Source organism: Choloepus didactylus, chromosome 2 (assembly GCF_015220235.1).
Source record: "Choloepus didactylus isolate mChoDid1 chromosome 2, mChoDid1.pri, whole genome shotgun sequence".
NCBI classification, from domain to species: Eukaryota; Metazoa; Chordata; class Mammalia; order Pilosa; family Megalonychidae; genus Choloepus; species Choloepus didactylus.
Genome location: NC_051308.1, coordinates 108,182,129 through 108,253,674, shown reverse-complemented (window position 1 = coordinate 108,253,674; position 71,546 = coordinate 108,182,129). Strand labels below are relative to the sequence as shown.

The 71,546-nt window shown below is 42.2% G+C and overlaps 2 protein-coding genes across 6 annotated transcripts; one reads left to right on the top strand and one right to left on the bottom strand.

Moving 5' to 3' along the window:
- The first annotated feature begins 5,522 nt into the window (after window positions 1-5,522).
- LOC119526514 (T-lymphocyte surface antigen Ly-9-like) lies at window positions 5,523-22,019 on the top strand. 4 transcript variants are annotated; one of them, XM_037825647.1, is made up of 6 exons: window positions 5,526-5,800; window positions 14,581-14,940; window positions 15,369-15,665; window positions 17,002-17,148; window positions 17,350-17,430; window positions 17,694-22,019. In XM_037825647.1, exons 1-6 carry the CDS (start codon window positions 5,728-5,730, stop codon window positions 17,702-17,704), a joined length of 969 nt encoding a protein of 322 aa, XP_037681575.1. In that variant the 5' UTR covers window positions 5,526-5,727; the 3' UTR covers window positions 17,705-22,019. The 4 variants fall into 4 exon arrangements, with proteins under 4 accessions (XP_037681577.1, XP_037681575.1, XP_037681576.1 ...); XM_037825646.1 differs by having other exon boundaries at window positions 5,546-5,800; window positions 17,350-17,441; XM_037825649.1 differs by lacking the exon at window positions 17,694-22,019 and having other exon boundaries at window positions 5,523-5,800; window positions 17,002-17,152; window positions 17,350-17,441.
- A 3,450-nt stretch (window positions 22,020-25,469) lies between these two features.
- LOC119526515 (SLAM family member 5-like) lies at window positions 25,470-51,863 on the bottom strand. 2 transcript variants are annotated; one of them, XM_037825651.1, is made up of 6 exons: window positions 51,753-51,863; window positions 50,337-50,427; window positions 34,820-35,182; window positions 27,465-27,779; window positions 27,089-27,208; window positions 25,470-26,746 (listed from the first exon to the last, which is right to left on the bottom strand). In XM_037825651.1, exons 1-5 carry the CDS (start codon window positions 51,858-51,860, stop codon window positions 27,111-27,113), a joined length of 975 nt encoding a protein of 324 aa, XP_037681579.1. In that variant the 5' UTR covers window positions 51,861-51,863; the 3' UTR covers window positions 25,470-26,746; window positions 27,089-27,110. The 2 variants fall into 2 exon arrangements, with proteins under 2 accessions (XP_037681579.1, XP_037681578.1); XM_037825650.1 differs by lacking the exon at window positions 27,089-27,208.
- Window positions 51,864-71,546: the final 19,683 nt, after the last annotated feature.

Below are 71,546 nucleotides of genomic sequence, written 5' to 3'. Positions count from 1 at the left end.
CCATCTAATAGAATATTATTCAGCCATAAAAAGGAATTGAGTACTATTACATGCTACAACATGGCTGACTCTTGAGGATACTATGCAAAGTGAAGGAAGCCAGTCACAAAGGACCACATATGTAATTCCACTTATATGAAATGCCCAGAATAGGTAAATCCACAGAGACAGAATGACATTAGTGGTTGTATAGGGCTCGTGGTGGGTGGGGTGCAGAATGGAGGGGAAAACAACAACAACCACAAAAAACATTCGTACTGTCTTTTATATTTACCTGTTTAGTCACCTTTACTGATGCTCTTTATTTCTTCATGTGGATTTTAGTTACTGTCTACTTTCCTTTCCTTTCAGTCTGCATAACTCCTTTTAGTATTTCTTGTAGGGCACATCTGGTAGTGATAAATGCTCTCAGTTTTTGTTTTTCTGGGAAAGTCTTAATTTCTCCTTTATTTTTGAAACATAGTTTTGCTGGATATAGAATTCTTGGTTGACAGTGTTTTTTCTTTCAGTACTTTGAATATCAGGAGTGCGTTCTGGCCTCCATGATTTTGGAAATCAGCTGTTAATCTTATTGGGGATCTCTTGTATATTATGAGTCGCTTCTCTTTTGAAGCTTTCAAAATTCTCTCATTGTCTTTTGACAGTTTGATTATGATATGTATAGGTATGAATCTCTGAGTTTTTCCTACTTGGAGTTCATTGAGCTTTTTTGGATGTTGTCTTATTGTGGAAGGGATGCTGCAACAAAGTACCATAGACTCATAGCCTAGTTGGTTTAAATAACAGACATTTATTGTCTCATGATTTTGGAGGCTAGAAGTTTGTAATTAAGATGTCAATAGGGCCATGCTTCCTATTAAAAGGGAGAATCTGTTCCATGCCTCTTCCCTGGCTTCTGGTGGGTGACTGGCAATCCATGATATCCCTTGGATTGTAGCAGCATAACTCAATCTTTGCCTCTGTCATGGCTTTCTCTATCTGTCTCTTATTTATGTCCAAGTTTCTCTCTTTATAGGAATACCAGTCATATTGGATTAGGGCCTGCCTTAATCCAGTTTAGCCTCATTTTAATTAATAACCTCTTCAAAGATTCTATCCACATTCACAGGACTGAAGGTTAGGACTTGAACATGTCTTTTGGGGACACAATTCAATTCATAACACATGTATAGATTTTTTTTTCAAGTTTGGGAAGTTTCCTGGCATTATTCCTTTTAATATTCTTTCTCCTCCTTCCTCCTCCTCCTCTCCTTCTGGACTCACACTGTGCACATGTTGGTGTGCTTGTTGGTGTTCCACAGGTCTCTGGAGCTCTGTATATTATTCTTCATTCTCATTTCTTTCTACTATTCAGACAATCTCAGTTGATTTACTTCAAATTCACAGATTCTTTCCCCCCTGCACAAATCTGCTTTTGAGTCCCTCTAAAGAATTTCTCATTTCAATTTTTCTATTTTTCAACTCCAGAATTTCTATTTGGTTCTTTGTTATAATTTTTATATCTTTATTGATACTCTATCTGGTGATATGTTGTTTATATACTTTTCTGTATTTCTTCAGACATGATTTCCTTTACTTCTTTGAATATATTTAAAATAGCTGATTTAAAGTCTTTGTATAGAAAGTCCAATGTTTGGGCTTCCTCAGGGACATTTTCTATTAATTTCTTCCTGTGTAAGGATCATACATTCTTGTTTCTTTGCATGTCTAGTAATTTTTGTTGAAAACTGGACATTTTCAGTAATATAATGTGACAACTTGGAAATAGGATTCTTTCCCCTTCTCAGGGCTTATTGTTGTTGCTGTTTATTGTCATTTTTGTTGTTTGTTGGTTAAATGACTTTTTTGAACTCATCCTGTATATTTTGTATTCTTTGTGTAGCCACTGAAGACTCTGCTTGGTTAGCTTAGTAGTCAACTAATTATTGAACAGAGATTTTCTTTTGTGCCTGGAACCAATAAGTCTCCCAGTCATTGATGAGGGGATCTATTTGTGGGTCAGGAAATGACTTCAGTTGATGACTCCACCTTAATCTTCACTTCCTGCTTGTGCAAAGCCTCAAGGTCAGATGGAGGTGGGAGCTTAGGCCTTTCCAGGCCTTCTAGATTCCCAAGACTATGTTGGAGCTTTTCAAAAGCCTTATGGACATCTCATTCCACAGTCTTTCCTTTTTTTTTTTTCAGAGCAAACATTTAATTCGTTTTTAATTTTTTAAAATTCAGTTTTATTGAGATATATTCACATACCATACAATCATCCATGGTGTACAATCAGCTGTTCACAGTACCATCTTATAGTTGTGCATTCATCACCCCAATCTATTTTTGAACATTTTTCTTACACCAGAAAGAATCAGAATAAGAATAAAAAAATAAAAATAAAAAAGGGACACCAAAATTACTCCCCATCCCACCCTATTTTTCATTTAGGTTTTGAAAAGGGAGTGTGATCCACAGGATTTTCACAATCGCACTGTCACCCCTTGTAAGCTACATTATTATACAATTGTCTTGAAGAGTCAAGGCTACTGGGTTGGAGTTTGGTAGTTTCAGGTATTTACTTCTAGCTATTCCAATATATTAAAACCTAAAAAGTGTTATCTATATAGTGCATAAGAATGCCCTCCAGAGCGACCGCTTGACTCCATTTGAAATCTCTCAGCCACTGAAGCTTTATTTTGTTTCATTTCGCATTCCCCTTTTGGTCAAGAAGATATTCTCAATCCCATGATGCTGGGTCCAGACTCATCCCTAGGAGTCATATCCTGCATTGCCAGGGAGATTTACACCCCTGGGAGTCAGGTCCCACTTAGCGGGGAGGGCAGCGAGATCACCCACCAAGGTCACAGCCTTTCCTTTTAGTTCTTCGGTTAGTGTATTGTTTGCATCAATTATTATCCATGGTTTCAGACAATCATGAAGTTAAACAATTGCCTTGGACAAATGTCACCTAAGATAAAGGGCTTTTCCAGTGGCAGAGCTCCACGTTAGGTCAAATTCAGGCAGCTTTACAAGTGGAGTCTTCCAGTGAACCACCACATAGGTCAAATAATGACAATTTGTTGGGAATGAGCCTGTGGAAGAGTTCTAGCCTTGTTCTCCTCCCTCTGGTGGCTTCCAGATTGCTCGTTTTCACCATAAATGCAGCCTGTTATTTTTAAAGGCTGCAGTGGAGCTGAGAGCAGGGGATGGGACTTAGGCAAGTTAAATACCACACATCTCTCTGTTCTTATAAAGATTTAGTTGTTTTTCTTGAATAAATGCTTGGTGGGTTGTTGCAAGCCCTTGGTTAATTTCCAGGGTTCTGAAAATGCTCTCTGAAAAGTTAGCTAGTTTAGTTTTCTTGTTGCTTTTTATGGAGGAGAGAATTTTTGAAGGTCCTTACTCTGCCATTTTCTATCCTTAAAATTTTAACATACATGTTGCATTATAATTTCTTTTCTAATTAAGGGTAACATTATTCAGCACTTTGTTCAGTCCTATCTTGGATTTCTCAGAATCTACACTCTAGTTTCCCTCCTGTGGTATGTCCATGGCCGAACAGATATTCACAGTTTGTGTGCACCTTGCCACTTACTATAAGTGTGACCTTGGGCAAGTTACTTAATCACTCTTGACAGCCAGTGCCTTCATTTACAAGGCACATTTAATGCTTGAGAATTCAATTCAACATATATTCTGGGTAATTGAACTAACATATGTAAAGCCACTGGAATATAGTACATATTCAATAAATATATTCTTCATGTAACACAGCTTAGTTAGGGTTTTCTTTATTTAGGGATTCAAATAAAATAGACATGACCACATACCCCATGACCAAGAGACGTCCATAGCCTTCCTCAAAATTTCTGTGAATTCTTAGAGGCTCAGTTCCTCATAGCTGCCTCTTAGATTTCTTGTTCTTCCTGCACTCTCCCTCTCACTGAATTCCACATTTCACTCCTGTGTGGAACCCCTTGCTCTTCCTACCACTTCATTCTGTTGTCTATCTTGTCTGCCTTCCTGTAATTCTCCAAAACATTAGTGATGCCAGACAGTTGTCTATAGTAAACCCTTATCAAAGTTTCTGTGGTATGTGTTATGACTTGACACAGGATGGAATGCAAGTTGAAACTGAGGTTAGACTGAGATTGGACATTTTTAAAAAGTCCCCGATTCTCGTGCCAGCATGGAATGTGAATTGGTTGACTCTCTCCCATTGACCCTGACTCTAGCCTCTTTGCTGTTTCCCTCTCTCTAGATTTTTCCTCTCTATCCTCCCAACCCCTCGCCCCACTCAAATGGTTTCATAACCAAACAGTTCCCAAACAAGCAGTCCTCCACAAGAGGTCTAGAGATAGGGTAGAAGAGGGCATATGAGACTCATTCTCTGTGGCCCTGAGGGTGACCGTTGGATAAGCTGCCTGGATTTTGACTACATAAGAAGTGGATTCTGCAGAGGAATTTTGGGAGGGAGGGTGGACTGGACTCCAAGTGACTTGCTCACACTGGGACAGGCAGCTGTGGTGTTGAGGGATGACCCCTGACTCATCTAAGTTCAGACTCTGCCCCTTGATTAGCTGTGTGACTTTTACAGGCCAAATAACCCCTCTAAGTCTCATGTTTCACATCCATAAAGTGGGTTTAAAGCTGTGACCCAGCTGTCTTGAGGGCATGGTTGAGGGCCAGTCCTGCAGATCCAGGCTTCAGGGAGTTCCACTTGGGCAACTGAAGGGGAAGTCTTGGTGGGGAGAAGAAGGCACTGCCCAGGGGTTAGAAGGATGATGCTACTCCAGAAGGGTAATGGGATGCAGGAGTTCTCAGATGTTGTGGGGGCATCAGTTCTGAGGAGAAGAGGCCAGGGTCTGAGCTTCAGTAGGTGGTGGTGGAGTTCCAGGCGCTGAGGCTATATCCAGGCAGGAGTGGTGGTTTTCTATCCTTGGTACCTGAGGGAGCAGCAGCCTCCTGACAGATGCTTGAGTGGGAGCTCTTGGTTGTAATGCAGCTGAGAGCTTCTCTACTTCTGGGAGGTTTGGCTTTGCCTTGAGTATTTTATAATAGAGGGCATGACCAGGAGTAGTCGCAGCCAAGAAACCATATGGCTGTCAGCAAAAGGCAAATGCCAATATTTGCATTGGGCATGTGGGGAGTTAATACGTCCTACAAAGAGCTTTGTTCTTTTGCTCACAGCTTTTTACTTAGGCAATTATACTTGAAGTTTGTAAAAAATAGAAAGGAATGTTTGACTCATTATAGGGGGTAGGGACAGGAGACAGCCCCCAAACCCAGAAGAGGCACAGTTCAGCATTTCTGTGAGTGATTTCCGCAGTCTGCCTGTAGGCTGGCATTGGTCAGCTGAGCTGCCTGGGGCTGTGCTGTTAACCCCAGGAAGAGGCTAATGGGAGTTGTGTGTGTGTGTGAACAGAGGGGGGTCCGTTCAGTGTGGTGCCAGGCACAAAAAAGTGATGTTTTTTGTACATTTATCCTGTAATTATTATATTAAGTGCCTACTGTAGTGCTAGGGATTAGATGAAAAAGCTGAATTGCTTTCTCTAGACTAATGGGGCTGTGTCCTCAGGACTAGTGGTCACCAGGAGATTAAGTTTTATATTTCCAGGCTTAGCCCCGCCCTAGGGGTGGAGGGAAGCTGAGTGAAGTGCTCTGGAGCGCAGGCTTTTCCTCTTCTCTTGCTTCTTCCCTGTCTGATATACGATCTGCTGTTGAGCAAGCTGGTAGGCCGCTGCGATGGGGTCCTGCTCTGAAGATCCTCACTTCTGCGGGGCTGTCTGGCTCCTGAGATTCCTCAGCCTCCTCCTTGGTGAGTGGCCTGGGCTCCCTGGGAAGGGAAGGTAATTGGGTGGATCTGGGATGGTAGGGCCCTTCTGATCACCTTGAACAAAAAAGAGGAAATGACTACTGTAATTTAGCAAATGCAGTATGTTTGGTTAGAGCCTGGTGTGTGTGTGTTTGGCGGGGGGAGGCAAGAAAAACAAAACAGCTTTTAGTTGGTGTCAAAGTTGGGAACCGGGTGCCTAGGCAACCTGGGCTGCATGAGGGAACCCTGTGACCAGGTTGGTGAGGCTGATTCTGCCACCTTCGCTCAGAAGCCTGAAGAGCCTGGAGCTGCCTGGGGAGAGGGATTGAGACAGACAAAGAGGCCAGCTCCTGGAGACAGAGGGTCTGGGTATCCCTGGGGAGGGACCTGACATAGAACCCTGCTGTCCCAGCTAGACGAAGCTCCTTGGTCAGGACCTCTTGAGCCTCTCCAATGAAAAAGGAGAGAGACTGTGCATTATCCGGTCAGGGTTCGGGGCTCAGTTCCAAACAGATCGTCAGGAAAGAGAGGTTGCTTGGAAGTCTCAGGTTTATCTTACATTGCCTGTGAATTTTGCCTTCCCCTTTCAGTGTTAGTTTTCATAAAAAAGTATCTAAAACTGTTTAAATGAATAATTTAATGGGTAAAATGTTTGGTGCAATAAAATGCTCTAGAGGGATGCCCTTGTCATTCCTGTGGAGTGCTTCTTCCCCTACCCCCAAATGCTGCTCAGGCCTTGGAGACACCAGATGAAATTGTGTTTATTGCAGCACTGTGTTAGGGAGAAAACCAGGAAACAAGGGGGATGTGCATCAATTTGAGAATGATTGCATAAGATGGGAAGTATCTGTACTATGCAATATTAATGGAACTTTAAGAAAATGAATGTACCAGTTGAACTGGGTGGGCTTTCCATGAAGTAAATGTTGTGAGAAAAGCAAGACACCATGAAACTCCAAGTTTTAAAGGAACAATGGCTTCCAGTATTTATGGGGAAGAATATATAATAGATTGCTAACATGGGCTTACAGGAGGGGTTGAAACTGGATGGAGGGAGATGGAGAGAAAAGGGGACAGAGAAGGAAGGGAGGTGGGGAGTTAAACAAAAAACAAAAAGCAAAACAAAAAAAGGAACTGAGAGAAAAAAGACTGTTGTAAAGAAACCCATGTATTTATGAATTTATGGAAAATTATATGTCTATAGATAAAAAGAAATTAAGTAAAAGGTAATAAAGAAAATAAGAGATGAGTGGATAAACAAAATGTAGTATATACATATGATGGAACACTATGTGGTAGTAAGAAGGAACGAGGTCATGAAACATACGACAACGTGGATGAACCTTGAAGACGTAATGCTGCGTGAAATAAGCCAGGCACAAAAAGAGAGATATTGTATGTTACCATTAATGTGAACTCTGTGAAAATACGTGAAATAAATGTTTTATATTGTAGAATGTAGGAGACCTAGAGATAGACAGCAACTAGTGAAGGGAGAACAATAATCTAATAAGAACAGATAAGCTATTGAGGGTAATCTTAATGTTATAGGAATTCTCAGGAATGATTATGGTTTGTAAATTTTCTTGGGTGTGGTAGGAACATGTTGGAAGCAATGTAGTTATTTTAGGTTATTTGTTTTTCTTATTCCTTTGTTGTGCTTTGTTTGGAATGTTTTTTTTTTAAATTTTTGATAAATAAAATTAAAAAAAAATAAGAGGACCTAGTGAAGTATGAATTCTGGTGAAAGTTTTGAAAGCTTTTATTGTTATATGATATTTAAATATCCCAGATACTAAATGAACTTGCAGGAAATTCTATGAGAGCTAATGGATGACAGTTAATGGAGAGCACTTTTAAAACAGGAAGCCTTGAATTAACAATGAGCCTTGCAATAGCAGTCTGGGATTAGGCCCCTTTTAACTAAGTAACTTGCTGGCCACAGTAAAATGTAGGCTGTCTTCTCTTCTCCAATTCCATTTAACTGGAAAAATATGTTAAATACTATAGAGTTTTTGCTATAAGCTTTGGGGTTGGAAGACTCACAATTAAAAAAAGAAAGAAAGAATGAAGGAAAGTAAAGAAAGGAAGAATGAATGGAAGGAAGGAAGGAAGGAGGGAGGGAGGGATTGCCTTTGGAAGGGACATCACCCCTAATCGGCTCTGTGTGTTTTGAGGATACCTGGAGCTCCACAGTTGGATGCTTTTTCTTTGGTTTCTGGATTGTTTCCTGGTAAAGCATATCCTTGCCTTGGGGAGTGGGGAGGCTGGTGAAGGAGTGATGGTTGGAGAGTTTGGCCTCATCATTCTCAAAATCTTAAACCCTTCCCTGGACATGCATTTGGAAGATGGTATGTGAGGGAAGGTGGGAATCCTGAGGGTGGGCGCAATTCACAGTATAAATTACCAGAGAAACAGTGTAGCTGAAGTGAGACGTGGTCCTAGTCCTTCAGGACGCCCTCATCATAATACTAACATCCTTTTACTGACTGCTACCCTGTCTGCTGGCTGGGGGCAGGAGAAGAAAGGGTCTCTGCTTCTGTGCATTGTAGATGGAGATATGGAGACACAAAGAGTTTGGATTTGATACAATAATTTTTTAACTCAATCTTGTGAACATGCTGACTCTCTGCCTTTCTTCTTCTTCTTCTCCTCTTTCACCACTTCCTCCTTCTTTTTCTTCTTTTTCAGAGTTAACATCTTTTTGTAGATCTCAAAGCTCTTGCTGCCTTCCTTCTCTTTTTGGGTCTTGCTTCAACTTTCTGCCAGCTGTAGCTCACCATCCAGCAGATCCTCTGGAGCAGCTTTAGGGCCGGGACTTCCTCTTTCTTCCTCAGTTCCCTTTCCTGTGAAGTGGCAATTCCTGGTTAGCCAGAAGTCTGGGAAACCACTCAGATTACCTGCTTCCTCTTTCCCAGGGATGAGTTAACAAGCAGGACTCCAGGAACTGCTCAGATCACTGGGAGATCAGACAACAGTCCTGGGAGGGGATGACCTGATGGGAGGACAGGGAGAGGGTGGAAGGGCCGGTTGGGCAGCTTCGTGCCTGGGTGGGGAGAAAGCACTGGGCTGGGAGAGAGGAAACTAGGCTCCAGGTCTGGCTCTGCCTGGCACGACCCAGGCAAATTTACTTCCCTGGTGAGCCTGTTCCTCGGTCACATGTGGGGTGGGCCAGAGCATCTCTCGGCCCCTCCCAGCCATGACATTCTGTGGTTCCTCACTTCCACCCAGACATGGGTCTCCTGCAGCTACTTCAAGGCCTCTGCTCTGTCTCTTCCCTCCTGTTCTTTCCTATTCTGGTAGCCTGACAGGGACTAGCTGATGAGCCTGTTTAGGGCACCTTCAAAGGGAAGCCCCCCAGGTAGTCTCTGTGGCCCACCTTCCTCGGCCCTCCCAGGGAGGAAGGAAGGGGGGGAATCCCCCTCTTCAGGCCTGGCTTTTGGCATGGAGCTGTACCCTCTGTTTTCCCTGCTTCTGCTCCTGGGTCTTGGAGGCCAGTGCCATCAGGCCTCTGCTCCAGGACCTCATCTCCTGTCTCACAGTGTGTAGCAACTTGGTGAGCAGACCAGACTCAGGAAAGCATGCTGCAGCAGTGCCCTTTAGCAGCAGCTAAACTGAGGCCACCTTCATTGGAGCTTTTCAGTGCCTGTCTCCTTTGAGCTGGCCCCCAGCCGGCACTAGCCTCTTTCTCTCAGGCTCTTGGGCATCGATCCTCTTACCAATGTTGGAATAACCAGTGAAAATCCTTTAGGAGAGCGCCATGTTGGAGGCTGAAGTACTGTCTCTCAGGAAGTCCAACTGCTGCCATTTCCCCCCTGTTGGAATAAGCAGCTGTTTCTCTGACCCCCAGGTTAAATAGAGGACTTACAGCGACTGTTCCTGTTTATATATAGCTGTCTATCTATATAGTATTTAAACATTAGATTAGTAATGCATCTGATGACTGACTAAGGTGTTAAAGGATACTTTTTATAAAAAAAGGTAAAATCATGACTGGGATGAATTTAAAATGAACATGTGTCAAAGCTTTTATTTCACTCGCAAATTAATGAAGGAGTCAGTAGGATGATACAAAGGGTTCAAGGGAAAATTCAAAGAGCATAAATAGGTTATCAGGCATGCTGGAAAGAATTTACAAATACATGAAAAACTGGTCAGTATCCACTGAGCAATAATTACTTGTATTGCATCTGAAAAAATTTATTTGCATTTCTAAAGAAAAGAATAATTTGCATTATCAGCAATGCAAATTGGCCAAATTACATCATTGTAAAATAGCTCAAACAGTGAAAGGCAATGGCCTCTACAGAATTGCATAATCTGAAATGGTGCTCTGGTCAGCACGCTCAGCAATATATTTTGCTCATTTCAGAGTCTTTCACAATTTTTCCAGATAGATTGATGGGAGAGTTGCTTCTTTGGTCTTTACCAACTTTACTCCAGGGGTAAGATGAAGTGAGCAAGGTGTGGCTCATTTCTCACAACCTTGATGAGTTTTTTTTTTTTTTTTTTTTTTTTCCCTTTAATCATCATTTTATTGAGACACATCCACACACCACGCAGCCATACAAAACAAATCGTACTTTCGACTGTCCACAGCACCACCACACAGCTGTACACTCATCACCCAAATCAATCCCTGACACCTTCATCAGCACACACACAAAAATAACAAGAATAATAATTAGAGTGAAAAAGAGCAATTGAAGTAAAAAAGAACACTGGGTACCCTCGTCTGCCTGTTTCCTTCCCCTACTTTTCCACACATCCATCCACAAACCAGACAAAGCGGAGCCTGGTCCTCACGGCATTGCCAATCCCATTGTCACCCCTCATAAGCTACATTCTTACACAACCGTCTTCGAGATCCATGGGTTCTGGGCCGTAGTCCAATAGTTTCAGGTATCCACCACCAGCCACCCCAACTCCCTAGAACCTAAAAAAGGTTGTCTAAAGTGTGCGTAAGAGTGCCCACCAGAGTGACCTCTCGGCTCGTCTTGGAATCTCTCTGCCACTGAAGCTTACCTCACTTCCTTTCACATCCCCCTTTTGGTCAAGAAGATGTTCTCCATCCCATGATGCTGGGTCCACATTCCTCCCTGGGAGTCATATTCCACGCTGCCAGGGAGACCCACCTCCCTGGGTGTCTGATCCCACGTAGGGGGGAGGGTAGCGATCCCACCTTTCAAGTTGGCTTAGCCAGAGAGAGAGGGCCACAACCTTGATGAGTTTTTGATGCAGAAATGTGACTCCACAGTGTTCACTTGGGTGTAGAGTATTTGTGGGTATATAGATAAAGTCAGGATGGATATACATCATTAATAATACTTACCTTTGGGATGAGGCACAACTTTGAACTATTAAAAAAATACATTAGACTAAATATTAATTCAGGGAGTTTATTTGAGCAGATTATAATTCATGAATTGGGCAGCAGCCAAATTGCACGTGGAAAGGAGCTCCACTGAATGGGCGGAAAGGGGTAGCTTAGGGAAATGCAAGCAAGGAAATGTTGTGATTAGCTGATGGCAAAATCTCCCAACCCTAAAAAACTTCACAAAGGAAGAAGAGAAAGAAAAACAATTTTATTCTTGAATCAACATTAAACTAGAATGCAATGCATCACAGGCAATCTGCCGAAGAGATAGCAAGACAGAGAGAAAGCTCACTTTTTTATGTAGCCAAGAGAATACAACCCAATTACATATATTTTCTCAAGCTAATTTCTCATAGGACCTGAAGTAGATTTATAACTGGAAGTTTCTATTTTTCCTTTTGATTTGTGTTTACCCTTGCAGTGTACATGCCTTTCACTCATTAGCTCCACCCAAGTAATTTATCTTACTAGATATAAATTGTTGTGCTGAGACTCAAATGCATGATTTGTAGTGGCAGAAACAACTTTAAAATACCCAGCAGAAGTAGACCAGACTTGAGCCACACAGGGGAGTAGGATGCAGCCATTAAAAGAATGAGACACATTTATATGTACTGATACAGAATGACCTCCAACAAATATTGTTAAGAGAAAAAGCATGGAGCATAACAGTGCACACAAAGTGTCTGCACATAAGGTGATACAGATACACCCTTTAAAATGTATAAATTATCTCTGGAAGGACATAGAAGGAACACATAACAGTATCTGCCTCTAGGGAAAGGAACCAGCAGTGGGCGTCAGAGAAAGAGACTTAATTTTTGCTTCTATATATCCTTCTCCCTTTTTAACTATGTGAATGTATTACCTCTTCAAAATAAATACAATAAAAAAGCCACTTAGAGTTGTTGAAACTCAAGCTCTTCACCCTTTGAATGGGTATAATAGTTCCTAACTTGCCACTTCTGTTCAAGTGACAGGATCCCCAGTGTCAGCCTCTTGCTCAGCAGTGGCTGCCCCTTCACCCCCTCAGCCAGCACACAGAACAAGGACAGGCTGGTCTGGACTCATCTTCCTCAAGATATTGGTAATCCTAAGACACTCAGGAGCCCATGGATGTTTAGAAGGGGATGGAGGTTGGAGAGGGATAGTGTGGACTTCAACCTCAGGTGGATCCTGACCTGCCGAAAGGAATAGGTACTTCCTTTCAAGGACATTTCAAGGACAATATTGTTCTATGGTAGCTTCCCCTGGTCCAGAGGGAGGACAGAGGGTCTTCAGGTTCCCTGTGGCCTGTGTCTGTGCAGGGCCTACAGCGGTGGTGGGATGGGCAAGGAAGGGCCCAGGAGGAGGCACTGAGGCAGCTGAACCCACTGGTCACAGCTCTGCAGAGAGACTGACTGAGGAAGACTGATCGGCGCCCTCTCTAGGACTCTTTAGTGAAGTGCACTCTGGGTGGCAGGGACAGGGGCTGTTCACCAAATAGTCCATTGCTCCCCTTCATTTCCTAATCCCTGTCAGTTAGGCAGAGCCCTGTGACTAGTTCTGGCCAAAGAAATATGAGCAGAGATTATGTTACTCCTGGAGGAAGGCAGCGGAAACTTCCTGTGCTATCCTCTGGCTGAGGGTGCTGTGAGGGTGCTGTGGGTTCCATGTGGTGTAGCTACAAGATGCAGAAGCCTCCATCCATGCGTGACAGAAACTCTCATCCTACTACTTCTCATGGGACATGTAGTGTGGCAGTTCTAAGGCACTGCTTTTTGTAATTGCTTGTTACCTCACCATAACCTAGACTATCCTGACTAATGCACTGCCTAGAAGGAAAGGGAAAGGAAGGCAACCACCATTTTTGTATGAGTTCTCTATTGCTGTGTAATTCCAAATCTTAGTTTAGACTTAAAACAATAACATTTATAATTTCACATCTCCTGTTGGTTGGGAGTCCAGTGTGATTTAGCTGGTTCTTCTGACTCAAGGTCTCTCAAAGACCACAGTCAAGGTGTTGGCTAGGGCTGACGTCACCTCCAGGCTCAACTGGGGAAGGACCTGCTTCTAGCGTCACTCACATGATTTTTGGCAAGATTCAGCTCCTGTGTCCTGTTGGACTGAGGGCCTCCATTCCTTGCTGGCTGTTGGCTGGAGGCTGCCCTCAGTTCCTTGCTGTTCTAGTTTGCTAATGCTGCCATTATGTGAAATACCAGAAATGGATTGACTTTTATAAAGGGGGTTTGTTTGGTTACAAAGTTGCAGTCCTATAGCCATAAAAGTGTCCAAACTAAGTCACCAATAAGAGGTTATCTTCACTGGAGAAAGGCTGATGGTGTCCTTTGTTAGCTGGGAAGGCACGTGCTTGGCATCTGTTGAACCTGGGTTGTGTTCTAGCTCCTCTCTCAGCTCCTGTGCTTTCTTGGCTCTTTCTCCCAGGATATTTCTCTCTAAGTGCCTGGGGGTCTTGTCTTTGCATATCCTGGGTCAAACTCTGGGCTTGCAAAAGTCTGCTTTCAATGGCTGTCTCCAAAATGTGTCTCTCAGCTGGTCTTCTAAAATGTCACTCTCAGCTGCTCTGAGGTCCTTCTGTTTGTGAGTTCTTTCATAGGATTCCAGTGATTAACTCAAGACCCACATGAATGATCTCCATGAATAATCTAATCAAAGGTATTACCCATAGTTGAGTGTGTCACATCTCCATGGAAACATCCAATCAAGAGGTCGCACACTAATCAAAAAGATTAATCAATCTGCCCCCACGAGACTGCATTAAAGAATATGGCTTTTCCTGGGGGAAACAATATACACAAACTGGCACACTTGCCATGTGGGCTTCTCCATAGGACAGTTCCCAGCATAGCAGCTGGCTTCCTCAGCACAAGCAAGAGAGAGAGCTAAGGAGAGAGAGGGTGAAGGAGAGAGTGCAAGCAGGAAGGAAATCACAGTCCATTATAACCCAATTTGAAGTGACCCCCCCCCATCAATTTTGCTGTATTTTATTTATCAGGAGCAAGTCACTAGGTATATCCCATACTCCATGGGAGGGAGTCACAGAAGTGTGTGACTGTGAGGAGGCAGCCATCTTTGGGAGCCATTTCAGGAGGTGCCTCCTACAGTCATGCAGATAGTATGTGCCAGGAGCTGTGTTAGATGCTTGGGCCACTTTATCTAGGTTAATTCATACTGTCATGAAGCCCATGAGGAAAGTGGAGTTAGCAAGTTTAAGTAAGCTGTTCATGGTTACACTCCACTACTGCCAGAATTTGATCCCAGATTTGCTTCAAATTCATTGTACTAGGCTGCTTTCCTAGAATCAAGGGTATATGTCAGACAGATTTCATAATAGAGGTGGGTTCTGTGATACTTTCATTTGTTCTTGATGAGAAAACACTCATGTTCCTGTTTCCCAATGTCCTAGGCATCTGGAATTCTGGAGCTCTTGGTTCTGGAGCATGGGATTCTGGAGCCCACAGTTTTCTGAAGCAGATCCGAGGAGGTTCTGTCTTGTTTCTTGTGAACAAACAAGCTGAGCCGGAGGAGATCTCCTGGGGCTTTGGTCCTGAGTCAGACTATAGAGTAATGATGCGTGTCAAAAGAGGTGCACACCCTCCAACCTGGGTCAGTCTCCAGGAGAAGTACAAGCAGAGGGTCCATGTGCCCAACATGACATCCCTGAAGATTGAGAAACTGACCCTTGCAGACAGTGGGCAGTACCGGGCTCGGGGCAGCATAGCTGGAGGAAGAGAATTTAACCAGGTGTTCCACCTCACTGTGAATGGTAAGTGACACCCCACTTCACCCCAATCCCATGGCTTAGTGCCTTCCTTTACTCCTCAGAGTATCTGTCACTTATGCCCTCTTTGCAGGATTCCATCCAGACACCAGCCTTCAGACTCTATTTTCTCTTAAATTCTTAGAAATACTAAGAGGTGGGGAGGTGGGTGGCACCTAATGTGTAGCCTTTATTTTAATGTGGGAGATTTTGAAATCTTGCTCAATCTAGTAAAATCCTATAAGGTCTAACTCAGTGACTCCCTTCTTTACTGTTTAGCTTCGGACAAATTGTGTTACCTTTCTGAGCCACAGTTCTTTTATCTGTAAAATGCCCCCATCTTCCTCACCAGATAATGGATGTGAAAGTGTGATGTGTAATATGTCCCACACTTGGCAGGCATTTCTCCATTCTTTTGTCCCCTTCTATCCCAGAGCCTGTCCCCCAACCCCAGATCCTGACCAAGCCACCATCCATGACCACAAGCTGGTGCAATGTCACCCTGGAATGCACAGCCGCAGGGGCCACAGAGGACTTGAATGTGACCTGGGAGAGCAAGGACCTCCCTGGAGGGCTGAAGCTGAGAGGGACATGGGGACCTGTCACCAGCACCTCCACCCTGGCTGTGAGCCTGCCCCTGAGCCAGCCCACTGCCAGCATCACCTGTGGGGTCAGCAACTCCGTGGACCAGAAAAATGTCACCTTAGACCTGGGGAGAGTCTGTGCCCCTGGTGAGTGCTACCTGCCAGAGAGGAGGGGGCTCAGAGCTCAGAGAGCACTGAGGTCTGAGGGGTTCAGGGCTTTTCTCCCATCCCAATTATTAAGTACCACCTCCCACATGGTCACCCCATACGGAAGTCTGGGAGGCACATCCACATCATTTCTGCTTTAAGTATCTCTCATATCCGGATCCTCTAATCCATCCATTCTACCCCTTCCAACTTCTCTCCCTATCTTGCGTCTTGCCCCCACCCCATCCATCATCCATGTGTGAACAGACTGGACTTTTTGAAATGCAAACCTGATTGTGCCATTGGTCTGTGTAGTCTAGGGCAGTTTGGCCTTCAGTGAGTCCCTGCCAGATTCAGGGTTTAGATGCTCCTCTGTCTTTTTCATTTTGCACCAGGCCCTGTAAATGGTACAGCTGGCCCCACCCTCAGGCACCACCACCTTGAGCGAGCTGCCCATGATCTCTTCATACTTGGGGCCTCGGGTCCTGCTCTGGGCCTCCATTTATCACTCCTGAGCTGAGTGCTAATGATTTGTTTGCCTGTTTGTCTCTTCCATAGACTGGATCACCTGACGGCAGGGGCCAGGTCCTGTTCTTGTTTGTATCCCTATGTCAAGCACAGCTTCTGACCAAAGTTTGCTTGTACCCGGTGTTTCACCGAACGAATGAATGCACGTGTATCCCTGTGTGCAGTCTCACCCTCTGACCCAAACTTCACTTGCTGCTGGAGTGATCTGATGGTCATTAAAACCCCACCCCCTTCCACCCTGCCCACTTCCTTCCAGGAATCTCAGATGAAGTTCATTATGTAGTATGACACACAAGACTCTCTGGGAACAGACTCCAGCCTCCCTCTAACCCTTCTCGTCCATTGTGCCCCCCACCTGCAATGGGCTGCTGGCCACCCCAGGGGGCTGGTGTTTAGAAACAGCCATCTCCTGAACACGGTTCCCCTCAGTCCTGGAATGCTTCATTCACCCTGAGTATCTGAGAAACTCCTACTCCTCCCCTAAGACTCAGCTTCTATGTCACTTCCTCTGGGAGGCACTCCCTGAAGATGTGCACATGGTATAAACCTACATTACAGCTGTGAATTCTCTTGACAGTTTTTTTTTTTTTTTTTTTTTTTTGATGTGTCAGTCTTCCTTCAAGGGGTGGACCACATCTTGTTCATCTCAGTATCCCCCAACATGAAGCTGGAGCTTGGTAACCAGCCATGCGTCTCTCTTCGATAGCATCTGAACCAGGTCCCTCCAGACTTTCCCACCTGCTTTCTCTCCCAGTCTCCCCTGATATGTGAAATTGTCTCTTGCCCTAACCTTTCTTCACTCTGTAAGTGAGGAAAACAGAGTCACATGGACTGGCCACTGCTAGCCTCCTGGGAAGCATTCTCGGGGCCTTTGGGGCTGTGCTGTTGACCCTGGGAGCTGGACTGTACCTTTGGAAGACACGTGGGAAGAAGAAGAAGATGGAGCCTGGAAGAGGCAGGTTGTACTTCTCCTTCCAGGCTCAGGCACCCCCACCTCCCACCAAACCGCCAGCTCCGTTTCTTCTGAATCTTGCTGCACAGGGAGTGGGCCCTTCAGAGGGGATGGTGGGTGGGCCATGGCCTTGGAATCCATCGCAGTGGGGGAGGGATGCAGGTTTCCAAAGCACAGAAACAAGTTCTACCCTGTGTATCTCAGGTGCAGATTTGCAGGAGGGCTATGGGGATGATGGTGGTGGCGTCCACTATGCAGAGCTGAGCCAGCAGGAGTCTCTGGAGGGTAAGGACAAGGTGAGAGCCAGCACTAGACTTCCTGAACCCAGGTATCTTCCATTTCTGGCCCCACTGCCTTCTTACTTCTTACTTCTTTCTGGATAATCACAGAGAGTTAGTAGGGGAATTTACAATTGTGGCCAGCATGGTGCTGTACCCTTAAGGGAATTCATAAACAATGCATGTAAGCAGCCATTGAGTCTATATGGGTCTCTCTGGGGCCACTCTATCCCTCAGCTACTTCAGGAACCCTCTGTCTTGTTTTTCCAGAGGGTCAGTGAGCAACATCTGGAAGAAGAGGCCATCACAACTGTCTATAGTGAGGTCCGTAACCCAGGCCAGGCCATGAAGATAATTTGATTGGAGGAAACAGGAGAATCTGCCATTCCCTTGGACGTCTCCATTCAGAGCCTGATGCCCTGTAGACGTCTGCTCTTCCAGCTCTGGTCCGGCTCCAGCTGCCCATAGCCTGCATACTCTGATCCCATGATCTCAGCTCCCTCGGCACACACAGCCCTTTCCCTTCTTCTGCTCACCTCCTCTTGCTTCCAGCCCCCCACAAGCTGCCCTCTCACTAAGTATCCTTACCCTTGTTAGCTGAGCACTCTTCCTCTTTGACATGGCTCCTAAAATCCTCTTCCCCAGAAACCTCCCGAAAGAGCCCTGGATGACTGTGCATGTAGCAAATTCCCATGCCTCTTCTCTGTGACTGGTGTGTGTCTGAGAACGCGAGCCTGGGCATAGGGACTTTGTGGGGGTGTTGACCACACTGTAGAGGAGGGACTTAGAACCTGGGGGCTGGATGCTGAGTTGGGGATCGATGAAAGCAGTGCAGGTGGGTAGGGACCCTCAAAGGGGCTGGCCTGAGGCTTTCTTTGCAGACCTTGTGTAGGGCTCCCTTGGGGGTGGTGGGCAGTGTGTGTCTATGTGTTTGTTGGGGGAGAGGGTGTAAGGTGTACACTGTGCACCTGGACCACAGCCCTCTTTCCTCACCACATGTACTAACCTGGATCTAAATTTCAGCTTGTGAACCCCAAACCCACTTTCCCATGTAGTGAGAAGAGGAATTGGTAGTGTATCAGTCCTTTCCTTGTCTTCTGCTTCCCAGGGTAGACCAAAGTTGCAAGTCGACTTAGAAAACCAGCCTCTTCTCTTCCCCTGGCCTGGTATAGGGGCACTTAGTGGTGAGAATAGATGCACAGTGTCTGGAGACCAGGGGTACCTGATTCCCCTTCCCGCCCCTAATGGGTGAAGTCTATAGGAAGGTCTGATCCAGCTCTCTCCAGCCTGTTCTTCTGGGTCCCTATCCCCACTAGTGCTGGTTCAAGCACTAGGTTACCCTCCTCTTTGCTCAGATGTATCCCTCTACCTGCGTTAATTGTTCCTGTTCCCTGCTCCTTACTCCTGACGCTGCTTATTGAAATTCAACCAATCCTGCCTGAAGCCCCTTCCAAGCCACATTTTCCATGGAGCCTATCTGGATCTCATAGTTTTGCTGTTTCTGATGAAATTCCTGAATACCTTGAACATCACTTAAGGTCCTGCTACCATCTGCCCTGGGTTGGAATCATGAGCCTACTTTCTGGATTTAACCTGGGGCTCCTTCTGGAGAGTGATGGGACTGTGGGAGGCCACAGCCAAGGAGACAACACCTCTATCTATGAAGGGTCTGGGCCACCCTCCCTCCCACTCCCTTGGGGCCACAGCAGAGGGAGACCCAGAATACAGAGGCTACTGACGGTCCCTCTGGTGGCTCCACTCAGAGACAGAGAAGGATGTGATGATGTCCCACGACCCCACCTGGCCCAGAGTTCTGAGGTGGGGACTTCCCCATTTTACCTCCAATCTCCTATTGCTTGAGGACTTGCTTTAGCCTGCACCTGGGTGTGCGGGTGCTTTCAGCCTGAACCTAGGTTTGTGGGTGTTTTCTCCCTGCCTGGGGGTCCTCATCTCCTTGCAGCCCCTGCCTTCTGTCTTGGGCCCCAGTTCTTGTGTCAGAGATGGGCTGACCCTGGTGCCCTGAGCTGTTGTGGGTTGTCTGGTGGCCTAGATACCTGGGTGTCTTGGGTCTCCTCCCAGCTACCTCATTTTTGACCTCTGAAAGCAGAGGTCTGAGTGGGGTCTCTGTTAAGGGCTTGAGCATTATGAAGCAATGCTAGCAGGCTGTTGGATGACTGGACTGGTTGTATAATAGGGCCCTGCCTGTAACATCGTGTCCCTCAGTCTGAGCAGATAGTTGAGGGAGAGATGCCATCTCCTCACCCAACTTTCCAGATGACCAGTTGTGGCTGGGCATCAATGCCCAGGAGCAGGTGAGATGTGACCAGCCAGTGGTCCTTTCTGTCCCACCAAGGGCAGAAGGAAAACAAGGAAAAGAAACAGACTTTCTGAGCCTATAATGGGCCAAATTTGTCCCAGGCACTTAATAAATATTACTTGTTAAAAATTCTTATAAGAACTCCCTAGGGTAGTTATGATTAGCTCCATTTTGTAGGTGAAGAGACAGGAGCCCTCAACTAGTTGTTGGCAGAACATAGTCTTAAATCCAACACTGGATGATTCCAAAGTTCATGTCTTACTCCTTCACCACATGGTCACCAAAGACCTCGGAATCCTGGGAATATCCTCTGCTTGTTTCTCTTCTTTCACCCATGCAAAGTGCTTGATTTGCTCCCAAGGACCCTGGCCTTGCAACTCAGGTGCCCCAATCTGGATGGAGCTTACACTGGTGGCTGGCTGAAAGAGAAATTTTCCATTAAGTAGAGAATGGGAACTTGGTGGGGCAAGAGATGTGGAATGATGTACTCAGCACTCTGGTACAGATGAGACATCAGAGAGGAGATGACTCTTCTCCCTCTTGGGTCTGTTTCCAGGTTTCTTCCTTCTCCAGGCAAGGTGTGTCCTGAATGTCAGCACCCTCACCCTCAAACCCCTATTCATTATTATTCATAATATCATTCAATTGGTTTTACGTGAACCTTTTATGTAGATCTTAAACAATTCTGTTAGGCAGAAATCCTCATTTTACAGATGAAGAAACTAAAATTCAGAGATGTTAAGTACCTAATGCAAGTTCTTTTGAGTAGAATGTGTGGGAGGCATGATTTGGGCCCACATCTGTCTACTCCCTATTGCAAAGCATTATGGGGTTCACAGAAGAAGATAATTTCACTAATCTTGACACATCTCCCTCCTCTCAGACACCCAAACCAGTCACCGTGTTGCATTGGGTTTTCCTTCATAAAATTCCTTGTATTCCACCCTCTTTTTATTCCTATCCCTCACCCTAAACCATGTACCACCTTCCTCTCAGTCCCCTATTACCCCCTGAAACTCCCTTTTATCTAGCCCTCATTTTATCATTCATGCCTGGACTATTTCATCATTCATCAACCTTTCCTGTCTTACTTGTTTTCCCACAAACCATTCTGAGGCAATTTCTGAATTCCAAAGGCACTAAGTCCAGGCTCTATCACTCTATGTAAGCCAGGCCAATCAGTCATTAGCTGGGAATTTGGAAACTGAGAGTAATGGCCAAATCCCTTTGGATGCCTGGACCTTAAGATATAAAACCGAATATGTTGGTGGCCACACTTCTTACCACATACACCTGAGGAGCAGGGCAGCTGGTCTGCAGAGGGAAATAATGAGATCGACTCACCGAGATGAGAAGGGAAGAGAATATCTGAAGGGCACTTGAGTTCCTGGTTGCAGATATACCTGCGGGCCAGCCACATTCCCTTAGATAATGCAACATGGCTGGAAAAGTAATGTCACACTGACTTCAAACTCATGACCTCATTTGGGCCCTGGGCTCCGAACTGCAATCTGGACAAGCATCTGTAGTCCACTCCCTCTTATGCTTTCCTAGATGACCATGTCTTATCTTCTCATCTCTCCTTGAACCCCAATGCCCCTTCCCTGCACTCATTCTCAGCGGATTACTTTGCCTCTTATTACACTAAGCATATAGAAGCAATCAGAGAAGTCCCACAAGGTCCCTCACCACACCTCCACTGCTCCCTGCATCTGAAGCCATACATTCTGCCCTTGTCCATGTGACCATAACCAGTTTTTGCTCCTATTATCTGGTGTTCCTCTCGAGAACCAGATTCTATCCCCACTTGCCTACTCAGTGATATCACACCACAAGTTCTTCCTTGCGTTATTTAAAACAAACACCGAACCTCTACTGGATTATCTTTATCAGCATATCAGCATGCTGTAATTTCTCTCATTCAGAAAGTCCTAGGGACTCACCAATTTTTTTCTGCTCTGCTTTATAGAAAAATTATTGGAATTATCTGCATTTTCTGTTTCCAATCCCCCTTTCCCCTTTTCTTTTAAAATATAACTCAGATCCCACATAAGTCACCATTTTAAAGCCTACAATTCAGTGGTTTTTAGTATATTAACAAACTTGTGCAATCATTACCACTACCTATTTCTAGAACATTTTCATCATCTCAAAAGTAATCCCCTACCCATTAGCAGCCTCTTCCCATTACCCCTTCTCCCCAGTCCTTGGCACACCCTAAACTTTCTGTCTCCTTGGAGTTGCCTCTTGTTATTTCATATACATGGATCCATGCAATATGTGGCCTTTGTGTCTGTTTTCCTTTTTTTTTCACTTAGCATGATATTTTAAAGGTTCGTCCATATTGTAGCATGTATCATTTCTTCATTCTTTTTTTGTGGCAGAATACTATTCCATTGTATGGATATAACACTTATCAAAAATCCATTCATCAGTTAATGGACATTTGGTTTGTTTATACTTTTTGGCTATTATGAATAATGCTGCTATGAACATTTGTGCATATGTTTTCGTGTTAAATTGTATTTTGATTTCTCTTCAGTACCTACCCAGGAGTAAAATTATCAGGTCATATGGTAACTCTGTGTTTAAGCTTTTGAGGAGCTGCCAAAGTTTTCCACAGTGGCTGCACCATTTTACATTCCTACCAGCAGTCTATGAAGGGCCAATTTCTTCATATTCTCACCAACATTTGTTATTATTCTTTAAAAAAATGTATAGCAATGCTAGCCTGTGTGAAATAGCATCTCGTAGTTTTGCTTTGCATTTCCCTAGTGACTAATGATGTTGGACATCATTTCATATGTGTATTTTGTATTTGCATATCTTTGGAGAAAACCCTTTCTTTTTTGAATCTTCTCTAGTCACTCATTACCCCCACTACTCCATTGGAACTGCTCTTGCCAAGGTAATTAGGGACCTGTATCTTGCTAAATCCAATGGTCAAGTATCAGTCCTCGTCTCCCTTGATGTCTCAGCAGCAGTTCACCTATTGGTCATTCCTTTCTTGAAACAGTCTTTACCTCACATTCCCTTTTACCCTCCTCAGTGGCTGCCCCTTAGTTTCCTTTACTGTTTTTTTCCCCATCTTTCCAGCCTGTAAACTCTGGAATATTCCAGGGCTCAGTTCTGAGAGCATCTCTCTTCACTATCTACACTGATTCCCTCTCTGATGTGCTGGTAGGCAGAATAATGGTTGCGCCCTAATTCCCAGAGCCTGTGAATATGTTGTCTTATTAGGCAAAAGAGACTTTGCAGATGTGACTAAAGTTGAGGATCTTGAGATGGGGAGATTATCCTGGGCTATCTGGGGGGGCCTGATCCAATCATGTAAGACTTAAAAGTGGACGAGGCAGAAGAGTGAGTGAGAGAAGGACCCGACCACCGTTTCTACCTTTGAATTTGGAGAAGTGGCCACAAGCCAAGTAATGTGGCAGACTCTAGAAGCTGGGAGAGGACCTTAGTTTACAGCTGGTAAGAAAATAAGGACTTCAGTCCTACAATTGTACAGAACTGAATTCTGCCAACAATGCAAATGAGCAGGAAACAGATTCTTCCCTAGCACCTCCAGAAAGGAATGCAGCCTACCAACACCTTGATTTTAGTCCAGTGAGATGTATACCACGTCCGACATACAGAAATGTAACCGAATATTTTTGTGTCATATTAATCTACATTTGAGGGAATTTGCTTTGGAAGCAATGTAAAACTGTGCTAGTTTGGATCTGTTTTCTACCCTAGAACAGCCCATGTTCTTTTAATCCAATCTTGTGGGGGCAGACCTAATGTGGCTGGGATCTTTGATTAGGTTATTCCTATGGAGATTGACCCCACTCATTCAAGACTGGTCTTAATCCTCTTGCTGGAGTCCTCTATGTGGGGATAAAAGGCAGAGACATTTTGGAGAGAACAGAGAGACGCTAAGAGAGAAACACTACTCCCTGGGAGAAGCAAGAAGGACCCACAGAAATGGAGAGAGCCATTTTGAAACCAGAAGCCTGTGGACATTTTGGAGAAAGCCCCTAAGACCAGAAGGTAAACCCAGGAGAGAAGGATCAGCAGAGCCAGCCATGTGCCTTCCTGTGTGACAGACTACTGTAGTGGCCTCACAGCCTCTCTGCTTCTGTTTTCACTCCCTGAATAGCATCTGGAGTGATCCTTTAAAAATGTAAGTTGCCTTAAGTCACTCCTTAGCTCACTACTCTCACAAGTCTTCCATTTTATTTGGCATAGACACCCACCTTATAGAGCCCTCAGGCCTTGCACCATCTGACCTCATCACCCACACTTCCCTCCTGCTTCAGTCCAGTCTAGCCACATGGGCCTTTTTGCTATTCCTTGAACAAATTAGTCTGCTCCAGTCTCAGGACCTTTGCTTCTTCCAGAGTTCTCTTCCTCCAGGTGTCTGCATGTCTCATTTCCTCTCCTTGTTCAGGTCTTTGTGCAAATGATATCTTCTCACTGAGGCCTACTGTAATCTCTCATTTAAAACTGCAGCTCCCTCCTACCATCTTCATCCCTCCTCTGTGCTCTGTTTTCCTCCGTAGCATTAATCACGGGAATAAGAGGCAAGGTGCATTTAGTCTGGGCTGTTGAATACTGTGGGGAAAAAAGTGAGGACCCAAAGAGTAAGCTGCAAATTCTAGTATGTAGGAATCATTATTATTCCCAGGAAGCACAATGCTGATAAGCTAGTGAACTTGCCCAAGGTCACATAGCTAATATGTGGCAGAGGCAGGATTCAAACCTTGGAGTTGGATTATTAAACTCATGCTCTTGCCCATTACATTATACTGGTTAAATAATTTATGGTCCATCCACATGCCAGAATACAATTTAGGTGATAAAAAGGATGAGGTACATCTTTATATAGTTTAATGTGAAGACTCCCATGGATTCTTAAGTGGGCTACCAAGTAGCATATTTGGTATTGCCTTGGTATTATTTAAAATATATATATATATATGCATATGTTTATGTGGTTAAAAAGGATGTATAAAAGCCAAACGGTTAACAGTGGTTATCTTCTGAGGCCTATCGCTTTTTCAGTATTATCAGATTTTTAGAACAATTCTTTTTAGGAAAAAAAAGATTAGCTATTACATTTTTTAGCAGGGCAATGACAGGGTCATAGCTCTGTTTCTGGAAGATTAAGCCACATGTATGCCAAACAGGAAGCTTATCATCTTGGGAACCAGTTAAAGTATTTATCATCATGTTCCCTCTTTCACTTTCTATTGTGTTCTATTGAGTTCAGGGTCTTTATTAAAATCATTCCTAAACATCTCTGGATCTGTTTAGGTAGAAACGGCAAAGTGAAAATTATAGTCTAACTGGTCAACTGGACAACCCCATGAATTGCTCACAACCCTGCTGTCCCTTAGAGCACATGTAGGCCTTTGAAAAGCACAGTTGCCTGGACCTCAACCCCAAACTGGGCATCATCTGTATTTTAAAAGAACTTAATAGGTTATTCTAATGCATGACTTGGATTGAGAACTGAAACTTTTAGTCTGTATCTTCCTAAAATCTTTATAAAATTCAAATGGGGACATACTTGGCAAGGACAGTTTGAGAAGTTTTCTCCCAAGAGAGTCCTTAGCGTGCCCTTGGTGCATAGTCCAGTAAATTCTGGTTGAATGAGGAAATGAATGAAAGATGCAGCCCCACAGAATGGCATCATTTTGATGCATTCACCATGTTTCAGAATCTGACCCTCAGAGCTCAGAATCTCCATCTCATCCATTGCCCAGTATTGACTTGGGGATGCACAATCTTGCTAACAAATCTCATAGGACACTGAGGACAGAACCGGAATGCATTATTTATTAATTTATAAGAACACTTGTCAACTGGACTGGATATTCCTGTCACCTGACCGAAGCATCATCCTCCCAAAGACAGACCATGTGGGAAGCCTGGGTATCAGTGGGGCTGCCTGGGGAGCAGGAGTCAGGACAGGTGAGCGGCTGCTTCTGGTGTGGATCCACACCTGCCTTGGAGAGTCTGAGCTCTCCATTTCCATGGAGGGATTGACATGCCTGGGGTACGGGTTCTCCTGCCACCCTGACAGAGCACTTCATTTGTCTCTGTAATTCACCTGTATTTATGTTACATTTCTATCAACCTTTCTTCTGATTGGACTTTTTTTAATCTAGTCATGTTCTTCTGTGAGATTGTCTTGCCTTGGTTTGTGAGCTGGAATCTCTATTTAATGATCTTGTATACCTTTGCTGTGATTAAAAAATAAAAACCCTCATATCCCTCATTTTCAAGTTCTCCGTAGAGGGTATGGAGGGAGAAGTCAACCCCTGAATACACCACATACAACTACTGAACCCCCAAACTGCTTTTGCCAACAGGCCAAAATGGAAAAGCTGTGAACTGGGTCATGAGATCCTATAGCTCTCACAGTTAGAAACTTTATCCAACTTATCACTTAGCCTTTCAGCAAGACTCGCTTATATTTAAGAAGAGTAAAATAAATGTTAAAAAACCTCACAAAACCCAACAACACTCTAACAGAGTGTAATGTGTAATTAAAGTCTATTCATTGAAAAAGTCTCATGACAGTTTCTGGGAATATATAAGTTACTAAAATTCATTTATGTGTGTCTGTCTAATCTTCAAGAAACCAACACAGAAATTATTGAAAAACATATGAAAGTATTTACTCCTTCAGGGGTGTAAGGCCAAATCCTATTACTGGTGAATTTTTTTAAAGCTTTGAAGATAGATATTTTCTGTGCTAACAAACATCTTTCAAAACTTGGCAGAAGACAGAAAGCATTCATTTATAATTTGGATACCTGACAAAGCACAAAAAGGAAAATGAAGTCCCAATCTGGTCATCAAGGCTGCTTGGGCACCTCTTGTTTCCCTTCTTTTCCGGCTGGAAGCTTTTTCTTGGCCAGCTGGACTCCCAGCTTTCCAAGGAGCCCAAGAAGGAGAAAGCCTTTTGCCAGCATCGTCCACGGTAATGCGAGTAAGAAGATGGTTGTGGTCCCTGTTGGGTGAGAAGCAGAGCAGGGAGTGAAAACCTGCTGGCTGATGGGCGGTGGGGCCAGCAGTGCTCCCTACACTGGGCTCAGCCCCGGGACTGCCATCCACTTGATAGTTCCGGGAATCCAGGACTCTGGGGCTCGGAGTGATCCCAGGTGATGTTGCCAAAGAGAGTTTCCCAAGTCCAAGAGTGTCTGTGTTGGAAGGAAGCTCACCATGGAGGCCCACCCCATCCTGTGCTTTCTAATAGCCCCTACAAATGACTGTGCCTGTGCTTTCACCCCGCCAGCGACAGGGAACTCACTGTGTCCCCAAGCAGTCTGTTTCATTTTTGGATGACACTGACCATAGAAAGTCGTCCTCTAATGTCAGTCAAAAGCATCCTCCCTCTGGCTTCCTCCTCTGATACTGGTTTCTCCCTTGAGGTCACTCATGATTAAAACCATTCCTGCTCCACTTGATGGCCCTTCAAGTGAGATTCAGAACAGAGGAGAGGTAAACATCATTCCTAGCATGGCTGTTCTTTTCTGTCCCTAAAAGCCCTGATACTCCCTGTCCACCTTCCACTAGTGTGCTGGGCACATGTCAACCTTCACTGTCCCTGGGCCTCCCCAACTGGTAATGTCCCCGGGGCTGGAAAGGTTGAGATATCACATGGTAAATACCCTCCCACCCCCCAATCTCCTGGGAAAGGAGGGTCCCCCAGTGCTCAGTACACTTACCTTGCTGGACACTTTCTTGAGTCCAACAGACTCTCCCCAGGTCTAAGGTGGCATTTTTCTGGTCCACGGAGTTGCTGACCCCACAGGTGATGCTGGCAGTGGGCTGGCTCAGGGGCAGGCTCACAGCCAGGGTGGAGGTGCTGGTGACAGGTCCCAGTGTCCCTCTCAGCTCCAGCCCCCCAGGGAGGTCCTTGCTCTCCCAGGTCACATTCAAGTCCTCTGTGGCCCCTGCGGCTGTGCATTCCAGGGTGACATTGCACCAGCTTGTGGTGATAGATGTTGGCTTGGTCAGGATCTGGGGTTGGGGGACAGGCTCTGGGATTGCAGGAGACAAAAGAATTACTGCATTTGTAGAGCACATTACTCTCCATTATCTCACTTAGTTGGGAAGGCAGAGCGTTTGTCAGCCAGAGAAGTGAGGCTTGGGGAGCTGAAATAATTTACCTAAAGTTAGAGAATTGGAAAATGATACAGAATCCTAATTTTAGGGAAAAGAAGGCAGCCGGAGTCTCTCAGCTCTCTCTACCACTCTAACTTCCTGCCTGCACCACACAGGACTGATACATCTCAGCCTGCCCTGAACACACATCATTGGATCCTTTGGGACTCCCATAGCACTTGAAGACATCGTCAGACCTCTTGGGGAAATATCTTACATGTGCAGAATTGCAAGGAGGTTCTGAAAATTGGTTTTGCAACTCTTATGCCCTTGTCCATAATGAAAGCCTAAATAGGCTAGGATTTGGAGATTAGGGGGAAGAAATTTCTTTGGAGAGAGCAGTTTTGAGCACCCCACACTCATGGGGGCCTGTCCCACTCCTTATGTCTGGTGAGAGTACTTCAGTGGGACCATTCAGAGAGCTTGATGTGTGTGCTATGCAGCTTAGGGATGTAGTGGACAGATTCTGACTCACACCTCAGAAACCCAAAGGGGAGATGCTCATAAAACAGCCTATGGTAACCGAGTAGGGATGACAGGGAAGAAATCGCATTGCCAATGATGTGTGACATACACACGTTTTTCATGAACTAGATGAAGGAACTTCTTAAAAGAACTTTGTCAACAGGTCCATCTGCAGGAGCAAGGAAACCCCAATAGAAAGTGTTCGTGTGGAAGTGGATGAGCCAATACCAAGAACCAAAAAGAAAGATATAAGTGACCATTGTGAAAGTACATTACCTATGACAAGGCAGGTAAGAGATCCCCAGCATGGGAGAGGAGGGGTCTCCATGGAAATGAATGAAAATGTGAGAGAAAGGGTCAACTTAAACACTTTCAAGCCCAGAGAACCCAACTGCTAGATCAACACAACTGTTCTCGTCAGGGAAGACATTTCCTGTCCTCTTTGCTCCTCTTCTCTCCCCCATGTCCTCATGGAGCTGGGAGAGGGTCTTCCTATCTTTCTGCTCTCCTCTATGGACCATGTGGGCTTGTGCCAGGGGATTTTGTTCTGTTTGGGGTACCTCTGCATCAGCTGCACTTGGCACATATGTGATTTGTTCTGCTTGTCTTGAACCAGCGTGGGCAACTGCTGCTGATGTCCACAGTCCCTGCCGCAGCCTGCTGTAGTGCACTCTCAGCCCCCCAGTTCTGACCTCAGCCCCTCTCAGCACTTGGTTTCTCCTATAGGAGCCCATGAGAACTGCTGAATCTCCCCAATATCCTGCACAGGTTGAGTGAACTCTAGTAATCCAGAGACCCCTTTTCTGCCTAAACACTCTACACCCCAATTTCTACTCAGCAGGACTCCTGAGGAGGAAGCACTGCCCTCCCAGATCAACTGTAGACCCAAGGCCCCTCTGATTTGTATACCCTCTCACCAACCTGGGGTTTCTCTCACCTGGCTAGCTCCCCACTCCTGGCCCATAGGCCTCTCTGTTGAGACCTCAGGGAAGGGCAGGACTGAGGCCCTCTCAAGTTTCACTCAGAGCCTCATCCTTAATGCATTTCTTTAATGCTCACTTAATTCCAGGAATTGAGAAAAATACATTTTTGCGCAAAATGACTCTCATGTCTACTTGGCGTCTTTTAAGCTCATGATTTGTTGAAAGAACTCTATTTTCTGAATCTACAATGTTTGGTTTTGGAGCACATAACTCTTTTTTCTATCAACAAAATACAGCTTTTGACTATTTTAGAAGTCAAATGATGAACACTGAGTTCCACATTCTCAGTCGGATTCTAGCTTCTGCCAGAAGCAATGGCTAGCTCAGCCTCACGTATTGGAGGTTTTGGGCAACAAGAATTACAGGAATGAGAAAAATTCTTTGGAAACCTCCAGACAAGAAGGCACTTCAACTGATTCAGGAAGCCTCTCCTCACACTCTGACCACACAACAATGCTTGAAAAAATTATAACAAAAATGTTTAAAATATGCAACTGAGGCTCAGGAAACCTGATACAGAAACAAGAGGGAACTCAGTGCTACAGGGATGAGTGGGGTTTGAAGTTCTAGTGGCCAGGGGGTTATCAGAACTAGATATATATACCTTCAAGGTCAATGTTATATGCCCTTAAATGGAGATGAAGTCTTGGCTGTGGCCTTGTGCTTATAGTGTTGCTGCGTGAAGCCAGATAAAGGGCTGTGGTGAATATAAGATTAGAAAGTTTCTGCCTTCTGGCCTGTGATATCAGCTTGGGAGGCTACCATCTGCCCTGCACCATGGGTGGTATCTGTGAGAAACTGGAATCCAAGCTTTCCCTGTGCATGTTTGTTGGTGTTAATTCTCCCAACATGTTGGAACTTGGAGCCCAGAAACTACCTTAAAAAGATGTGATGCCTAAAGGGCCCTAGCAGGGATAAACACACGAGGAAACCTCCACAGCTCGGGGCACATGTGTGGCCTCCTGCAGAAAAAAATTACTACTGAAGAGGTGAAAACAGTAAAAAGTTACCAGCAAGTTAGGAGATGTACAACCTCATTAAAGAGAGCCAGCAGAGGGAAAGAGTCACAAACAGAAGGTACAGCTTGAGAACCACCCTTAACAGAAATATCTGCAAGGGAGCTTCAGAGAGCTATGTGTAAACTGTTCAAAGAGACAAAGGAAGGAAATAAGTCCATAATAAAAGAAGAACACATTTTAAAGAAAGAGCAGGCAGGAGAAAATAGGAAGAAGGAGCAGTTTTTAGCAAATAAATATATAAAAATCATTGGTAAGTCCAAATAAGTAATGATGGTAAATATATGTGTATATGTCAGATAATGTTTTAGAAATCATCTCAGACTTGCTCTCTAGGGAAGTGGCTGTGTGAGTAAACCTAGGGAGTCACAACCTTGGGAGTCAGTGCCTGTCTGGAGTGGCCTCCTCTGACTATTACACTCATGGCCCCTGTAGGATCATGTTGCCTCCAAAAACCATGAGTGGAGGGAGTGCTCCAGCATCAGTGATGGCAGCAGGAGGCTTGGTTGGCCCCAGGTGTCTTATTCCAGACATGGGTTGCATCAGTTTCTCCATGAGCCTCTTAATTCTTCCCTATATACATCATTTTCATATGAAACATCAATTTTATTATAATCTGTGTTAATTTTTTCCTATTTTAAGGTATTAATTGGTCCAAATCTCTCAGATCCTCATTTGTCACTGGTTTTGCCTGACTGTGGCAGTTCTCCATCTGAACAGAATGTATTACAATGCTAGTGCATGCCATAGAGTAAGATAACGTTTTATAATAGCTAGAGGCAGAAAAGTCATATCACCTACTAAGGAATGATGAGAAAATAACTGCACAGCAGTAATGTCTACTGTGTAATATTTTCAAAGGCTTGTGAGAAAATAACTGCCAACTTTGGACTGTATACTCAACTAAACTATCATTCAAGAACAAGGGCAAAATTAAGACATTTCCAGTGGAATTAAAACTTAGAACATTTACAACCAAGAGACCATCACTAAAGGACTACTTCCTAAGGAAGAAAAATGATCATAGAGGGGAAATTTGACAAACAAGATAGAATGATGAGCAAAGAAAGTGAAAAACAGGAAGGAAGCCTGAACAAATACTGATTGCATAAAAAAATAATAATGTATAATTGTGGTAGTGAAACTATAGAATTAAAATATTAGATAATAAGAATATGTAAGGCAAGAGGGAGATGAGAAGAGTAAAAGTGTTCTACAGTCTTTTTAAATTCAGTAAGTGGTTAGAGATTTATTTAGACTTTGAATTAGGTATATATGATCAAATTTTCAGTCAAATTTCTAAATGAATAGATATAAAATATTGAACTTCCAAAAAAGTAGAGAAAGAAGGAAAAAAAATTCAGTCTTTACATGCAGGAAAGAAGAAAAGAGGAACATATAGACAAAACAGAACAGATAGAAGGACATAATAAGATGGTGATTAATGCATTACATATTAGTAATCACAATACCTTAAATGGGAAAACATCTCACCAATTAAACAATGGAAATTAATGCATTACATATTAGTAATCACAATACCTTAAATGGGAAAACATCTCACCAATTAAACAATGGAAATGAACAGATTGAATAGAAAATTCACTTTCATTATCTAGTGTTTAAATGAGACATTATTGGCAAAAGGGGGCCACTACATAATGATAAAAGGGTTCATTTTATTAAGGAGATATAAGAATTCTAAATATATTGGCAATGTATAAAAATGCTTTCAATAACAGATAACATCTTAATGTGTAATGCAAAATTGACAGAATTACAAAGAGAAGAAGACAAATTCACTTTATAGAAGGAGAGTGTCATACTAGTCTCTCAGCAATTGAAAGAGCATACTGACAATCTTAGCAAAAGGAAAGATTTCACTAATTTGATTTAATAGGTATGTACCAAATCTAACACCAATAATTAGACCATGCATATTATTTTCAAGTACCTATGGAACTTTTTAAAAGCTGGCTACACACTAGGCCAAAAAGCAAATTACAATCAGTACAAAAGAGTTAGTATCTTTATTCTCCCACCGTAATGCAATTTGTGTAGAATCAATAAAAGATAACCACAGAAGTTCACATGTTCTGGAAATCACTTCTGAATATACTTCTGAATAATAATACAAATATGATATATATGAATGTATGAGCTATAGCTAACTTTATTGCATAGAGAAAATTTTAGAGTTAAAAGATTTATAGTAGAAAAAAAGGATGATAATTAATGAGCAAATTATCCAGCTCATAGAATTAGAATACATTAGAGGGGTCCAAGAGTATGTGTGAAAACCAGATTAGTCAGCCACTGCAATTAAGAATATGGTGAGAGAATATGGGTTACTCTACTTTTAATTTTTTCTGTAGCACTTCTCACATTTTTACTTTCTGGTAATTATTTATTATGTTAATGTTTATTTATCTCCTTCCATCCCTACCCCCCAACTAGAACTTAGGTCCCAGGAGGACAGATTCTGTCTGTTCTGAAGAATACCTGACCAAGTGCATGTGTCAGGATAGTTAATGCCACCTGCCATGAAGTTAATCTTACTGATGGGTCGTGGGGTTGAGGGAGAAGGGGTGTCAAGGACGACAGTGTGGAAGGTGGCATCACGAGTGGGAAGAGAAGTTTGGCTGTTCAGTCTTGAGCATAGTGAGCACGAAATGCCCTTAAGACCATCAAGGGGAGCTGTCAAATAGGTTCACAAATTTAGAGCTCAAAAGAGAGGTCTGGACTGGAGATAAAAATTTGGGAGTTATTGGAATATGGATGAATTTTTCAATAAATGGTGTTGCATTAAAAGACTAAACATTTGAAAAAAATAAATTCTTGGCCTTTATTCACAGCTTATGCAAACATATATTCCAGAGGCATAAAAGCTCTTATCCATGAATGAGCATCTCAATTCCTCAGAGAGTGATTTCCAAACACACCTGCTCAGGTCCTACCCTAATCTACCGAATAAGAATTTGTGGGGAAACTAAAAAGGAATGTCTATTTTATGTGTAAGAGTACCCACCAGAGTGACCTCTCGGCTCCTTTTGGAATCTCTCAGCCACTGAAACTTATTTCACTTCATTTCACATCCCCCTTTTGGTCAAGAAGATGTTCTCCATCCCATGATGCCGGGTCTAGATTCCTCCCCGGGAGTCATATTCCACATTGCCAGGGGTATTTACAGCCCTGGGTGTCAGATCCCACGTGGGGGGAAGGCAGTGATTTCATCTGCCAAGTTGGCTTAGCTAGAGAGAGAGGGTCACACCTGAGCAACAAAGAGGCATTTGGGAGGAGACACTTAGGCAGAATTTAAGCAGGCCTAGCCTCTCCTTTGCAGTAACAGTCTTCCCAAGGGCAAGTCCTGTGATTGAGGGCTCAGCCCATCATACCACCAGTCCCCAATGTCTGTGAGCACATCAGCAACCATTGAGGTGGCGAAGCCCAACACCCCTGCATTCTCCACCAGCATTCTTTGATACTATAAAACTGTCAGAATTACTGCAGTTCAGGGAGACAGATTTTGGACTGATAGGCCATTTGTTCTCATGCTTCGAGCCTAGAAATAAAATTATTTCTCTCTTTGAAAAAAAAGTTAAAGTTAAATAAAATAAAAAGATTAAAAATTAGAAATTCAGTTCCACATTAACCACGTTTCAAGTGCACACGTGGCTAATAAGTGACTATATCAGTCAGCACAGATACAGAACATTTCCATCACTGCCAAAAGTTGTACTGGACAGCTCTGTGTTAGTGACGTTAATAGGTGACTTTTATCTTTTTTTCCTTTCTTTTAAAAAGTTTTGGTATTTCTCATTTATAGTGGAAATATTCAACTTAACAGAAAGATGTGTTTCTTGGCTCTACACTTAAAAGCTGCTTGACTTTGAGCCTATCGTTGGCTATAAAACTAACTTGAATTGTGGAGGATTTTTTTTTGTGTGTATGAAAAGCAGTAATAGTAAATACAACATGCCCTATATAGTGTTCCTTGGGGACACTTAGGAAATAGTAACTATGCTTGTTTATTCAGTGAGCAAATGGTCTTTTGGTAATGGCATTCTTACTTGGAGACTAGTCCCAATATGATTTTGAAAGGTTGATACTATTTTAAAACTTTAAGTGATTTTTTAAATATTAATTGAGTAATATTTTGAAAATTATTGATAGTTTTTTTCTCTTTGTCTTTCTGATTACATGTTCTATACCTAGTAGACTTGAGCCCATGGGGAGATTAAGATTTGATGTAGCAGAAACACAAAGATGACGACCAGGGAATATTCAGCTTCTTTCATGAAAGACAGGATATTGCAGCAAGACTAAATTTGTGTGTGTGTGTGAGTGTGTTGTCTGGTGTATTCATCTATGAGAGGCATAGTTGTTGTTAAAACTGAGGAAGTCAGGGTGGGGAGAGGCATGGAGTGGATGAGCAGTGTGGACTTCACTTACCATTCACAGTGAGGTGGAACACATGGTTAAACTCTCTTCCTCCAGCGGAGCTGACCTGAGCCCGGTACTGCCCACTGTCCTCGAGGATCAGTTTCTCAATCCTCAGGGACATCATGTTGGGCACATGGACCCTCTGCTTGTACTTCTCCTGGAGACTGATCCAGGTTGGAAAGTGTGCACCTCTTCTAACACGCATCATTATTCTATAGTCAGACTCAGGACTAAAGCCCCAGGAGATCTCCTCTGGCTCAGCTCCTTGTTTGTTCACATGAAACAAGACAGAACCTCCTTGGATCTGCTTCAGAAAACTATGGGCTCCAGAATCCCATGCTCCAGAACCAAGAGCTCCAGAACTCCAGGTACCTAGGACATTGGGAAACAAGAAACTTTAGTGTTTTCTCATTAAGAACAAATGAGAGAATGACAGAACCCATCTTTTTTATGAAATCCATCTGACATACACCCTTGATTCTAGGAAAGCAGCCTAGTACAATGAATTTAAAGCAAATCTGGGTCAAATCCTGGTACTAGTGGAGTGTAACCTTGAACAGGGTACTTAAACTTGCCAACTCCACTTTCCTTACGGGGCTTACAACACTATGAATTAAATGAGATAAAGTATCCCAAGCACCTAACACAGCTTCTGGCATATACTACCTGCATGAATGTGGGAGGCACATCCTGAAATGGGTCCCAAGATGGCTGCCTCCTGGTAGTCACCCCCTTGCGTGACTCCCTCCCCTGGAGTGTGGGCTTCACCCAGTGACTTGTGTCTGATGAATAGAATATAGCAAAATTGATTGGGGGATGGGGGGTCACGTCAAATTGGGTTATAATGGACTGTGACTTCCTTCCTGCTTCTGCTCTCTCTTTCACCCTCTCTCTCCTTAGCTCTCTCTCTTGCTCGTGCTGAGGAAGCCAGCTGCCATATTGGGAAGTGTCCTGTGGAGAAGCCCACATGGCAAGGAAATGAGGGCAGCCTCCAGCCAACATCAGCGAGGAACAGAGGCCCTCAGTCCAACAGCCCATGAGGTGCTGAATCTTGCCAAAAATTATGTGAGTGAGCCTGGAAGCAGGTCCTTCCCAGTTGATCCTGGAGGTGACATCAGCCCTAGCCAACACCTTGTCTGTGGTCTTTGAGAGACCTTGAGCCAGAGGACCCAGCTGAATCATACTGGACTCCGCACAAACAGGAGATGTGAAATTATAAGAATGATTGTTTTAGGCCTACGTGAAGATTTGGAGTAATTTTTTGTGCAGCGATAGAGAACTCATACAATAATAACGGTTGTGTTCCTTTCCCTTTCCTCTAGGTATGTATTCATCAGGATGGGCTGGGTTATGCTGTGGTAACAAGCAATTACAAAAAGCAGTGGCTTAGAACTGCCACACTACATGTCCCATGAGAAACGGTGGTGGTGGTGGTGGGGTTCTGTCACGCCTGGATGGATGGAGGCTTCTCCATCTTGTAGCTGCACCACATGGAACCCACAGCACCCTCACAGCCCCCTCAGCCAGAGGATCGCACAGGAAGTTTTCACTGCATTCCTCCAAAAGTAACATAATCTCTTCTCTTATTTCTTTGGCCAGAACTAGTCACAAGGCCCTGCCTAACTGACAGGGATTAGGAAATGAGGGGGAACAGTGGACTATTTGGTGAGCAGCCACTGTCCCTGTCACCCAGAGTGCAATTCCCTAAAGAGTCCTAGAGAGGGCGCTGATCAATCAGTCTTCCTCAGTCAGTCTCTCTGCAGAGCTGTGACCAGTGGGTTCAGCTGCCTCAGTGCCTCCTCCTGGGCCTTTCCCTGCCCATCTCCCTCCACTGCTGAAGCTCTCGCACAGGCAAAGGCCTCAGGGTACCCGAAGACCCTCTGTCCTGCTTACCGACCAGGGTAGGACAGAACCAGACCAGGGGAAGCTACCACAGAACAACTTTGCCCTTGAAATGTCCTTGAAAGGAAGCACCTATTCCTTTCAGCAGGTCAGGATCCACCTGGGATTGCCACTGTCTCGCAGTATAACCAGCCCTCTCTCCAAAACTGAACATTTTTCCTTATTACAGTTCTTCTTCCCTTCTGCTGCAATTTATACCCATTCCCTGGTCACACTGGAAACAGAATAGCTTAGGGCATTATTCTCATGTAGCAGTATTTCAGAGATAACTCTTTGTATTCATCTAGACTTTTCGCTCAAGAAATCGCTGACTTGAATGTGACACACATTGCACTGTGTCTGCAGCAGCTGGTTTCCACAGCCACGGTCGGGTACCAAGTACTTGAGCACATCTGAGCAACTGGAGTGAGAGGGGCAGAGGAGTGAGACGGAGGGAAGGATCTACTATGTGCTATTCCAGTTTGGGGGCAGGAAAGAAAAGATACAGATAATTCTAAAATGGCCTCCAAGATTTCCCACTCTGATCTTCATGTGAATTTGATGGGTTTTATTCCTTGATTAGATTATGTCTCATGGCACAGTTGGGAGACCTAACATAATTACATGAGCCCATTAAAAGCAGAGTTTCTTTAGCTGGTGGCAGGACAGAAAATCAGAGACATGGAGCGTGGGAGGTCCTCTGTGGCTGAGACGGAGGAGGTCATGGGATAAGGACACATGAGTGACCTCTGGGAGATGAAAGGCGTCCCTGACTGACATCCAGGAAGAAAATGGGGACTTCATTGCTACAACCACAAGGAACTGAATTCTGCCAACAACAGGAATAAGCTTGGAAGAGGACACTCAGCTCCAAATGAGAACACTGTCAGCTGACACTTTGATTTAGTCTTGTGATATCCTGATCAAAGAACCTAAACACACTGTGTGAATTTCTGTCCTAGGGAACTGTGAGACAATAAATGGGTGTTATTTCAAGCTGTTAATTCCGTGGTAATTTGTTACAGCAGCAATAGAAAATGAAAACAAAATGATTTGGGTATTTTCTCCCTTTCTTTATCAGGTTGCCTTGTAACTACAAAATATTGCATGGTTATGGGAACCAATTATATGGTTATGGCATTGTTCAAATTAAATCTCAAAGTGACATCTCATCTCCAAAAGTAATCACTGTTAATGAAGTGCATTCTTCTAGATCTTTATCTATATTTCACAAACACTCTAAAACCAGGCATACATTGTGGGTTCAAGCTGGCATCAGAGCTCATTGAGTTTCTGGGGATTGAACCACACATTTCCTCTGCCCTCCTAACCTCCAAGTCCCAAATGCACTTGTGCCTTGGAAGGAGTTTGGAGCAGAGAACTGATCAGTCACCACATTCAGTGTGATTCTAGTATCTAAATATCCATTTTTTTGGCCTACAACATTGCCACTAAATGTAAGTCCCTTATTTTGTTTGTTGCAACAGGGAAAAATCTGGCAGTTGAAGTTACTGAGAGATGGACTTTTAGTTTCTGACATGGAACCTTCCCAAGAGATTTTCTTGGGTAATTCTGGTCAGAAACAATTTGCCTTACCCCAATATCAAAATATAACCACTGCATTAGATGCAACTTGCATGTTGCACATGAAATTGCTTTCAGTGGAAAATGAGCACTCAGAAAGAATCCACATGAATAGTCACACAGTAATACACACACACACACACACACACACACACACACACACACACACATACACCCCTATTAAATCTTCCTTTCCAGGACCTAGAATTCAAACCCAAATCTCCAGTGACCATTATATTAATGACTACACTAAAAAGGGAAAGGTGGCATTTTGAAATATAAATCTCTAACTATACTGAAGTTGAAACTACAAGGTCACCTACAGTTAATATTAAAAGCTAACTTACAGAGTTTTTTTGTATCTAGTAATAACAGTTTTCTATCATTTATTGAATATTCACTATGTGCTCAGCAAGCCACATACATTACCATTCATTCTTATTTTCAAATGGAAAAATTGGAGCCCAGAAATATTAAGTAATTCATCTACAATCTCACAGAGTCTACATGGTAAAACTGGAATTTGAGCTCAAGAAGTCTGATTCTAGCACTAAAGTTCTAACTGCTGCATTATATTATCATTATCTAAGTGGACATATAGATGACAAAATATTCCAACAACTCACTTCAACCCTCAGTTTCTGAAGATGAACCAAATCAAAATTTTTGTTGTTTTTTTAGCAGTGGATTCAAGTTTTCAAACGAATCTACAGGGAAACATTTTGGGGTTTAGGTGTGAAGGAGGAGAAACAATGGCAGGAGTAGGAGCCAGACTTGTAATTCAAATAAAAATTTGTGTGAAATATAAAGAAGCAAGAAATAAAAAACACACTGTCAAGAGACAAAGTTATCAATTATCAGTAGAACCAGACTCATATATGACTCAGATGTTGGAACCATAAGAAAGGAAATTTAAAACAATCCCGATAAATACGCTAAAAGCTCTAGTGGTAAAGGTGGACAACATATATGAAAACATGAGAAATTTCTGCAGAAAGATGGAAACTATAAGAAGAAAGAAATGGAAGTGCTAACTAAAATTTTTTGATAACAGAGACAAAGAATGTCTTTGATGGGCATATCCTTAGACTTGACACAGTCGAGGAAAGAATCAATGAACTTGAAGAACTTGAAGAGCAATAGACATTTCCCAAACTGAAGCATGAAGAGAAAAAAGAATAAGGATATGGAAGACCTGAACAACACAATCAACCAGCTTGATGTAATTGACATTTATAGAACACCCCACCCAACAAAAGCAGAATACACATACTTTTTAAGTATACATGGATCATTCTTTCAGATAGATAAACTATATTCTGGGTTTACAAAAACCTTAACAAACTTAAAAGAATTTAAATTGTGAAAAGTAGTTTGACAGAACAGTACAGAAGTAAATTATGAATCAATAACAAAGATATCTGGAAAATCTCCAACTTCTAGGAAAGTAAAAAAATTTAATCCTAAATAACATATTATTCAAAGAGGAACTCATGAGAGAATTTAGAAAATATTTTGAATTGAGTAACAATGAAAGCACAGCACACACATAAAAATGTGTGGGCTAATGCTTAGAGAACAATTTATATCATTTAATTCTTACACTAGAAAAGAAGGAATATCTTAAATCAATGGTCTAAATTTCACCTTAAGAAACTAGGAAAAAAGAATGAATTAAATCTTCAGTAAGCAGAAGAAAGGAAATAATAAAGAGCATAAATCAAAGAAATTGAGAACAGAAAAACAATAGAAAAAAATAAAGGAAAACAAAATCTGATTCTTTGAAAAGGCCAATTAAATCAAGAAACCTCTGACCAACCTGGAGGCAGGGGGCAGGGGGGTTTTAAGATCAGGATGTGTGAGTCCGCCAACTTTGTTGTTTTTTTTGAAATGCCTTTGGCCATTCAGGGTCCCTTACCCTTCCATATAAACTTCTATTTTTCTATTTCTGCAAAGTAGATTTTTGGAATGCTGATTGGGATTGCATCAAATTGTAAATTGTTTTGGGTATAATTGACATCTTAACAATACTTAGCCTTCTGATCCATGAACATAGAGTGTACTTCCTTTTTTTTCAAGTCTTCTTTGACTTCTTTTAGCAGTGTTTTTTAGTTTTCTGTGTGCAAGCCCTTCCTCAGATTTATTCAGATATTTGATTCTTTTAGCTGCTATTGTAAATGGAATTATGTCATTGATTTCCTCTTCAGATTTTTCTTTACTAGTGTATAGAAACATGAATTATTTTTGGTTGTTCATCTTCTATCCCACTACTTTGATGAATTCATTTATTAGCTCTAGTAGGTTTGTTGTGGATTTTTCAGGATTTTCTCCACACAGAATCATGTAATCTGAAAATAGAGAAAGTTTTATTTCCTCCTTTCCAATTATTTTTTTTTCTTGTCTAACTGCTCTAGCTAGAACTTTCAGAACAATGTTGAATAATATCCTTTGTCATGTTAAGAAAGTTTTCTTCTAGTCTTAGTTTTATAAGTGTTTTTTTTCCACCAAGAAGGGGAGGGCTGGATTTTGTCAAATGCCTTTTCTGAATCAATTGAAATGATTGTGTTTTTTTAACTGTCATTTTGTTAATGCGGCATATTACATTGATTTTCTTAAATCAAACCAGCCTTGCATATCTGGGATAAATCTCTTGATTATGGCATATGAGTCCTTAATGTGCTGTTGGATTTGGTTTGCTAGTATTTTGTTGAGGAGTTTTGCATGTATATTCATAAAAGACGTTGGACAGGAATTTTCTTTTCTTTTGGTGTATTTATCTGGCTTTGGTATTAGGGTAATGGTGGCCTCATAGAATGAATTAAGAAGTGTTACCTCCTCTTCAATTTTTTGGAAGAGTTTGAGCAAAATTGGTGTTAATTCTTCTTAGAGTGTTTAGTAAAATCCCCTATGAAGCCATCTGGCCCTGAGCTTTTGTTTGTTGGGAGGTTTTTGATTACTGATTCAATCTCTTTACTAGTAACTGGTTTCCTGACATCTATTTCTTCCTTTTTTTTAAAAAAATTTAAAACTAAAAAATTAAAAATATTTATTAATTCATTTAAAAATAATAAATGCTTTCATGTTAAATAAATAACAATTGAAGAAAACACAGCTATTTTCCAAAACAAACAAAAAATTCAGTGTTAAGTGTGGCATTGATTTGCATTTTTACAAATCTTTAACATCAGGCTTATTAGAAGATAGCTGATTCTCATACACGCTTTTGGCATTCAATTTTATTGCAATATGTTGTTCTAGTTAAAATTTATAAAGCCTCACACAGATATACAGTTGTAAAAGGGAGGAGTTTTTCAATAAGCTTTTCAGCTATGTATATACATTTTTTGATTACACCAAAATCCAAGTAACGGTTTCTTAAAGGTTGGTTGCAATGTGGAATCTGAAATTAAATGAATGAATTTTTCAAGCTGTTACATTAAAATCCATTAGTCTATCTTGCACTTTGAATGGATCTTTTACTCATTCATGATTTTATAACATATACTGGTCATTTGGAAAATACTTGTTCACTGAAAATAATTGCACAGATTTTCTAAATGTTGATACATTTCATCACAGCATATCAAAAAACCTTATTTATTAATATTACCAACAGCTCTCCTTAGGAAAGGCTTTAAGTATTGGGGAGCTGTCAGGCTCACAGTGGAAGATACAAATTTTCTAAAATTCTACCTTCAGTTGAAAGCTTGAATTTTATCAGTAGCAACAAATACTGCCAGATGTTTTCCTTGAGGTGATAAGCCTGGCTTTGTTCACTTTCTGTGAAAATGTCTGCCAGATGTCTAAGTCTGAAAAACTGCATTTTGTCGTTCAGTTGTTCTTTCAAGTAAAAATGTTACTGTGGTACCGTAACCCACAACATTCTTGGAAATTTCTTATATAACTGCTTGTTGGATCGTGCTTTGAAAGTTACCACTTTTCTTCTGCGTGCATGTTATATTTCACAATGGGGAAATGGCTGAAGCTGTGGAACAGTAACCTATAACATTTTTTGAAGTTTGCTCTCTGACCACTTGTTGAATTGCACTTGGAAAGTTGTCACTTCTATGTAGATTTGTATTCCACATTAGGAAAAAAAAATAAAAAAAGGGACTAGGTCAGCTTGCAACTCACGCAATGGCATAAGTGTTTTTTCTCCTTTGGAACACAACCGAAGCACTTGATATGTACCTTCCATTTTATTATACAGAATATTAAAAAAAGTATACTCAAGGGTGGAGATCAATAAAATTATTAATTTTCACTGCTTTTTCAAGGACATTTTAAGTGAAACTGAAATGTTTTTTTTTACTGTAAGAGCATGACAGTAAAGTATATAACAGTTACGGGTACAGTTTAGTGCTATTGCCTGGATGCAGGCTAACGCACCAGCAGTTTTACCCACCAGTGCTTTTGCATCTTCAACACAAATATCAACACTGTGAAAAAGGCAAATAACATCTGAGTATTATGAAAATAGATTTGACTTTGAAGACCCCTTGAAAATCTTGTCCCCATGATCTTGAGTTGTTAATATAAATCATATGTTAAGAAATGTTTCAACAAACTCAAATGGATTTCAACTCTTCAGCATAATCTGTCTTTTAATATTATTTTATGGGAATTTTCAAACATACATTGCAGAGACTAGCACAATGGACTGCCTTGTATCCATTACCCAGCTTCAACAACCATCAACTTCTGCATTTCATCTTAAGCCCCCAATATTTTTCTGGAGTTTTAAAAAATAAATCCCAGATTTCATAACATTTAACTCATAAATACCTCAATATGATTCTCTAACACATAAATACTTAAAAAAACACACTATAACACATTTATTATAACCAGTAAATTAACAATAACTCCTTAATATCATCTAATACCCAAACCAAGTTCAATTTTCTCTGGTTGCCTCAAAAACATCTTTTTATGGTTGGCTTGTTTGAATCAGATTCTAAATAAGTCCGTGCATTGTATTTGGTTGATATGTCTCTTATGTTTATTTAATCTACAAGTTTCCTTTTTTTTAAAAAAATCATTATTTGTTGAGGAAATTGGATCATTTGTCCTAAAGAATTTCTCTTGGCTAACAATATCCTCAAAGTATTCTTTCACATATTCCTCTATCTCCCATATTTCCTGTAAACAAATAGTTAGACCCAAAGGCCTGATTATATTCAGGTTCAGTTTCTCTTGGCAAGAATACATCATAAGTAGTGCTGTGTACTTCTTATTGCATCACAATAGGAGGACCACAATGCTTGGCTGTCCTACTTTCAGTGATGTTAAGATTGATCATTGGGTTCAGGTGAAGCTAGGCCTGGTCTGTTATAAATTCCTCATTAAGTTTTTTTACCTAATAGTTTGAGTAATCATTGATGATCTCTGCCTTGGGATTTTACACTGTCTCTTTAAAAATGACTGGTGTGTAGAAAGGAGCAGCTCAATGAACTTAGAAGCCCAATGAATTAACCTTAAAAGGTGACATTTCAACATAAGGACATCAACACAACGCATCTCCCTTTTCCTTAGGAATTCGAGTTCACATAATTCATTGAATGTGACTAGGGTCTCAGCCTATCAGTGTAAATAAACCACATGATTAACTATAACTCAGTGCAATAAGTACAATAATAGAGATGTGTATGATGTGCCAAAGGAATCCAGATAAAGGAGTGGATGTTTCTGTTTATAGAACTTACAAAACATGGCATGTGAACAGAAATCTTGGAGAGCGAGCTAGGAATGTGCAATCTCATTCCACGCCACTCTCCCTATTTGTTTCCCGTCAAATAGGTCTTCAAGTTCCTGGAAATATCAAAGTTCTTTCCTGCTTCAAGGTTTCCATACTCCACCTGGACCTATCTGCCTCATACTCTTCCCCGGCTACCTCCCACTCATCCTTTAAATCAGTCAGTACATCACTTCCTCAGTGAGGCTTTCTGAGATTCCCTAAATCTTCCTTGTGTTTACTTAGAGCATCCTTGTTATTTTCTTTGTATCACTCATCACAATTTGTAATTATAGATCTATGTATGGGATTACTTGTCTCCTTCAGTAGAATGTAAGCTTCATGAGGGCAGAATATATTGTTCATCATAGTATACTCTGTGCTTTGTACAGTGCTAGGCACATAGTAAGCTCTCAGTACATACCTGCTGAGTAAAAGAAGGAGTAGAAGCAGCAGGCAGACTCTCCCAAGCACCCAGCGAGCCTAGTTTCTGTCATCACTTAGTGCCATCCGAGTACCACCCACGTGGAGCCCAGCCCATACCCACTGTGTTTCCTCTGCAGAATTTCAGATGCTCTCAACGACCTCGTTCAGGGAGGCAGGCATATGCGAAACTTGTGGTTGGGACCGAGGACCGCATTAGAGGCTTCCTAAAGGAAAGATATTTACCTTGGGGGTTTTGAGCACAACTTATGTTTCGTTCATCAGGGCCCAGCTGTGCCCTCAGTTTCAGGAGTTTTGCCACCTCCTCTTCCATCTGCTCGGTGCTGGTGTTCTGCTGTTGAGGCCCCGCACGACTCTCCTGATATTTTCACCAACTCCTCCAGCGCTGAGCTCTCTGCCATCCCCGATGCCAAACAGAGCTGTCTGCTCTCTGGATCTGTGACAGCCGCTGTCCTCTATTTCTTCTTGGGTCAGTGTAGGTAGTTTTTATGCTTTTAGGACTTTTTCCATTTCATATAGGTTATCTAATTTTTTGGCAGACAGTTGTTCATAGTGTCCTCTTAGAATCCTGTTATTTCAGTGGGGTTGGTAGTAATGTTCCCCTTATCATTTTTGATTTTAGTTATTTGTATGCTGTTTCACTTTTTCTTTGTCAATCTAGCTTAAGGGTGGTCAATTTTATTGCTCTTTTCAAACAACCAACTTTTGGTTTTGTTGATTCTCTATTGTTTTTTTTTTTTTTTGGTTCTCTATTTCATTTATTTCTACTGTAATATTTGTTATTTCCTTCCTTCTGCTTACCTTGAGTTTACTTTGTTTTTCTTTTTCTAGATCCTCTAGTTTTGAGTTTAGGTCTTTGATTTGAGACCTTTCTTCTTTTTTAATGTAAGCATTTATACCTATAAATTTGCCTCTCTGCACTGCTTTTGCTGCATCCCATAGTTTTGGTATACTGTGTTTTCATTTTCATTCACCTCAAGTTATTTCCTAATTTCCCTCTTGATTTCCTCTTTAACCCTTGGTTGTTTAAAAGTGCATTGTTTAATTTCCACCTATTTGTGAATTTTCCTGTTGTCCATTTAAAAAAAAAGATTCCTAGTCTCTTTTCATTGTGGTCAGAGAAGATACATTGTATGAGTTCAATACTGACACTTGTTTTGTGACCTAACATGTATTGTATACTGGAGAATGATTCATGTGCACAAGAGAAGAATGTGTATTCTGCTGCTGTTGGGTGAAGTGTTCTATATATATACTGTTCGGTCTAGTTGGTTTAGAGTTTCATTCAAGTCTTCTATTTCCTTATCAATCTTCTGTGTAGATGTTCCATCCATTATTGAAAGTGGTGTATTAAAGATTCCTACTAATAATCTAGAACTGTGCTTGTTTGTATGTATTATGTCCCCCAGAAAAAGCCATGTTCTTTGATGCAGTCTTGTGAGGGCAGACATATTAGTGTTGATTAAGTTGGAACATTTGGATTTGGGTTGTTTCCATGGAGATGCACCCCACCCAGATGTGGGTGATAACTCTGGATAATTTCCGTGGAGGTATAGCCCCGCCCATTCAGCATGGGCCTTGATTAATTTACTAGAGCACTATATAAGCTCAGACAGAAGGAGTGAGCTTGCTACAGCCAAGAGGGACACTTTGAAGAACGCACAGGAGCTAAGAGAGTAGTTGCAGATGAGAGACAGTTTGAAGATGGCCACTGAAAGCAGACTTCTGCTCCAGAGAAGCTAAGAGAGGAAAAATGCCCCAAGAGCAACTAAGAGTGACATTTTTGAGGAACTGCAGTCTAGAGAGGAATGTCCTGGGAGAAAGCCATTTTGAAACCAGAACTTTGGAGCAGACACCAGCCACGTGCCTTCCCAGCTAACAGAGGTTTTCTGGACACCATTGGCCATCCTCCAGTGAAGGTACCCGACTATTGATGACTTACCTTGGACACTTTATGGCCTTAAGTCTGTAACTTTGTAACCAAATAAACCCCCTTTATAAAAGCCAATCCATTTCTGGTATTTTGCTTAATGGCAGCATTAGCAAACTAGAACAAGAACCATCTATTTTCCCTTCATATCTAACAATATTTACTTCATGTATTTTGAAGATCTGCTCTTAAGTGCATACAGATTTACAATTGTTATGTCTTCTTGTTGAATTGACCCCTTTATCAGTATTTAATGACCCTCTTTGTCTCTTGTAACAGTTTGTGACTTAGGTCTACTTTATCTGCCATTAGTATAATTATCTCAGCTCTCTTTTGGCTACTACTTGCATGGTATTTTTTTTTTCCCATCCTATCACTTTCAACCTGCTTATGTCTTTGAATTTTAGCTGAGTCTGTTGTAAACAGCACATAGTTGGGTCATGCTAATTTCTCTGTTCTGCCAACCTCTGCTTTTGACTGGAGAGTTCAATCTGTTCATATTTAAAGCACCTACTGATAATGCAGGACTTTCTTCCACCATTTTGCTATCTAGTCTTTGAAAGTCTTACATCTGTTTTGACACTCAATTCTTCCATTATTGTGTACTTTTAAATAATTTGATTTTTTGTATTGTAACATTGAGTCCCTTCTCATTTATTTATGTATATATTTTTCATATATTTTCTTGTGTTTATCATGGAGTTAAAATTTAGCATCCTAAATATATAACAATCACTTTTGATTTGATACCAACTTAACTTCAACAGAATAACCATGCACTATTTCTATTCCCCTGCATCCTCCCATCTTTTCTTGTTACTTGTTACAAATTATATATTTGTACATTATATGTCCAAAACCATAGATTCATCATTACTTTTGATGCACATGCATTTTAGCTCCTGTAAGAAGTAAGAAATGGAGTTACACAAGAAAAAATATAATACAATAATTCTGGCATTTATGATTACCCATATGGTTATCTTGACTGGAGGTCTTTATTACTTTATGCTGCTTTGAGCCACTGGCTGGTGTCCTTTCTTTTCTGTCTGAACAATTCCCTCGAGCATTGCTTGTAGGACAGGTCTACTAGTAACAAACTCCCTCAGCTTTTGTTTATCTGGGAATGTCTTAGTCTTTAATATTTTAAAGAAAGTCTCACTGGATATAAAATTCTTGGTTGGCAATTATTTTCTCTCAGCAATTTAAGTATTTCAACCCACCCTCCTTATTTCCATGGTTTCACATGAGAAAATGATGTTTAGTATAATCGGGTCTCTTTTGTACATAACATGTTTTTTTCTCTTGCAGCTTTCAGAACTCTCTCTGTGTTGTTTACATTCAAGAGTTGAACCATCAGTGTTTAGGAGTATTTCTTTTGGTGTTTGATGGTCTTTTTGACGATGAGCATATTCTTGTATTTTGCCAAGTTTGGGAAGTTTCCTGTTATTATTTACTTGAATATTCCTCTACTCATTTCTCTCCTTCTTGGGATTCCATTAAGTGTTTAATGGTGTGCTTGATGGTGTCCCAAAGGTCTCTTAGGCTATTTTCACTTTTTATAATTCTTTGTTCTTTCTGGTCCTCAGCCTGACTCATTTCAATTTTATAAACTTGGAGTTTACTGATTCACCTTCTTCCAGCTCCAATTGCCCCTGAAACCCTCCTAGGAATTTTTCATTCCAGTTATTGTGGTCTTCAACTCCAGGAACTCTGTTTGGTTCCTTTTAAATAATTTATCTCTTTATTTAGATTCTCATATTCTGCATTCATCATTTTCCTGATATCCTTTAGTTCTTTATCTGTATTTTTTCATCTCCTTGAACATTTTGAAGATTGTTTTTTACAAGTCTTTGTCCTGTATGCCCACAGTCTTGCTTTTTTCACTGATGTTTTCTGGATTTTCATCATCCTCCTTTGGTTGGGGCTTCATTCCTCTTTTTTTATTTGTCTTCTAACATATTGCACACTGTACATTTTAATATTTTACAATGTTAACTCTGGGATTTAGACTTTGAGCTGCTGTTTCTTGAGTTTGTATCCAACTAGTGGTATGACAGAGATTTTCTTGAGTACCAGGAGCTAACAAAACCAATGGAAAAACACCTTTCTGGGTCTTTGCAAATTGGCTTTTCACTGGCTGGTGCTCCCCTTCAGAGGTCAGCTCTCCTGTCAGGAAGATAAGCCTGAGGCCAATACAAAGTGCAGATCCCTCCCCGACTTTTCCAGCCTATGTCTTTTCCTGGGGTTGTGCTTGCTGGTGGCCTTAGGAGATCCCCTGTTTCCAGGAATTTGAGTGCCCCTTCTTCTCCCCAGGAAACAGACCTTCTCCCTCTCCCAGGTATTCCACTGCAGGACTTAAAGCAGGTGAGCCTTTGCCCAGGTGTTCTGACTCAATTGTTTCTTACACTGCTTTTGCCTGGAAGGCAAATTCTGGGAGGGGATGGTGGACCCAAGAGGAGTTTTCCAGGTCAGTCCTTCCCAGCCAGAAGACAACAAGGGGCCCACAAAGGCAGCTCTGCCAGCTCCACATTGCCTTGGGAAAGGGCTGAGGGAGAGTTTAGGAAGGGTGCCAGGAGTTTTACCCATGGCTCTTTGAAGCTGTGTTTTCTAGACTTGGCACTTGCCCAGTAAGTGCAGACTTTTAACTGCTTTCAGTTGCTTTGAGGAAGTATATTCTCTTTACATCTTCCCTGCCACTTTTGCCCGGAATGGGTTGGAACTGTGGTCACCCTCAGAGCTGAAGCCCCAGAGATCTTCAGTAGCCAATCAAAAGCAGTGATCAGTGATTGGCCCACACACTACCAGATCTTAGGGAAGTAAAATTCACAAGGAATTTTTCTTTCAAATTTTATTTTGAAATAAATTCAAACTTATAGGAACAGTTGAAAAAAAAAACAAAACCCATACACAGAACTCCAGCATACCCTGACCACCCTCCCCTGATACCCTGATCCACCAACTATAACATCCTGTCACACCACAATTTTTCTTTCCCTCTCTCCCTATCATCCATCATCTATTGCTCTGTCTTCTGAACATATGAGAGCAAGCTGCACACATCCTTGAACAAACACTATAATTCACATATACAATTCCCATGAACAAGAACATTCTTTTATGCAATCCCATTAAGCGCAGCTAAGAAGTTCAAGAAATTCAACATTGATACAAAGCACAAGCAATTTTAAGTTAAACCTGAGACTTTCAAGCAACCTGTCCTTTGTGATGATCTGTTTGGGGCTGAGCCCCGAAGCCTGGCTGGGAGCGTACGTTCCCTCTCCTTCCCAATGGGGAGGCTCACAGGGCCCAGACCAGAGGAGTTTCCTCCAGCTTCCTCCTCCACGGGACAGGAGCAGAGGCTGCCAGGTGTGCTCTGAGTTCCAGGCCAGGAGCTCCAGTCCCCACCAAGCTCTGTCCCAAGAGCCAGCTTCTTTGTCTCCATGCCTCTCCCCAGCCAGCACCAGGCTCTCCCCTCTATTCTGCAAATGTGGCACAAGGGACATCACCTCCCTGTAAGTAACAGGGTTGCTTTAACGCAGCCAAGGCTGCCTGGGCTTTGGATTTCCAGCCTTGTAACCAACAAAATACCCTTTAGCTCTTTCTAGTCTCCCTGGAGCTGTAAACCAAATACACTATATTGTCTAAATTATAACAGTTATTTTCTCTTTTTGTTCACCAAGGACATCAGTCCTGCCACCTGCACTTCATTATCACTTTGGGACCAAACACAGACACTGAACAGTTTCACCAGGTTGGGCAGTCTGATTGTAGGTTTCTCTTCTAGAATAGGGCGATCTTATAGCTCCCCTAATTCCTAGATTCCAAGGGAGTCCAAAATCCTTGTATAGACCCACTGTAGTTGTTCTGGAAGCTTTATCAGAAGCAATTTATAAATACAGTCCTGGCTCCATCTGATGGCCATCCTGTATCAGGGAGCCTGGGCCACTTACCCTGGAGGAGGCTCATGCAGCACACAAGCTGGGAGGCCCAGAAGAAGCTCCATCCTCTGAGCAGGGGCCCCATTCCAGGCTGGCTGCTCAGCTGTGGACAACACAAGAGAAGAGGAACAACACTGTTTAACAAATAACTCCCACCATGTGGCCCAGCTAGGCCTGAAGATAAGAAACTATCAACATTTGCTGACCACTGGATAGCAGGTTAATACTGAGGGCACAGCTCCACCAGAGAACCAGGGTGCTAAGATTCATCTAAATTCCTCTTTGGGAGAAGCAAGGCCCTTTGTGATTTTTGGCAACAGACACTTCCTAGGTTATCCTCTGTGTCTTCTCTGCACGTGCTGTTTCATACTAGAAACACTTCCCAAGCTGGTTTTCCCAAGCAAACTTCTAGTTATCTGACAACTGCTCTTAGGGTCTTTGTCTCTGAAAGTTTCTGTGAGTTTCAGGGTAATGGAGATTCTTTCGTCTAAGGTCATAAGTGCATTTTGTATGTAACACCATCATAGCATTTTTCTTTTTGTGTTGTGCTTATTTGAATGTCTCCCTGTCCATTAAAATCCCTTTGAGAAGAATTGGAATTTTTTCATTTCTCTATCCCCAGTGTCTTCTGTGCTGAGACACGGTACACACTCAATTCCCGGCATCCATCATAGGCACTCAATAAATAATCATGGAATGAATGTAGATGACCTCACTTTAGGACATGCCTGGCACAGTGTTGCACGGCCCCATTCTGTGTGGTCACAGCCAGCTTGGGGTTTTCACACACACCCTCCTGCCCTTCCCTTCAGCCTCTTCCTTGGTGTAACTTCTCGGCACCAGATGGCTGTGCTCACCCATAGCAGCTATGCTCAGGCACAGAAGTGAGGCTTTTCCAGCAAGCCAGAGAGCTAGGCTCACCCAGGATCGGTGGCTGTACTTGTTGTAACTCATTTAATGCCTCAGATATCCTTTCTCACTTTCTACAAACATCAACTGTCAGTCACCTAAGTAAGACACCTGGGGCAAAAGAACAAAGCTCTTTGTGGGAAGTGTTAACTTCCTGCATCTCTGATGCAAATATTGGTATTTATCTTTGGGGGAGAACATACTCATGGCCCTCAGATCCCGCATATTTGGTCCCACTCTCACACTACGAAGGCAGGTGTGTCACTACTTACTAAAGCCATTTTATAGATGTGAAACCTGAGACTTGGGGGACTTAATTGACTGTAACTATTCAAGGGGCAGAGTCTGAACTTCTGACAGCTCTGTGGTCCCCCCACCTCACAGCTGCCCTTCCCAGTGTGAACAAGTCATCAGGACCCCAGTCTGTCCTCCCACCCTAAACTCCTCTGCAGGATCCCAGATAAGAGATAATGAAACATTGGCTTGATTTCCCACCCCAACTAGTAATGCGGAAATTACCTGAAAAGGCAGTTCCAGGCATCCAATGGTCAGAAACTTCTCACGTGGAGTCAAATCTGGGCAGCTCCTCCACTGGTCACACTTAGGGCCACGGAGAATGAGTCTCATATGCCTTTCTCTGCAGTGTCTCTATACTTCTCATGGAGGATCCTTATTTGGGAACTGTTTGATTATGAAACCATTTGGGTGAGGGGTGAAGGGAGGAGGAACCTAGAGAGAGGGAACCAGCAATGGGGCTAGACGCAGGGACAGAAGGAGAGAGTCAGTCAACTTACAATCCCTGCTGGCAGGAGAAACAGTCTTTTCCTTAAAAAAAATTTAATCTCAGGGTATCATCAGTTTCAACTGGGCTTCCGTCCTGAGTCAAGTCATAACACATATGTACACACACCAACCATAGACCCACAGACCTAATGTGTAAGACGTTACTACTTAGAGCTGTGTAATGCCAGTAATGTTTGGGGAACTAAAGGAAAGCTGGATCCGCAGCAGCAGAGAGTGTGTGCCTGTGTCTGTGGGGGTGGGGCGGGGGTGGGGGTAGGGAATGGAGGGCAGGTACTAGATAGGGGTGAAATGGAGAGTCCAGTGAGACAGAAAGTCCTAGAAGAACAAGAGACCTGAGTGGTGACCATGAGAACTTCAGCCCCCAGGAATTCACAGGAATTGTAGGGAAAGCTCTGTACCTTTCTGGGACACGGGATGTGTCATTAGGACTATTTTATTTGAATCCCAAAGACAGAACACCCCAGCTGAGAGTTGGGTAACAAAAGAATAAATTTATTGGACATTTACTATATCCAGTGAATTAACATGCATTATTTCAATTAATCCACAATGTATATTGATTAAAAGTGAAATTAAATGCACCTTAGAGGGACAAGCACCCTGGATGTTCAGAGATAGTAAATAATTCATTCAAGGTCCCACTTATAGTAAGTGGCAAGGTGCACAAGCTCTCAACATCAGCCCAGCCATGGACACATCACAGGACAGAAAAGGGAATGTAGAATCTGAGAAACACAAGTCGGGACTGTGAGAGACTCTCAGGAGAGAGGGGATGGCTGTTTCCTAGTGTGGGGAAGAGGAGGGCTGGGTGCATGGGTGGAGGAGAGATTGAGGTAGAAGCTTTGGTTGTGCTCTTTTCCCAGATCACTCTACCCTGGCGACAGAGATGAGCGTCCAGCCCAGCCCTGTGGGGTTTGCAGCAGAGCAGCAGGGCAGCTGCAGAGCCGGGCTGGGGAGAGGAGCAGACCCAGCAGGTGCAGCTGACAGTCAGCTGCCTCTGAGCACCATATCCTCCTTCCCTCCTCCTCTGTAATCCAACTATTTCATTGTTTCTAAATTAACAATTAATCTTTCTTAATTAAAAAAATAACTAAAGCTTTAGAAAATAAATAACAGAAGGAGAGGTAGCTTCAATAGGCCATTAAGGGAAGAGTATACAAATACTGAACAACTTCAGCCATTATTTAGAAAAATTTTATAGTATAGCATGTGTTTAAAATTATGTTAAGGGCAGAAAATGGTGGAGTTAAGAATGTTCTCCATAAGAGAAAAAACTGACTTTTTAGAGAATTTTTCAGAAATCTGGAAACAAATTAAAGATTTGCAGCAAACTGAAGGGAATTTATTCAAGAAAAATTTCTGACTCTTAATAAGAAGAGAGTTGTGGTGTTTTGCTATCCTCCCATTCCCTGCTCTCCAGCTCCAGTGTAGCCTTGACTAATAACAGCCTGAATTCATGTGAAAAGTAGAAGCCTAGCAGCCACCAGAGGGAGACTTTGTATCAGATATTTAAAATATATTCAAAGATCTAAAATAAACCATTATGAGGAACTCAAGTTTAAACAATAGCATCAACAGGGTTGAACTAATCGATATAAAGACCACCATACACAAAAAATAGAGAATATAATAAACCTGAAGCATTAAGAAAAATTAATTATATTCTAGATTTTAGAGGAAGTCTAACATTTTCTTCAAAGAATAGGAAATATACAGATCATGTCTTTTGAGTATGACACCATAAATTAGAATTTGGGAGAGAGAGAGAGAGAGAGAGAGAGAGAGAGAGAGAGAGAGAATATCAAAACAATCCAAAACAAAACAAAACAAAAAAATCCTGTATATTTGGAAACTTAAAATGTACTTTGAAAGAAAGTTAATAGGGTTAAACAGAAATCACAATGGAAAATCATACTTGCAACTGAATGAAAGTTACAGGTATGACACAGTAAACATTGCCTAAAAAATCTGTAGCTGAAAATGCTTTTTTAAAAAACAAGAAATATTGAAAATAAATGTGTTAAGCATTCCACTCATGAAACTAGATAAAATACTGAGTAAATTTAAAGAAAGTGAAAATAGGGGAAGAAAGGAAGAAATTAGTGGAACAGAAAATCAGAAAAATTAAGAAAATCAACAAAACCACAACTGATTCTTTGGGGGGAAAAATAGCCACATAGACAACCCCAAACTTTGCATGATTAAGAAAGAAAAAGGGGAAAGGCTTGTTCTGTTTTGCAAAAGTTGCTGTTATGCAAAATACCAGAAATGGATTGGCTTTTATAAAGGTGATTTATTAGGATACAAATAAAGCCATAAATGTGTCCAAGCTAGGACATCAACAAGAAGATACCGTCACTGAAGGAAGGCTGATGGCATTGGAACACCTCTGTCAGCTGGGAAGGCATGTGACTGGTGTCTGCTGGTTCTTTGCTCCAGGGTTGTATTTCAAAATGACTTTCTCCAAAATGTCTCTGGGCTTCTGTCTGTCTTTGCTTCCTTCAGCTCTCTGCTTGGTTCTCCTGGGGTGGTCCTCTCTAAGCATCTTGGAGTCCTCTCTTAGCTTCTCTGGGGCAAGGCAAACTCTGGGCTTCATCCCTTAGCTTAGCATCTCCAAACGTCCTTCTGTCTGCATCTCCCAATATCTCTAAGCATCTGGGTTTGTGCGGGCTCTCAGCTCGCTCAAGGGCTCCAGTGATCTAATTAAGACCCACTCTTAATGGGTGGGGTCACACCTCCACGGAAATGATCTAATCCATATGTCTTATCTACAGTTGGATGGGTAACAGCTCCATGGAAACAACTTAATCAAAAAGTCCCATCTTAATCAAAAGACTAATAAGTCTTCCCCCACAAGATTGCATTAAAAAACATGGCTTTATTGGAAATGAAAAGGGAGAACTTCACATATAATACAGGCTTTAAAAAAAAATAGATTGCTATGAACAACTTCATGCCAAAATGCAAAATAAATACATAACATAGATACATCTCTAGAATGAGAAAAAAAAGAATAGCCATTAATGAAATTGAATCATCATTAGTAAAAAATCAGAACTTTCCTCTCCCACCCCTCAAAAAGAAGACATTTGGTTTGATGGTTCAGTTTGACAAAAATTGTAAATAATAACCCCTAACACGTACAAACTATTTAAGAGAAAGGAAAAAGAGAATAATCAACTTCAGTTTTAGAGAGAAGTATAAAGTTGATACTAAAACCAGACAAAGAAAGACTAGAAAAGAAAATCCTAATCTAATCACTCTTATGAATATGGGTGCAAAGTATTAGTGACATTTTAAATCATTTTATTAAAGCTCTAGGTCTATAGAAAAATCAAGTAGAAAATACAAAGTTCCCATATACTACCCACTCACATACACAGTTTTCCCTATTATTAACACTTTGCATTAGTGTGTGACTTTGTTACAATTGATTATACTATTGTAATTGTACTATTAATTATAGTACATAGTCTACACTAGGGGTTACTGTTTTTTACATTCACAATCTGTGCTACCATCAACACCATCTGTGCTCGTTTGGGTTATATTATATCTCCCCAAAAGAGCCATGATGTTTTAACCCAGTCTTGTTGGGTGGAAATTTTTGATTGATTGTTTCTGTGGAGATGTGACTCAATCACCTGTGGGTGAGAACTTTGATTAAATTATTCCCAAGGAGGTGTGGAACCGCTCATTCAGGGTGGGTCTTAATTAAATCACTGGAGTCCTACAAGAGAGCTCACAGACAGGAGGAGTTCGGAGCATCTGAGAGGGACTTTTTGGAGAGAAGCTAAGAGCTGTCTCTGACGCTGACACTTGGAGAAGCTCGGAGACATTTGGAGATACTAGCCCAGAGTTTACTCCAGAGAAGCTGAGAGAGACAAGGCCAGAGACATTTTGGAGAAAGCCATTTTGAAACCAGAACCCAGGAGCAAGGAATTGGCAGATACCAGCCACGTGCCTTCCCAGCTAACAGGTTTTCTGGACTCCATCAGAACTTTCCTGAGCATCTGGAAATCATCACAGGAGGAATTACATTGCCATCTTGGGGGCACTCCCCTCACCCTTTGTCTCCTTTCAAAGCCTGGCAAGTGACTTTCCCACCATGCACAGTCTCTTCACGACAATTGCTTGTCTCATGAAAAGCAGCCCAGCCTGGCTAGTCTGTTTTCCTCAGTCTTTGCAATTTGGGTGAATAAAATTTTCTCCATCTCATTACATGCTCTTAGAAATCTATTGGTACCTCCTTGCAAAATCTCTCTCCAAAGGGTGGGAAAGGAGAAGAGAAATCGCAATATTTACTTGTGGCACATGGGCTCCTTTGCCCTGTGTAAAATCACTCTCTGTCCCTTTTCTGTTGGTGACAGCAGAGCTGTTCTTTGGGATACTTTTCAAGGTCTTGTAACTTTATGGTCCCTTATATTTCTGAACCTTTCCATCAGGCACCAACTCATCAAATCTGTCTTTATCCACCCAACCCTACCAGGCAGGCATCTCCCTGCATTAGCAAGAGGTGCTACAGGGTTCAAGCTGGGAAATGTGCAACTGTTGTTAGAACAAACCTGGAAGTATTAAGGTATAGAGATGATCTTCTGCCACAAACAATAATATTTTAATTCCTTGCACTTCATGATGGCTTCAACATTAGGCAACCCCAAGGCTCAATACGCGTTTAGGCTAAGGGTTCACAATAGCAGAAACATTCCATAGTTCATATGGGCTTCTTGACAGTGTTGAATTGCGGGCTGGTTTCTAGTCCAATTTAGTTGGATCATATGTTTCCCCTCATAATGTGCTGACAAAGAGGAACAGTAGGAGCTACACAGGTGAGCCAGATGGAGGCCCCCAGGTGTGGGATAAGGGTCAGCTGTTTATTTTGTTTGCATTATGTGAATGATTTTCAATCTATTAAAGTTGGGAGGAAATCTTTCTACACACATCAACCACTCTGTACAAGATATTCCAGCCATCAGGACGGGATCCAGCCAGTGAGGGGCCACCCTCAGCCCTGGGCCTCAGGGGCTCCCATTCTTCTCTTGGGGAGAGTCACACAGGCACCAGGGTCTGACAAACAGACCGAGTCATGGTGTGAGGGGAAGTCTGAATATTGAACATTAGGAAGGGTTTCTTCTCACAAATAAAAATATGAATAGACTTTCTTCTATTTTCTTCTTTCTTACCACAATGGACTGTCTCCCTTATCCCACTTTGGAAAATACTACTTCATAGAGAAGACAATAATTTTATTTTATTTTGAAATGCACAGAAGAACATACCCAGAGGAAGTATATGAGAATATATATCATAGTTACCTCCTGAGGTAAGATAACAAGTGATTTTTATTCTTCTGTATAATTTTCTGGGCTTTCCAAGTTTTATATATAATCAACATGGATTATTTTACTCATCATAAAAAATTCATTTCTTTTTTTATTTGTGTTTTATTTGGGGAATGGGAGGAAACTGCTTCTAGCAGATGAGGAGATTTAAGGGTCAGAGAGCAGGGCTGAGGGGGTGGGTGAGGGATGGGGGTGGAGCCAGGCTTGCTGCATTCATAGACATTGGGTTGGGTTGGTGGGGGTGGGGTGAGTCAGGGCAGCGAAACCCCTCCTCCTCTGCTGATGAACTTCCTGTGTGGTTAGAAGCTGCTTCCAAGCTTGGTGGGCGTGGGGTGTATACTGAGAATGCTGCTGTAAAAAAGGGTTAAGTTTAGCTTTCACATAAAGGCAAAGTGGAGTAGGGAAAATGGAAACTAGACAAGACTGGCTTAAACGGGCTCTGGTTAAAGGGAAGGAGAGGATCCCTGACGTAAGCCCAGAGTTGGTGCTAGCTCCTTCCCAAAGCAGACTATTTTAGTTCTCTTGGATAGGCTGTACAATTTAAAATCCCAAAGGTGGGCTAATTAGCACTCTCAGATAGGCTGTACCCTCTGGCGTATCCAGCCAATGGAGAAACAGGGGAGGAACTTGCGTGTTAGATTTAGAATTTAAATATTGCTGTGTTCTATTGTTCAGCGCACCCGCCACGTTTCTTTGGTGGTGCGTCTGCTCCTGCAAGATCGTAAATAAATTTCTTTTCTTCTCCACAATCGGATGAGCATTTACAGCGTTCTTTCCAGCACTGCCTCCCGTGAACCAGACTCTGGCTCTGTGTCCTGACCCCCTGACCTTGTCCACAAAACCCCATTATGGTGGAAGGAAAGGGTGAGCTCTGCAGTCAGATCCATTGTGTGGCAAATTCTGGTTCTGCCACTTTCTGCCCATAAAATCTTGGGCAAGTCACCCTGAGGCATATACCATTCTGATCCTCAGTTCCCTTAGCTGTAAAATGAACAGAATACCAAGGTCAAAGTATTATTTGGGGGGATTAAATGAAATAGTGCACATTCCTAGCCATATTTGATATGGGAGCATTATATGGATGTGTTTTACTTTACTATCTGATGAAAATTCTGCATATCAGACACTGTAAAAGTAAGAAATGGTATTGTTCCTTCTTTCATAATTCAGTTTCATATGGTGCCACTGTTTAAAAAGAAAAATAAAAAAGAAAAGGTTTCTCTTTGAGGTGGTTGTGGTAACAGAGGGAATGATGTATTTTCCCAGGCTCCCTGCCTACCTCCCACGTAACAGCGGTCATTGTTGGCACTTTACAAGAAGTTAGCTCCTGCTTACAAATCAGTGAGAGAAAAACTATTCTCCATGTAGACAAATGTGCAAATGTTATAAAGAGCATAAAGTAAAAAATAGATAAATAAACTTGAAATAGTCACCACTCACACTGTTTGATCTGTTTGTATCAAACAGATGCAAATTAAGAAAACTGATTATCTCATTTTGCCTATCAAATTAACCATTTTTTTCCTTTTTAATGAAAACACTTAGTATTGGCAATGGAGCAGTGCAACAGGCACTCATGTTATAGGCAGTTTTTAAGGGAGTAAAAAGCCTTTTGGTAATCCATTTGAATGTCAAAAACATTTAAAATCTTTGTACTCTTCACCTTGGTAATTCTGCTTTTGGGATCCTACTTGTCCCAATTTGAATTTATTATGTCCCCCAAAACACCATTATCTTTGATGCAAACGTTTGTGGGCAGACGTATTAGTGTTGACTAGATTATAATTCTGTGATTGAGTGTTTCCATGGAGATGTGACCCACCTGACTGTAGGTGATAACTCTGATTGGATAATTTCCGTGAGGTCCTGCCCATTCAGCGTGGGCCTTGATTAGTTCACTGGAGCACTATGTAAGCTCAGACAGAAGGAGGGAGCTTGCTACAGCCAAGAGGGACAGTTTGAAGAATGCACAGGAGCTGAGAGAGGAACTGCAGTTTACAGAGACATTTTGGAGATGGCCTTTGAAAGCAGACTTTTGCTCTGGAGAAACTAAGAGAGGACAAATGCCCCAAGAGCAACTGAGAGTGACATTTTGGAGAGAAGCTGAAGCCTAGAAGGAACGTCCTGGGAGAAAGCCATTTTGAAACCAGAACTCCAGAGCAGACACCAGCCATGTGCCTTCCCAGCTAACGGAGGTTTTCCGGACACTACTGACCATTCTCCAGTGAAGGTACCTGATTGCTGATGTGTTACCTTGGACACTTTATGGCCTTAAGACTAACTGTGTAACCAAATAAACCCCCTTTTATAAAAGCCGATCCATTTCTGGTGCTTTGCATTCTGGCAGCATTAGCAAATTAGAACACTGCCCTATGGAAAGAAGCCACCATGCAAAAGAAGCTTGTGAACAAAGATCTTAATTTCAGTCTAGTTATAGTAATGAGAAAACTGGAACCCAACAAGAGGGTAAATTAAACATGGGCAAGTTGCAACATTATGGGGTGACAGTGATGGCTACAGGTAAGCAATGTTGGCTGAGGAAGTTTTCTTGAGCTGAAAACATGAAAAAGACTTACTTAGAAGGAACAGCAGGAACAAGTGTGTTGAACTTCTACCACATGCAGGAACTATACTAGTAACGTTGCATATATTATCTCATTCCAGTCTCAGGCACTACCTGTGGGGTTGGAAAGGGTGGTGATGGAGGAAGAGCTAAGAGAATGGAAGATCACTGCCCTCCCAACTACCCATGCACAGTGATGTGTGTTGTGATTGTCACTTTACACTTAAGCCTTGCTAAGTAGGTGGCACTGCTCTCATTTTGCATTTGAGGAAACCCAGGCTCAGAGACAGCAGAGCTAACAAGACAGCTAGGATTGCAGCAGTCTCCAAGAAAATGTTCTGCCTCAGACTGCAGAGAGGTGGAGACTCAGGCTGTGAAGCAGATTGTTCTAAATCCTGCATTGTCCCCTCTCCTAATCCTCTCCTGATTTCTGACCCTCCTAATCAAGGAGGGAGAGAGGAGATATAGGAAGTTTCCCAAAGAAGCTCTTTAAAAGAAATTATTCTTTACTCACAACTTCTGTCTCTCTCTTCCTATTCCAGCCTCTAGGAAAACTACTTCACTTACTTTTTTTAAAAGTAGGGAAACAGATGTGTTTTAGTGCTTCCCCTGTCTGCCTTCTCTTTCTTTTTTCTGTTCCAAAAATGCTATCATTTATGGTTTGGGTCTTGGAGTGTGTGGGGTTAGTGATTAGTTTAGGGAGCATGGCTGGTTTTTTTCTTAAGCTGTTCCTCCGTGCTCAGAGATCCACTATTCTGCTCTTTTGGCCTTTGTGATCATTCTCTGAGAGCCTTGCACGTGGTGGGAGGGGGAGGGGTAAACAGGAAGCTGCCCTCTGCCTCCAGAAGCCCTCTCTTGTGCGTGCTATTCATTGTCCAACAACCACTGAGAGCCAGAAGCCCCTCAGAAAGGAGATGCAGCTGTCTCTGCCTCACCAAAGCTGGCATCAGCCTCACCCCTCACCCCAGCAGATTTAAAACACTCAGTTCCTCATGATGGGAGGGGGGCGTATGGGGAGGCAGAGAGGTACTGGGTCCCAGTGCCCCCCAATATTCTTTTTATCCCTTAAACAGGGATGAAACATAACCCTTTGCTGTAAACACATCTTGGATTAAAGCAGATTGAGGCAGTGCTGGGTCCATGATTAACTCATTTCAATTAAGAATTGAAGTTGACTGATGTACTGAGCTGTTGTTCTTGATTAAAAATTGTTTTTAAAAATCTAAGGCATTTGTCATCCTACCACATATTTAATCTTAAAAGTTTTCACAGGAAAATTTTATAGATGTATATTTGCACGTGGGCTCAAGGCAGGGCACGCAGGATGTATTGGTGTATAAAGAACCCTGGCCATATCCCACTATCCTTGTCTAGTGTGTCAGTCACTTACAGGCTCCAGAGGTTCAGTTGAAACAGGACTGGAGACCAGGAATTCTGGATCTTACAAGGATAGTGTCACCAACTTCTCTCTAGTGACTTTTTAAAAATGTGCTATTAATAGAGAACTGTCTCCCTGTTCATTGTAATCTTTTCTGTAGCTGTGAGAAATATCTTAATACATTTCCTTAAATCCAAAGAGAATGAGAATGAGAGAGAATAGGAGGCAGCATGAACTGATACTGGACAAAGGCAGTGGATTCTTTTCCTGATGTGCTCAAATGACAAATTCCTGAGACAGAGTTTACTACTTGGTGTGAAGCAAGAGATCAGACAGACCATGGGCCCAAAAATCTGTCTCCCTGAGTCTAGGGGGTTCTAGGTTTTTATGGATTGTAACAAGGGGAGATGAAGTCATCACAATTTCAGAGCAAGTGTAAGCAGAAATGATTTACAAATCTAAAGGAGTGACACTGGGCTGGAACAAGTTAACGGCTGACTCACCTTCCTCTGTTAGCATTTCTAAATTACAAAAAATGAACAAAGGCACAAGATAAGGGTTTTTACAATTGTGATCAGGGATCAGTTCACAGTTCAGAGATTTCAGCTATTTCCCTTGCTCTTCTCTAATATACCCAAAAGAAAAAGAGGAATATTTACATAATGACTCAGTAGTCAAAATTATTCATTAAATTGTAACTCCTCAGTTGCAACACTTTTCGTATGTTCCAAACTGTACAGATCCCAGCCTCACTGCTATGTGAAGCTCTTGCCACTCTCCTGAAGGTTTCTGGATATTTCCTCATTCCTCCTTTTCCTGAACCTTGGCTACTTGCCTTCTGTATCATTATTTAGTTCCCTCTTCAAAAGAACAAATAATGTTTATTTTTTAATGCAATTTTATTGATATATTCACATACCACACAATCAACCAAAGTGTACAATCAGTTGTTCATAGTATCATCATATAGTTGTGCATTCATCACCACAATTTTTTGAACATTTTCTTAATTCCAAGAAATAAAAATGAAAATAAGAATAAAAATAAAAATAAAAGTATGAAAGAACACCCAAGACATTTCTTACTCCTTTCCCCCCTCCTATTATTCATTTAATTTTTGTCCCCCTTTTTTCTACTCATGTGTCCATAAACTCGATAAAGGGAGTGTGAGCCCCAATGTTTTCACAATCACTCCGTCACCCCATGTAAGCTACATAGTTGTACAATCGTCTTCAAGAATCAAGGATAATGGATTGCAGCTTAACAGTTTCAGGTATTTCCTTCTAGCAATTCTAATACACTATATTAGAATAACAATAACTAAAAAGGGATCTCTATAAAATGCATAAGAATAACCTCCAGAATGACCTCTCAACTCCATTTGAAACCTCTCACGACTGAAACTTTATTTTGTTTCATTTCTCCTCCCCGTTTTGGTTAAGAAGACTTTCTCAGTCCCATGATGCCGGGTCCAGGCTCATTTCCATGAATCATGTCCCATGTTGCCAGGGAGATTTAGACTCCTGGGAGTCCAGTCCCATGTAGGGGGAGGGCAGTGAGTCCACCTGCCAAGTTGGCTTAGAGAGAGAGACCACATCTGAGCAACAAAAGATGTTCTCTTGGGGTGACCCTTAGGCACAATTATAAGTAGGCTTAGCTTCTCCTTTGCAGAAAGAAGCCTCATAAAGGAAAGCCCCAAGATCAAGGGCTCTGCCTCTTAAACTAGTAGTCCCCAGTGCTTGTGAGAATATCAGCAATTCCCCAGGGAGGGAAGTTTAATATTTCCAATTTTTCCCCAGGATCTAAGGGGGCTTGGCAAATACAGTTTTTTCTCTGCTCAAATTATTCTGGAATGTATTGGGACTTCATGCCAACTTGTACAAACAAACCAGATCTCACCCCCTATTCAAAATTTTTAATGAAATTGAAACATTTTTAAACCCTCCCTTGAATTCCACAACCCTCTCCAGCAGCCCTATCAAAGGTCTCCAATATTTCATTCATCTACCTCTCCAGAGCAAAACAACAGCAGACCCAACGCAAGCTCTAGTAGGATCTTTATAAGACAAAACAGTCAAAAGACTGTTGTCTGGGCAGGTGGGAGCTGGGACTAGTGATGGAGGGGCCAGGACTCCACGGTCCCATGCAGAGAGCTTGGTCCTTCAGAGACCCTTGAATGACCGTGGGTTGGAGCCCCTGTCTGTGTGGTGTAGACCTAGGAGAGCCTGCTGGGCTCCTCCAGAGGAACTGCAGGGGTTACACAGGGCAGCCAGACTGAGGCTCACCCATGAAGCTGGAGGCCCACTCCTGAGGGACAGGAGAGCACAGCCCCCCAGAGCACACAGATGGTACCATGTGGGCTCTAGGAACAGAAACCAGGACACTTCCCATCCTTCCTGCTTTGCTGTTGTTCAAGAGACCCTGACAGGCTGATTTGACTACTGAGGGTAAATGAGCCATGACTGGGTGCCTGGAAAGGAAACACACCTTAGGGGTCTCAGGAACCAGAAGAAAAGGAGACACATCAGGACACCTGGAACACACAGTCCCTGAACCCATGCTTCTCAGCTCCTCTGTGCCTGGGACTCATCAGGGGATCTTATTAAAAGGCAGCTCTGACTCAGCAGGTCTGGGTGAGGCCTGAGAATGTGCATTTCTAACAATCTCCTAGATGATGCTGATGTTGCTGGCCCTTGGTCCACACTTTGAGTAGAAAGTCCTAGTGAAATCCAACTGAAGCCTGACTCTCAACCCTGCTGCACTTCAGAAGCACCAGAAGAGCTCTTTAGAAAGTCCAATAACTAAGGTTCAACAGACACAACTAAACTGGAATATCTGGGGTGGGGCTGTGTCCTTTAAAACCTTCTAAAGGTTTAAGTGAAAAATAAAACAAAGACTTTCTGGAACCAAAAAGTATGATTTTCAGATATTGAAAAGTCTACAGATATATTTGGAAAGAAATAGTTGTTGCCAAATATCAAATTGTTGGCCTGGAATATCAGGAGAAAAAAATATCTCAAAACACAGATCCAAAACACAAAAAGATGGAAAAAATAATGGGCATATAAGATACTTAGAAGATAGAGCCGGGAGATCTGAATGAGTATAATAGAAATTAGCGAATGATAACAAAGAACAGAGGGAAGATTAGTATTACAAAAGTAGCAGAGGAAGATTTCCCTGACCTGAAGAAAGAGTTCTGTCAGCATGCTAAAAGGGCTCAGTTCCAAATAGAAGAAATAGATTTTTTTTTTAATTAGAAAGACACACCCTTAAGCATATCCTGGTTTAATTGCTTAATTAAAACAACAAAAACAACAAACAAAATTTAAAAGCTTCCAATAGAAAAATACCTTGAAAAATAATCAGATCAGACTACTCATCTGCAATACTGGAAACTTGAAGACAGTGAAATGGCATCTATAAGTTACCAGAATAAAAGGACAGCAGCTTAGATGTCATCATCAGGGTAAGAGAAAGATATTAGCAAACTGGAGAATATATCACTTACAGAGACCATTAGAGGAAAATCCTCAAGAAAGTGCTCCATCAAAGAACAAATTAACAATAAAAGAGATTTCAAGAGTAGTGAAAAAAGAGTAATGTTGAAAAACAGTGGGGACAGTGTCCATCCTTATCTTGTTCCTGATCTTTGAGGTGGTGAGCAGTGAACCACATAACAAATGTAGTTAAATCACAATGGATGGAGGTAATGAGACTAGGAGCTGCTAATTTAAGTGATACATTTTTTTTTTTTGGCTTTTTTTTTTAATTAAATTCAGTTTTATTGAAATACATTCACACACCATACAATCATCCATGATATACAACCCTAAGTGATACATTTGAAATAAAGGAGTCATACTTTCAGGAAAATCTAACAATGGTCTGGAATTAGAAGACTTCACTATCTCAACAAAGCCTCCAAGTTGGAAGAACATTGCAGAGAGAGGGTAATAATTCACAAAATAGTCTGGGATGGGCAGAGAGAGTGGGCTAGTAAAGGTTCTATACTTTCATCCTGTTTGGGAAGGTGGTGAGCAGTGGGAAATAGACAGATGGGAGGGTGAGGGGTATCATTTGAATCTTTTAATGCAATAGTAGAGAAATATATGTGTTAGGAGGTAAGTACTAATGGAATGGAAAAGTACAAAAGAATTTCTCAAATACCAAGGAGGAAAACAAGAGCCTGCCCTCACCTCTCAGCCGTCAGCCGCAGGTGACCTCCCTTCCTCCTGGACAGACTCCCCTTTGGTGTCTGCAGCACCGCACTTGCCTGGTTTCTCTCCTGCGCCATTGGTTGCTCCTTCTCATTCTCTCTTAGAGACCCCAATCCTCTGATGATCAGGGCAGGCCCCAGTTTCTTCTCAAACTAAAATCTCCCCCCAGGTGATTTTAGCGGGTCCCATGTCCTTAAATAGCCTGCCTGAGCTGATGGTCCCGTCTCCAGCCCGGACCTTTCCTCTGAGCTTCAGACCCCTACCCTGTGGCCTAGTTCACATCTGCCCTGCAAAACCAGAGTTTAATATGTCTCCAACCCTATTCTTTGCCTACCTTCACCCCAAACCTGCTCCTCCAGGCTTTCCCAGTGTAATAAATGTCACCACTGTCCACCCTGGAAGTCATCCTTGCTTCCTCTTTTGTTTCTCTCTGACATCCAAGCCATCAGGTATCTCTGTCAGCTCTACCTCTAAAATTTATCCTGAATCCCTCCACTTCTCCCCACCCCCTGCCAGCATCCTTCTCTCACTTACCCTAATGCACTCCCAACTGGAATCCTTTTCCACTCTTGCCCTCCTATATACTGTTCTCCACAAGGTATGTACTTTAGAGTGATCATTAAAAATGTAAACCATATGATATCACTCCTCACTTTCAGCAATCTGGTGGCTTCCTGCTGCACTAGAGTATATCCAAACTCTCTACATACCCTACAAAGCCTTCCCTGGTTGACAAATCTTCCCCTCACTCATTCTGCTCCAGCAACAGAATTTTCTTCTTTCCTCAAGCAGACTAAACTCATTTCTGCATCAGAACTTTTGTTCGGTCGCTATTCATGTCTCAGTTTAATTGTCACCACTCTTATGGTCCTTTTTTTTAAATGCAATCTTATTGAGATATATTCACATCCCATACAATCATCCAAAGTGTACAATTAATTCACAGTACCATCATATAGTTGCGCATTCATCACCACAATCAATTTTTGAACATTTTCATTACTCCAAAAAAATAAAAATAAGAATAAATGTAAAAATAACAGAAAAAAGAACACCTAAAACATCCCATAACCCCCCTCCCTCCCTATTATGTATTTACTTTTTGTCTCCATTTTTCTATTCTTCTTTCCATACAGTGGCTAAATGGAGTGTGAGCACAAGGTTTTCACAAATATATGGTCATCCCATATAAGCTATATGGTTCCATAATTGTCTTCAAGAATCAAAGATACTGGATTGCAGTTCAACAGTTTCAGTTATTTCCTTCAAGCTATTTTAATACACTAATAACTAATAAGGGATATCTATATAATGCATAAGAATAACTTCCAGAATACTCTTGACTCCATTTGAAATCTCTCAGCCACTGAAACTTTCTTTTGTTTCATTTCTCTTCCCCCTTTTGGTCAAGAAGACTTTCTCAATCCTATGATGCTGGAAAATAAAACAGGGAAGGTAGATAGGAAGCATGGGGGTGTGATTTTAACTAAGGCTAATGGAGAAAACTGTACTGAGAAGTTGATTTAGAATGAGAGAGAGGTAGACAGAGAGAGAGAGGGAGAAAAGGAGAGAGATCTTGACATATGCTGAGTATTGGAGATTTTCAGTGTTGAGATGGTATTTAACATCATGAGACTGGGTGGTCCCTTCAAGGGAGTGAGTATAGCTAGAAAAAAGAAAAGCTGGGGCACTGAGTCTTGAGGCACTTCAGTTTATAGCAAAGGATGAGCCAGCAAAGAAGGTGAGAAGATGTGACTTGAGTTATAGATCCAATCTATCTTGACAGTGTAAGGGGGGAGGATTGAGTTTATATAGATAGTAATGCCTGAAGGAAGGGGAAAACCCCTAAGAAAGTAAGGGTTGTAGGGAGATCTGAGAAAGTGGAAAGAGGAAAAATTATAAGACAAGATAAAAAATACTTCCTTGAGTCAGAACTTCCTGGGTGAAGACAAGAAGTACAAGGAGAGAAGTAGCTTGACTGATCCTTGCACCTAATTCCTGAAAGTTGATCAAGAGCACCGCTGAACGCTGCTTGAATTGTAGAGCTATACTGAGAAGGGCAGCTACCATGCACAGAGCCCTGAGGGAACTTGGCAGTTCACACTGTCTACGAGAAGATCCAGACAAGCCCATAGTTCAACGGGATTCTTAGACCATGAAGACATTGGGGCAGTGAGGGGCCTTGGTGAGCTCAGTCCCACCCCATCCTCCACCTTAAGGTGGAGCTGGGACTAGACCCCAAGTCTTCCTGATACATCCCACTGACACAGCAGAGTGACATGAGTTGCTCACCCTGGGTTCCTCACCAAAGTCACTTGCTCACTTTGAGTAAGTGACTTGCCACTGGAACAGCAAGAATTGGGGATGAACCCTTCAGTGTTCAGTCAGACTTTTGACCTTTGACCACTATCTTAGTTTGCCAGAGCTTACTGGCTTAATGTTTTAGAGGCCAGAAATCCCAAATCAAGGGGTCAGCAAGGCCATGCTTTTTCTTGGAATCTGTAGTGCTCTGGTGATGGCTTGCTGCTATCCTTGGGTTCCTTGACTTGCATATCTGTTTCTATGACATGGCGAAGTCCTTGATCTTCTCCTGTGGCTTTCCTTGACTTGTGACTTCTATGTCTCCTGGTTTCTGGTTTCTACTAATTCAATGACTGCATCTGAATTCATAAAGTCTCCAGTAATGTGGATTAAGATCCACTTTGAATCAATTTGGCCACACTATAGCTAATAATTTCATCTTTGAAAGGTCCTACTTACATATGGGTTCAAATCCATAGGAATGCAAATTAAGATTATGAACATATCTTTTCTTGGAGTACGTGATTCAATCTACCTTACTCACCTAACCCCCATGGGAATGCCTGTGGTGAGGCAGAACCTGTGTAAGATGGTAAGGGGTCAGACTTGCTTTCCTGGAATAGAGTTCTGGGGTGGCTGAGAAAGCCGAGTCTTGGGTAGAGGACTTTCAGGAAGTCATAGCCCAGCCAGGAACCCAAGAACTGAGAGGGGTTTTACCTTTGTACAGGGAAAATTAAGAGGCTAGCAGATCCAAGATTCAGGGTGAGTTGGCAACAGAGAAGGGAGTGGTGGAAAGGGAAGGAAATGTTTCTCGAGCACCATTACCTGTCTCAGCAGAGTAAATGTGCTATTATAGGGTTTCTCAAAATTCAAGTAATTCAGAGCCACTTTTATTTTTATTGCATAAGATAGGCATGAAGGACAAATGTCAAAAGCATGTATTGTTAAAATTATTATTTTGCATCCTTTGTATTGCTATTGTAAATGGTTTCTTTTTCCCATTGCATCTTCTAACTGGTTGCTTAAAATAAAACATAGGCAATATCTTTTAAACCACATTACTACATTTTCCTACTGTTTGTATAGTTTTCCATCAATCCCCTAGAATTTCCAGGTAAATAAACATATTATCAGCAAATGATTATAATTTTTATCTCCTTTCCAATTCATTTCTTTCTCTTGTCCAATTGCTTTAGCTAATACATCCAGATCCATGTTAAATGAGTATGATGATAAAGTATATCTTTATTTTGTTCCTAATTTTAATAAAAATACTTCTAGCATTTCCTTATTAAGTGTGATGTTGTTTTTTGTTTTAAGCATACATATTTTCTCCTGTTAAGAATGTACGTACCTATTCTTATTTTATCATGGGTTTTTCCATGAATGAATATTAAATTTTATCACTTGACTTTTAGCATCTGTGAATACAATCATATGACTATTTCTGATGCTGCTTTCATAGAATTGGAGAGATGGACCAGAATTCCCTAACTCCAGCTGCTCAGTCATGCTCTCTTCTTACTCTGCTCAGGCAGCTGAGAGATCCCACAAAGAGACCAAACCATGACATCTGGTACTCTAATTGGAGTTAAGAGTGCAAACAGTGCCCTGGCAAACAGAAAGCAAAGTCAAAAGGAATCCAACTACACTTTTTTGAAGCAAATAGCAGAACCAAATAGAAAGACTCCAGTCAAAGATGGAAAGCAGAAAAATCTAGTGTGAGGCATACACACACATTTGCGCTGATGAAATAAAGGAAAGGAATAAGTTTGCAAAAGACAGATGAAACCAGACATGGAAGATTAACTGATAAGATAACAGAACATGATTACAGGGGTGGGGAAGGGCTAAATAATTGAGAGGAAAAGTAATCCTTTTGCAGAATTTGAAAATGCAAATAATGGAATCGACAAAATAGGAAACCATATCGATGTGGAAGACAGGATGAGAAAATAATATAGAGAACAAGAGAGAAACAATTAGAACAAAGAAGACCAATATGAAAGGACAATAGAGATTAAACATAAGGGTAACTAGTGTCCAAAGAAAGAGGTAAAAGGAATGGAAAAGAAAAAAACATTTCTTCCATCAAAGTCCCCCTCCTTTTACTAACAGAATCCTCACTTCCAGGTGTCAGGTAGGGATACCCTATATCAGGGATGGGGGGGCATCCCCTGATCCTCTGGTAGTCATGTGACCCTATCGTGGCCAATGATATGTAAGAAAAAGTCTACTGGGGGCTTCTGAGAAGGAATTCCCTTCTAACAACAGGAAGAAGGATGAGGAATAACTTCTGCCCCCTGCTGCCTGCTGGCTCCTGCCTCTGCATGTGGCTTTGTGAGAACGTGGTGCTGGAAAGTTTAGAGCCCTCTTAGAGTGGAGGGAAGGTGGGGAGATGGTGAAGGCTGACCTAGAGCCCTGGCATCCCTGAGTGCTGACCCACCCCAGCCACAGCTTATCACTGTGCTTAGAAATTACCAGGAGAGCTGCATGAGTGCATTTATAGATATGGGAAAGAGTCAGGTGTATATAAGAGAACGGAAGTGGTTTTGGATTTTGTTTGCCAGTCTGTATTTGATAAATTATGGAGTGTAAAAATAGGAGGAGTTGGAGACTGAGTTCAACAGTAGATGATAATTAGCCTTTGGACTTCCTGTTCAAGAGACTCATAAATCAAGCACAAGCACCTGTTTCTTCTCCTTTCCAAAGTCCCTTAAAACAGGGAAGGTCCAGCTTCCAGGCTCACTCACATGATTTTCGGCAAGATTCAGCTCCTCGTGGGCTGTCAGACTGAGAGCCTCTGTTCTTCGCTGGCTGTTGGCTGGCGGCTGCCCTCGGTGCCTTGCCATGTGGGCTTCTCCATAGGACACTTCCCAACACGACAGCTGGCTTCCTCAGCACGAGCAAGAGAGAGAGTGAAGGAGAAAGAGGGTGAAAGAGAGAGTGCAAGCAGGACAGATGTCACAGCCCTTTATAATCCAGTTTGAAGTGACCCCCCCCATCACTTTTGTTGTATTCTATTTATCAGGAGCAAGTCATTAGGCGGATCCCACACTCTGGGAGGGAATCACGCAAGGGGGTGACTGTGAGGAGGCAGCCATCCTTGGGAGCCATTTCAGGAGGTGCCTCCTACAGCCGTGCAGGTAGCATGTGCCAGAAGCTGTGTGAGATGCTTGGGACACTTTGTCTCATTTAATTCATACTGTCGTGAGGCCTGTAAAGACAGTGGCATTAGCAAGTTTAAGCACCCTGCTCAAAGTTACACTACCCTAGTACCAGGATTTGATCCCAGATTTGCTTCAAATTCATTGTACTAGTCTGCTTTCCTAGAATCAAGGGTGTATATCAGATGGATTTCATAAAAAAGATGGGTTCTGTGATTCTCTCATTTGTTCTTGATGAGAAAACACTCATGTTTCCTGTTTCCCAATGTCCTAGGCATCTGGGCCATTGGGACCAAAAGTTCTGGAGCTCTTGGTTTTGGAGCATGGGATTCTGAAGGCCACAGTTTTCTGAAGCAGATCTGAGGAGGTTCTGTCTTGTTTCATGGGAACACAATGCCATGAGCTGAGCTGGAGATCTTGTTGGGCTTCAGTCCTGAGTTCAGACTGTAGAGTAATATTGTGTGTTAGACGTGGGGCAGACCCTCCAATCTGTGTCAGTCTCCAGCTCAGGTACAAGCAGAGGGCTCATGTGCCCAAC

Bases quoted from the DNA above. Each gene is read 5' to 3' on its own strand.
- LOC119526514 (XM_037825646.1), top strand. From the start codon at position 5,728: ATGGGGTCCTGCTCTGAAGATCCTCACTTCTGCGGGGCTGTCTGGCTC. The intron at 15,666-17,001 runs GTGAGTGCTACC...TCACTCTGTAAG, and splicing joins GGGGAGAGTCTGTGCCCCTG to TGAGGAAAACAGAGTCACAT. The intron at 17,442-17,693 runs GTGAGAGCCAGC...TTGTTTTTCCAG, and splicing joins CTCTGGAGGGTAAGGACAAG to AGGGTCAGTGAGCAACATCT.
- LOC119526515 (XM_037825650.1), bottom strand. From the start codon at position 51,860: ATGAGACTCATTCTCCGTGGCCCTAAGTGTGACCAGTGGAGGAGCTGC. The intron at 50,428-51,752 runs GTAATTTCCGCA...TGTTGTCCACAG, and splicing joins GCCTGGAACTGCCTTTTCAG to CTGAGCAGCCAGCCTGGAAT. The intron at 26,747-27,464 runs GTAAGTGTACTG...CTCACCCAACAG, and splicing joins TCAAGAAAGTGTCCAGCAAG to GGACCACAACCATCTTCTTA.